The sequence below is a fragment of the Jatropha curcas genome, chromosome 7, assembly GCF_041381405.1.
Source record: "Jatropha curcas cultivar XTBG-Jc1 chromosome 7, XTBG_Jcur_1.0, whole genome shotgun sequence".
NCBI classification, from domain to species: Eukaryota; Viridiplantae; Streptophyta; class Magnoliopsida; order Malpighiales; family Euphorbiaceae; genus Jatropha; species Jatropha curcas.
This window is the reverse complement of record NC_143157.1, coordinates 18666263-18738351: the sequence shown is the minus strand read 5'-3', so window position 1 is coordinate 18738351 and position 72089 is coordinate 18666263. Positions and strand designations below refer to the sequence as shown.

Genomic DNA, 72089 nt, shown 5'->3' with positions numbered 1-72089 from the left:
CAAACAAAATAAATTAGGTATGACGAATTTAATCAAAGAAGAACCAATAATAAATGAAAAACCCATTGTAAATGAAAGTGTAAAAGGTAAAGAAAAAATTCAATCTCATGTTTTTAAACCATATCACATTTCACAGTCTCATAAAGAAGAATTTGTCCACATATTAAAAGATCAATTAAGTAAACTTGAAGTGCATTCAGCAACTACTCAACCAGTAGCTCTTGACACACCTCAAGCATCACGAAATATAAATAATTTAGAAGAAACTTCTAATTCTGAACTTAGTGAACCAGAATCAGAAGATGTAAAACAATTTGAATTAAATCCAATAAATCATCATAGGGAAATAGTAAATAGAGCTCCAGATTTAGGTATAATTGATAAACCTAATACCATAAATCAATTTAAATATAATGCTTCAACTATTTATGAATGGAACATAGATGGTTTAAGTGAATATAACATATTAAGTATTTTGCAACAAATGACAATGGCTGCAAATGCTTATAAAACTCAGTCAATTATATCTGATAAAACTATAGCAGAAATCTTAATTGCTGGCTTTACCGGCCAACTTAAAGGATGGTGGGATTATCATCTCACTGAAAAACAACATGAAGACATTCTAAATTCAATTAAAATTGATGAAGATGAGCAACCTATATATGATGAAAATGGTGATGTAATACAAGATGCAGTGTCATCTTTAATTCTTACTATTTCATTACATTTTATAGGAGATCCATCTCACATAAAAGATAAAAATGCGGAATTACTAAGTAATCTTAAATGTAGAACATTAGGTGATTTTCAAGACTATAAAACCACTTTTCTCACCAGATTAATGTTAAGGGAAGATTCAAGCCAATCCTTTTGGAAGGAAAAATTCTTGGCTGGATTACCTTATTTTTTGGGGGAAAAAGTTAGGAATTTTATTAAACAGCAACATGGTAATCCTATACCTTACGATAAATTAACATATGGTCAATTAATTAGTATAATTTATAAAGAAGGACTACAAATCTGTCATGATTTGAAACTTCAAAGAAATTTAAAATATGAAATGCAACAAACTAAAAGAGAATTAGGATCTTATTGTAAACAATTTGATTATGACATAACATCTCCTCCAAGATGTGATGGTCAGTGTTCTAGAACTCATAAACCTAATAAACATTATAAACGACATGATAAAGATAAATATTATCAAAAAGACAAACTTGATTCTAATAAAAGAAAATATCATAAAACTTCTTATAACGATTTGACATGTTATACATGTGGTAAGAAGGGACATACGTCTAACTTTTGTAAATTCAATCAAAAATTAAATGCATTAAATTTAGAAAAAGAAGTTTTGAATAAAATCTATAAACTGTATATTGATTCAGATAATTCAGAATCTGAATTTAGAAAAAGTAAAAATCAAATTGATGAATTAGATTCAACAACCAGTTCATCCGAATAAAATATTTTTGTATTATACAGTATTTTTGTATTTCTAGTAAAATTCCGTAGTATATACTTGTTTGATAAACAGTACTTATTTTTAAAAGTACGATCTAAACAGTAACTGTTTTTGTAAACAGTATTGATATATAGGCTGGAAACCCAGAAGTGCGGGCTACTGGTCCAAAGGACTATTTAATTAGTCGTCTTTTTGGTATAACAACGCCACGTATCATACTTAAAATCATTTTCATAATTTAAATTCATATTTTTGACTACTTTCCTATATTTTGCTCTGCCTATTTTAAATCTTCCTTGCAGCCTTACAAGGACAATGGAAAGAAGGAAAGCTACTGGGAGTAAACACTCACCCATTAAAGCTCTTTCAGAGCAAATTGAGGTTATTACTAAATCCCTTACCACTAAAATATCCCTCTCTAGCGATATTAAACAATGGATTGATACTTATCCTCAATCCACTAAAATCCTTCTAAAGATATTATATGATATAGTATCTTCTTCAGCGGAAGATACGCAGGTATGACTTCTAAACTTAAACGCGATCGTATCCGCTTATGATACGGCTACTCTGTCTCAAACGGTAGACAGTAAAGAGCTATCAAATCCGTTAATGGCTGTGGATTTGCCAAAAATCCAATTCAATTTAACTAGTAAAATACTGTAATGGTTTTCAACTCATTTGTATCCTTATGGTTAAAGGATGATCCACCAGTATCATTTCTTGGCCCATTGTAAAGGTCATTATAAAACCCATCCTCGAAGAATAGGGCTGGCCATTCTTTTCGCCCTGGGTATATTATAGGTATATTAGTCAAGCCCAATAAAATAGGCCCAAATGGTCTCAATAATATTTTGCATAAAAAGATAAAATTATATTATCATCATCACCTTCAGCTTCACATGGCGATAGTGCAATTCATGATGATATTCCATTATTACAAAAGAAAAATGAAAAGAAAAGAAAAGTGAAAATAAAAAGAAAAAGAAAATTGTAAATTAATAGTCACAAGGGGAAAGTAAAGATTATATTTACCGCAAGAAGATGACATGATTGCAAATTCAATAATTTCAAAATAGCAAAAATTTGATGTAATAATTTTTGATAGTCAAAGGTGATAAATTTTTTATAGTCAAAAGCAATTAAAACCAAACATATATATAATGGTATGATAGGACAAATTTCTAATTAGAATAAGATTAAATTTATAATATTAATATAATAAAAATAATAAATTAATATCATATTAGAATAGGATTAAAGTCAAATGTTTAATTAGAATGAAATTAAATTTATAATATTAATATAATAAATTAAGAGGAATACTAAAAAATGAAAAATAACATGTCGTGTGCCGACCCATATTAAAAAAAAGTTAAAAAAAAGCTACAAATAAGGAACTAATAAATTTGATATCTTATATTATATTAAAATTTTTTGAAGAGGTTACATGTACTTAGCAAAATAAATGATTAGATTATATTATAACTGCATTTTTATAATCACCTTATCCAGCGAAAAAAATAATATTTTTGCGGATACAGCACAAAAAGAATCAACCGAATTTATCTAATGTAGAGGCAATCAAGAAAATCGCGTAAGTGAAGATATAACCTACAGAAAAGTGGGCTAATCCAACCAATCTTGCTTGCACAATAGAAAGAGCTACCGGCTTATCTCTCCATCGAATCAAATTAGCCAAAGGCATATGTTCATGAGCACATGCTAAAGTTTCAATCTATTCTTGCCAATATCCATGCCAAGAAATTAAAAATATAAATCCAGTAGCCCAAATAAGATGTAAATTAGATTAGACTACAAATTTTTATAAATATATTATAAAATAAGTATATTATACTAATTATACTACGTATAGGGATACTAAGTACAGGGAATAGACTCATAGTAGTTCATTCCCAAGCAAGAGATTTGATTCACCCAGTGAGTATAAGTTAAACTAGTGAATATAGGTAAAAAGCGGTTTATTGATAGTGAATTCATTTGATTGATACATATATTTAGCAATTCAACATAGATCCAAGATATTTCATCGAATCACTAACGAAAAATGAAGGGTATAATGAACATATCCTATCTCCACATTGGATCGAGAATGGGGCTAGAGGGATCAAAAACGGCTAAAGCATATAGACCATCGAACCGACCCAACCGGCAACCCAGACTGTATGCATTATATGGATAGACAGCAAATGACTGGGATCATTCAATATGATGGTATGAAAACAATACCAAGGCAAATATTAGGAAATACCCCTTTATTAATGAAAAATAGACACTATATAACTTTATTGCACTGGAAAAACTATGTTATGGACCTCCCTTTTTAAGTGGATTATCTCAGAGAAAGAATTAATATTTTTTTTATTCTTTTTATTTTAGTAATAATGTAATAGTAATAATGTAAAAATTCTATTTGTAGGAACAAAGAAAAGAGAAGCAGATCTATTCTATTCTATATCGATAAGTATCATTACTAATGGGGAGTTGCCCCCATTTTATATGAGCGAATTTATAGAGTTTTTGTTATCATTCAAAGGACCTATTCGTAATAATTTGTCTTTATTCGTTTTTTCTTCCTTTATTTTTTGTTTTATTTTTCTTCGTGAACGAATTTCATGATCTTTTGCCATGTTTTCTTCATTTTCTCCATTTTGTTGTTTCAAATCATCAATTAATTTATATGACCATGGAAGAACTTTTTTACTTATTTCTTTTATTCTAATAGAATTATTTCTAATTGTTATATTTATTGAATTCGCGATAACTATATCAAATAAAAATTTGAAATTTTTTATTAGATTTTCTAAATCCATTTTTTGGTTCTTTGTGATTTGGAAATAAAGAGAGTTCCTTCAAATTTAAACTCGATCTTAATTTTCCAACAAATTCATTAATTAAGTTTAAGGAATAAGCAATTTCTGTTGAAAATAATTTTATATCTATTTTTGGTTCGAATTTTTGATAATTAGAAATAAGAAGAAAAAGATGAATTTTATTTATCGAAACCATCATCTAATTTCCTAAAAAAATAATAATAAGTGAATAGACCTCTTTTTATAAAATTATGAAAAGAAAATAATTTTCAGGCTAAATTATATGGATATAGATTCTAGAAGCTAAAAAAGGGTATCTTGAGCAATTTCAATAATCAGGTTCATTGATATTTCTAGTATAGTAGATGCTATCACACATATAATCATACTCAATTCAATGGAATTGTTTGATCTTAAAGGGGATCTTCTATAATTTCGCACGTGAAAGGTTATTTCTTGGTTTCATCTAGTCATTATGATAGATAATAGTATATAAAAACAATTAGTCCAACAGCACCGTGGAGAGCAACAAAAGTCCACAAATCGCCTAATTGACACCAACGAGTAAATCCCCTTGTGCTTTGGGACCCCATAGTAATAACAAAGAATGCGCTAAACTATTAGCAGGAGTAGAAACTGCAGTGGTTAAGAAGTTACAACCTTCCAAATAGGAACTAGCCAATCCATGGGTAGGATTTGAACCAACGACATTGGGTTTTGGACTACCTAACTGAACTAAAAGCGATCTCTTATCATAGTCGCAAAAAATGCGACGGTAAGTAAAAAGATTCTTTTTTAAAATCTAATACATCTTGAATGCCTATACTATATACATCATATATAATACAATAAAAATTATAGTTATAGATTAGGTACTCCTAGGCTCCTAGCTAAGTGATAATAGAAACAAGCTGAGTTCTTCTTTCTTTTCTGATTACTTTCCTCGAGCAGAATTTTCTCAATTCCAATCGACTAAGCGTATTGTGTCGATTCTTATGAAGTAATATATATTGAAATGCTTGTTGATTTCTTATTAACACTATTTTGAACATAATTGGTATGTTCTAAAATAAGTCTTACCCGGACATCTTTACCCTTGGCCATGGACCTCCTTGGGATTTTTTATTCACTCAATTCTTCTATTTTCCAATCCGAAATAAAGAAGAAAAGAGCAAAAAAAAAAAAAATAGAAGTTGCTAACTCAAAATCAAATTATGAAAGATTTTAAGATATGCTTATTGGGCTCTATGCATTAACAAGCAAGAATCGTAGAGGTATTTGTGCAAATAGGTACAATCCATGTAATGGCAGACATTCTCAAAATGAAAAGAATTGATGATAATAACAATAAATAAAATCAAAGCATAAAGCATAAAACGTCAATAATAAAAGCATAAAAACACAAACACACAACGTAAGATAATTTACAGTAATGAAAGCAATGAATAACGAATTAATATATCACAAAAAGCATTATAATCTAAATTCAAACAATCATAGATGGCAGTTCAAGCCTTTGATGTTCTTTCTTTGAAAGATAAAACAAATATGACCATCACAACAACACCCATTAATTTATTGATTTGAATGGTTCTTTTAACTCATAAATATTATTTAGGCCATAAGGCTTGATGTTGAATCAAATGAACTAATAGAAATAGATTTAATCATAAAGAAGAAGATAAGCACACTTCTTAATAGAAACGTCATGCGTCCCACATAATGGCGTATACTATTTCTTAGGGCTGTGCCTATTTTTATAGAAGCACAAAAAAACCATGAAGAACTTAAAAGCTATTTGGATGAGAAGGAACGACATGTGACCCTAGAAGCAGTGCGCCATTATGCTAAATCGCACTTGGCGGTCCTAGATATTCTAATTATCTTGATAATTAATATTACCTGAATGGTTAGAATAATTGAAATTACTTTAATTTAATAATACAAAATTCTTAATTTTAAGTTATGATACAAATTAAAGTCCATGATATTGTAAAAAAAAAAAAAAAAAAAAAATCAAATTGGAGCAAGGTTATGATACAGTGTATGATATATTTAAAGCTAAATTTTACAAGATATTTTGAGTTTATTTGGCAGTTGTAGACTTTTATTTTGTTTCCTTTTTATTTTAGTTTGGGCTTCCAATTTTGTTTAGATTTTAGATTCCTAATTAGGTTTAGATTTTTAATATAAGACCAATAGGTTTTATATTATGAGAATCATTGATCATCTTCTTCTTTTTATTTCTTAGCCGTATCTTTCTCTTTTGGATGTGCTTCTCAAACATGACTGGCTAAACGCTAACATATAAATAACTTGGTTATGGTTTTCAATAAATAAATTAGCAGCATATACTAATTCGATAATCGATAATCATGGCAAGCTCCATCAAAGATGCAACTCAATGACAATAGTTTATATTAGTAATCAATATAATAGTTGCCTAATATTAACCCTAAATCCATCAATTTAAGAGTCAAATAGCTCACATAGTTGTAGAATAAAATATTCTTACACATATTGATGAAGTTTTCAATAAATATATATATATATATATATAATAATTCCATGAGAAAGGAATAATAAGAGAAGTCAGAAAACTACATAGACCAGTAAAATGCATATACATAGACATAAAACTATGGAAAAATAGCATGAAAAAAAATATATATTTTACCAAATAAATATCAATTTTTTTAAAAAAATTAAAACTTCAAATTCCACTTGAAACAAAACCCTAACCTGTTTTTGCTAGGATGAGATAATCTCAAAATCAAGTTACTGAACATAAATTGAGGAAAGCGTGGTGACGATAGCTATTAACTATGATGATGGTGAATAAATGGGTATGGAATTTGATAAGAGAGAAAAATGATAGAGAGAGGGTGAAGAGAGAAAAGGAGAAACGAAACTGTTGTCGGCTTATTGCTAGTGTTGAGTTTTAGGTTTAGATTTTTTTTTTCGTTCCATATAAATTGATAAAGTTTTAATAAATATTATTTTCGACTTGGTTTGGGTTGATTTTAGCAGTTTTGACCCCAAACTCATAAACCAAACCGTTGACTCTGTTTTTAAATTTTATAAATCAAACCAAACCATACATTATGATTTTTATCGATTTGGTTTAATTTGAATTGTTTGGTTTGATTTGGACAGTTTATGAAACCTTGTTAGTTTAGTAACATGAACTGCAAAATATTATTTTACTAATTATTTTATTTTAACTCATGAAGTTATTATGAATTTGCACGCTTAAAAGCTGATGTTGTGTATTTATAAATAGATACTCTCTCTGTACAAAAAATAGTCCCACTTCTTTTTTACTCAGGTTTAAAATAGATAATTAAGTTACTTCAACCATAAAATTAATTATTCTTTTTCCCTGTATAATTTTTGATAATTTAAACTTTGAAATTATTTATAGAGTTTGTTTTTCAATAAAAAATTAATATCCGAACACGTGAGCTAATTACCTTAATATTCATTATGTAGTGAGAGAAAATAGGGAGAATATGACTAAATTTTTGACTATTTAACTAAATATTTAGTAATTCTATGTATATTAATTATTGACCCAAATTATATCATAAGAGTATTACAGGAAAGTTAATAAAAAAGATCATTTCCATTTTTGAAAATGCGAGCATTATTTTGGGACACCGGTTATGGAAAGTGAGAGTTTTTTTTTTTAAACGAAGGTAGTAATTTTTTTTATATAAATATTACACTTCAAGAACAATTGGGATAAAATTATTTATATGATAGAAATAAATTGATCCCTAAATTAGTTAAATTAATGTATGAAAAGCTTTGTTTCAAAAACTAAATATGAAGTGTGTAAATTATTAATTTAATAACACTTGAAGTGTTAACAAAACTATAATTTAAGAACTTAATAGTTAGTTTAATTATAACTTACAGACCAATTTTTTTACCCTAGAACTTCACTTTATAAAAAGTTAATTTTCTCTTTTTTGTTCCATTAATTGACACTTAAATGAAGTTATTTTAGACAAAAGGATCAAATTGTTAACAGAATAACAATTTGGATACCTCATATTGGTTCTCGTGTATTAATTTAACTATATCTTAAGATCCAATTTATAGTTTTCATGATTTATAAATTAGTATTAGTCCCATAGGGATGCATTAATATATTTTTGAAAATATAGGGTAAAGTAATTAATTTTACTAAATTAGAAGAATTAAATAGTAATTTACTTTAAGATTATCTGGTTTAATTTTCTTTTTTATTTTAATTTGGAAGGTTATCTTGAAATTAAATATAAACAAAAATAGTAAAATGCATTTTTGTTCATTTTTAGATCGATTAGAAGGACTCTTTCTCGCAAGATGTCTCTGTACGAACCCTAAAAGGAAGAAATATAGATGCAATTGATTTGGGGCTTCATCACTTTCCTCACTCTACCGCTGGTATTATCAAGCTTCAAGAGCCGATTCAACTGACTGTCATCGTCTTCAGTAGCTAACAGAAAAAGGGTTCCAAATCGGTAAGTGTTCTCTGTCTTAAAGTTCTGTTTTTAAATTGATCTGTTATAGCACTGTTAGAAAACAAAGATGGAAATGCAATTAACTGTAGGCAAGGAACAAATACAAAAAGGATTTCATACGGAAACCATAAACCCCCAACGGTCATTTGGAACTTTGATCAAACAGATATAAGATTTCTTATCAAAATCAATATTAAAATTATTAAATTAAATCATTCTCGATAATAGTTTCATGCACAAATTTATGCTTCAATTAATTAATATTAAATCAATATCTTGTTTGAGAGATTGATTAGTTGATGGGAAAGTGTTGCCGACAAGGAAACCAAGAAAATTCAAATTCAAATTCAAATTCAAATTCAAATTCAAATGCTCAAGAATTTTAGAATTCTAGTACTTTCAGATTTATATTTATGTGTCAGTCGTAATAAATAAGTCACTAACAGGAAGTTCTGCAATTTCATCTTTGTTGTACTAGTCTCCCAAGTTATTCATTTTAGAGTTCTTGTTGGTTTAGGATAATCATAATCCTTTTTAGTTTATTTTGGATTTCCAAATCCTTGAAGGATGAGGACTAATTTTGAAATCATATTAAGTAAAGGTTTAGCAGTAAGTAGTATCCTGTGAAGTAGAGATCAGAGTGGTTTGGGTCTATATGCTTGTAATTCTTTTTAATTAGGTTTTCAGTTACAATATTACAGCAGAAAATGTTTTATCTTTCAGTTGTCTCATGTAATTTTAACCCCGAATGAATCCTAAATCCTATTACTGTGACAGTATTATGCTACATTTTTTATTTTCATTTGCTTCAACTTTTTCATTAATTTTTTAAAGAAATTCAAGTTTTCCATATTAATTTTTAAGACGTAATTTTTGATTTCTATAAATCCTAGCCCTGATCCTAAAACTTCAACTTTTCCAAGCTGCCCTGCGGTAGAAAGGAACTTTACTTTCGTTGTTTCCATGAGATTAGAAGATTGTTCTGCCTTGGAGAAGTAAACGTGGTTGATTAATGGTTTCTGATTCCCTTAAGAAAAAAAAAAAGAAAGAAAGAAAAAAAAAAAAAAAAGGACATGGAGACTTGATTTATAAAATATTAATTCCTTTTTGCATGGCGCTTGAATTGTATTGGTTGGTATGAATAAGATTAACTTTCATAGATATGAATAATGTTTGATTTCATTAACAAAGTACTAGCTGTAATACAAAACTAATACCAACTTGAAAGGGTAAAGGAGATTCAAATTATTCAGGAATTACCAAAGAGGAATACGGGTCAATCCAACCACCAAAATCCTTCTGTTCTCTGTCAACCCTCTCTCTTCAGGTAGAAACCAACTCAAATCATTAGTTTGTCACTATAATTTGATCATTACATGCGAATTCTCTGTCGATATGTTTTGAGTTTTACTATTTAATTCATTAAATATTTCTTTTCCATTTGAAGCAGTTTGTCTTTTAGTCCATTCTCTGAAAATGGGTCTCTCTATATCTCTGCTGCTTTCTAATGAACCCATCATAAATGAGATTGTGAAATCATCAATTATTGATTGGTTAGTTGTGCTTGTTCCTGTTTCTATATCTTTGGTGGAGTCATTTCTTGCATTTTTATTGTTTGACCAGAACTCTAACTTTTCCATGGGAAATGTTAATTTCTTGCCTTTTTGTTTTTTCTTTTAGAATTCATTATAAATGAAAATTTAAGCAAAAGTGAAAATAGAGACGTATCTTGGTAGCATGGTAGCATTGTATGATCCCATTACAAAAGAGCAAGCATGAGAGTTAGTATAAATTATAAGTTAATTTTATATTAACTTCTTAGAATCAGTTGTTGATTTTTTATATTGAAGTGCATGCATATTCATTTTTTCGCCTACATAAGACAACTCTGATTTCTACTTTATACAAAAACTTTTAAGTATTTCATATAAAAGCTCCTGAGATTACAGATTAAAACTTCAAAACTCATTGGCAATAATGAAAGCACCTTTTTGTTAGAGTATTTTAAAGATTATATGTCAACAGAGTTTTTGGGGCTGCATATATTGTTGTGCTTTATGGATTCCTTGTAAAGAGCTACTTTTTGTATTGCTTTAATGGAAGCCTTCCTTTCTAGCTAAAATGGGAGTTTCAGCTTGGTATATTTCATTGAAGATAGTATATGGATAACATTTGTTGTCCTGTAAGGCTGATTTCTGTTGGATATTTAGTTTCATGCATGTATGATTTTGATAGAAATGCAAAGTCAAGTTTTACCAGATTTAGAGCGGCTCATTGAATAAATTAGCCCAACTGAGCAAAAGCCTAGTTTGGCCAATGCTTGGCTGTTTTACTAATCTAACCTTATTGAGTGGACTTTTCTGAGCCAAGATTTGAATTTGCTCAGAAAAAATTTATTTTATTCAGAACTCCAAAAATCAAATCACCAGTAAAAGTTTTAGGTTATTAATTTCTGAACTCTTCAAATATTAGCATTTTTGTTCTTTCTCAATCAAAAGCTGCAATGGGCTGGTTGATGAGGTGTAGCAGAACTTAAAATTTGCCTCATGTGGGGCTAAGCAAGTTGATTCCAAAGCTGGTACAACTTGAAAAGTTTATCAAATGAGCTTAAACTACGGATGTGCAAACTTTGGAAAAGACCGAGAAACTGATCTCAACAGACTGATTTCGGTTATTTGGATCGGTTTTTCGGTTTTTGGAATGGTTTTGGTTTTTTATTTGAAAAAATTTTGGTTTTTTGGTCTGGCTCAGTTTTGGCAAAAAATTTTCGGTTAATCAAGCCGAACCGCAAATTAAAAGTAAACACTGGGTTTTGATAAGTAGTTGGGTTTCTTTTTCCTCTCTGCCTTTTGCAATTCTTCTTTCACCTCAACTCTCCTTTTCGATTTTCTGGCCACTTTAGCCTTGTTAATTGGTCAATCACCCTCTTCTCACCACCATTGCTTGCCTCAGCCACCGATTCTGATCAGTTTAACAACCTCAGTAGCGAGTTTAGGAAGCGAGAGAAAGACACAGATCGTGAAGGTACTTGGTTCTCTATCGCCGACTGGAAATCCCTTCCTCTGAACCATTCTTGGTTTTTGGTGGGAAGTATTACGAATTCCTTTAGTTTATTTAAAGATTAAAAGCTTGGGTTATGAAATTGGATAGGTAGGATTCCTAATCTATGGTTCACTTTTTGTTGTTGTATTATACTATTGCTGTGGAGTTGACAACACGTTTTGGTACAGTAACATTCTATCATTATTCAGTTAGTTTGAATTTTTACAGGAAGAGATATAACATTTCATTAGCTTGTTTTCAATTGGATGAACAGTTGAGATGAATTACTATTGGAATGAATAGTTTAGTGTGAGAACAGAAGGAATGAACTACTGTTGGAAACTATTTTATAATATTTTATATTAATTGCCAATTTGTTATGTCAGCTTAAGTTTGTTTTGATGTATTCTTAAAACTCTTTGATTTTAATTGAACTTTTATTTTCTTTCTTTCTTTTGTAATGAAAACACACTGCAATTTCTTTCTTTCTTTTATTAATTTTGGATATTCTGTTAACCGAATCAAACAGAACCGGAATTTGCGTTTTGACAGTGTGCAGTTTCCACCATTAAACGGTTTGGATCTGTTAGCAATTTTATTAAATTTCAGTTTCTCGGTTTTCGGTTCCGAACCGCCCAAATGCACACCCCTAGCTTAAACAAGCCTTGAGTAAATCATTTTCTCCAAATTGTTCATGAATAGCTTTTTACCTGCCACCCTAATTTTGAAAATGCAGTTGCATTTTACCTAGTATAATCAGTGTTTATTGCAGACTTCAGCTTTCGTGTACAAATGGACACAGATTTGGATGGCACATGACATAATATTTGTTTCTTTTGTTATAAGCTAGGAAAGATTTTTCATCTATTATTTAATTTGAAATGTTGTGCAATAATTATACCTCATGGATTGCTTTGACTAAAAGAAAATGGGAGGATGTTTGAGGTCTTAAAATTGACTTGCTGTTCTTGATATGAATTCTAGATTATGTTTTCTGCATTTCTAAATGCATTTAGTTAGGTGTTGCAAGTTCTATTTTCATAGAGCTTGAATTGTGAAGTGCATTTCAAGCGTTTTCATCCAGTTAATTTGTGTTCTTGTGTGGTGTAACTTTCATCTTGTATTCCTTAGCACCTTACCCAGAAAAATATACTGTAACAAGATACGATGTCATCTATCCTTTATTAACATGCTTGTGCCTTAAATAACAATTTTCTCTAACTAAAGGACACTATCTTTTCCTTTCTAGCAAAATAGGAAGATATATTTTTCTCATATTTGATTTTTGACTCTCTTCTCTCACTGTCTCTCTCTCTCTCTCTCTCTCTCTCTCTCTCTCTCTCTCTCTTTCTGGTTTAGATTTTCCTAAATATGTCAGGCCAAGGCCAGCGCTTGAATGTGGTTCCAACTGTTACAATGCTTGCTGTTGTTAAAGCTCGCCTTGTTGGAGCTACAAGAGGTCATGCTCTTCTCAAGAAGAAGAGTGATGCTTTAACTGTGCAGTTCCGTCAAATTCTTAAGAAGATTGTCTCAACAAAAGAATCAATGGGAGAGATTATGAAAGCCTCTTCATTTGCTCTAACTGAAGCAAAGTACGTTGCTGGTGAAAACATCAAGCATGTTGTCCTTGAGAACGTCCAAAATGCCTCTCTTAAAGTTCGATCCCGACAAGAGAACATTGCTGGAGTGAAGCTTCCAAAGTTTGAATATTTCACTGAAGGTGAGACAAAGAATGACCTTACAGGATTGGCCAGAGGTGGCCAACAGGTGCAGGCCTGTCGTGCTGCTTATGTCAAATCTATCGAAGTTCTTGTTGAGCTTGCTTCCCTACAGACATCCTTTTTAACACTCGACGAGGCAATAAAGACAACGAATCGTAGGGTCAATGCTTTGGAAAACGTCGTGAAGCCAAGATTGGAAAATACAATAACTTACATTAAAGGGGAGTTAGATGAACTTGAAAGGGAAGATTTCTTCAGGTTAAAGAAGATTCAAGGGTATAAGAAGAGGGAAATAGAGAGACAGCTTGCTGCTGCTAAGCAGTTTGCTGAGGAGCAGTTTGCAGAGAAAGTTTCTTTGCAGAAAGGAGTTTCAATAAAAACAGCTCACAACTTGTTGTCTGCAGCTATGGAGAAGGATGAGGATATAATTTTCTAATATGGATATTAGTTAATTTGCTCTTCCTCATGATACGAGGCTTTTTGGCTATGTTGGCTTATGGAAGGGGGTTTCCCTATTTTCTAAGACTGGGATGTTTTTGTTCCCCTTTTTTTCAATAAAAGCTTAGTCTCCAAAAAGTTTCTATTTATTGTGTAATAATTCTTTCATCATTTTAAATTTTATTGTAAGAAATATGTTGTTGATCATAGTTGTCTTCTTCAGTACATGTGTGTGTATTAATGATGTGAATTATTATTTTGAGACTCAGCACAATGAATCTCTTTTTTTTCTGTTTCATGCCAATTTGTTATTAGTTCGGAACTTAATTGATTGATAAGGTCCGCATTATTCTATTTTATTCGGTTGGATTATTCAGTAAAATCTTCAGTTTGGTTTTTGTTTTTTTGGTATAAACCATTGGCGATTCAGTTACAGTTAAGGCTTTTCACCCACACGAGAGCTCTTTACACATGCCAAAGCTTAAAGCTCTTCGCCCTTCACTGCTGGTGAGTTTAGTGGAAATCGTAATTGAAAGCCTTTTTCACATGCCAAAGTTATTTTCACATACCCAGCCTGTGTTGCCAAAATATTCAGTTTGGTTTGATATCACAGTTCAATTATTTAGTTTCAATTTGATTTTTTGAAAATTTGGAATAATTCAATTATAAATTTCTGAAAAAAAAAAAACCTTAATTCAAACTAGAGAATTAAAAACCAAACTAACTCTATTTTAGTTGATTTCAATCAATTTTCTAGTTAAATTGATTCCTTTTAAAAAGTAATAGTTTGAATTATGGTTGTATTTGATTATTCATTTTTATTCGATCTGATTCATTTACTTCATTTTTAGGGTTTGATAATTTCGATTAAGGGAGATTAATTCGATTGAAATGAATGTTGAGTCATTATGTTGTGTATAAAAATGGCAAAATGCATTATTATACCCTGTACTTTACGAAAAAAACTTTATGGCATCTCAAATTTTGCAAGTGACTTATTATGCTTCAGAAAATATGAATTTTGCTAACATTGTATTTTTCTTTATACTAGGGATAATATTTTTTGGTGTTTTTGATATTGATGTGCAAGATATTCACTTAATATGTGGTTAGTATAATGTTTGAAATACTGATTTTTATATTTTTCAACCATCTAATAAATGTGCAATTGATTTAATTTTAGAAGTTTGAATACTCAATAGAATAAATTTTTACAAGTTGAAGTATTTAATTGATACAATTTTATAAATTGAAGTGCTTAATTGTTCAAAGTAAAAATTGAGGTGCCACCAGATTTTTTTATGTAAAGTATATGGCTGAATTTATGCATTAGGTCATATAGAAATTAGGGATGTGCACGAGACTGCGGGAATTCCAATCCGTTGCCGAAAACCGTCCCGAATTTTGCATCCCAAAAAAAACTCGATATTAATTTCATAGACTCATCCCGAAAGTATTTATATGGAACGAGACTAGTTCTCTGATTAAAATCGACTCATACTGATCTAAGTTCTGTCTCATCCTATCCCAGCCCGAAAATTAGGAATTACTGTCTCATTTTTTCTTTAAAATTTTAATTGTCTTTTTTGTATGAATTTCAAATTATGACCCTAAAAATCATTTCATCCTTTTTACTTTAGTTTTTTTTAATACAAATTACTATTAAAGTAATAATAATATGAAAAAACAATATGCATTTTTTTTAAATATAAAATAAATCAAGTAATTAAACATAATTTTCAACATAGATTTTTCCTCTGTTATTCTACGTTATGTGTTCAATAAATCTTTTTTAATAATTTTTTTTCTATTAAACAAAAAATGAAAGATTAATCAATACAAGAGAAAATATTAACTTCAATTAATTTGATTGTTGGATTATTGATTATGCTTAATGCAATCATTATTTATTTTTTAAATGATATTCAAGATTAAATTACGTAAATATCGAATTTAAATCAACTTAAAAACAATAGTAACAAAAATAATGACGAGTTAAAGTTCAAAAATACATATAAAGTTAAATTGTATATAATTTTTGCAATTATTTTACTTTATTATATTTAACGCTTTTGTTAATTAGAAAATAACTGCATAAAAATCTTCTATTATAACTTTAGCAGTAGATAATTAATGATTAAATTAATTATTTGATTTATTTTTTTTAAACTCAAACTTATATAAATGAAATTTGTTTAATTGTAACACATAAATATAACAATTTTTTTAATCTTTTTTTAATATAAAAACACATAAATATAACAATTTTTTTAATCTTTTTTTAATAGAAAATAATTTAGCAAGAATACAGAAAATTTCAATTGATTTTTGACTCGATCCATTTCCTTTTGTTCTATAAATATGAATTTGTGTCCCGTCCCGTCCCATTTTCGAGACGGAATTGAGGCTCTAATTTTTACGTCCCAAGTGTTTGGATGGGACCGGAAATTATCCCAACCCAACCCGTCAACTATGTAATATAATATATTAAAAACATATATAATATATAATGCAGATAATCAAATAAAATAACATTTGAATTTCTTATTAGTTAAAATTTATTTTATTTTTCCTTCCAAAAAAAAAAATCTTATTTGTTCGTAAAAATATTATTTTATTTGTCAGTTGGAATTCAATTCTCAATTAATTATTTAGCTTTTGAAATTCTCATTTCTACTTCCCAAATGAGTTATCGACTGTAACACACTGTAAGAGAGAAAGGCAGACAGAAGATATGACGATAGAAGAGGGGGCCGGCCCCGCCGGACCAAAGGTTCTCCGATTGCTTTATTTCGTCGGCGCCGGATGTAAGTGCAGATCTGATTTTGTTTGATTTTAGCAATTCGATGCTCGGATGAAAAAGGCATTTATTTTTATTAAAAATGTCACAGTTATCTGCACAATAGCTATCAACAAATGGAGAGAAATTGAAAAGAAATCACTCCAAAAACAACAACAACAATCTCACCTCCAGCCCAATTTGTTGTCTCAGACCTCTCCAAATGCCATCCAAAAACCCTCCAAATGATCTCTCAGGTATTTCCTCTCTCTCTCTCTCTCTCTCTCTCTCTCTCTCTTTTAATTTTTAGTTTTTAGGGTTTCAGAATTTTGCTGTAAGTGATCGCTATAGCAACATTTTTAGCATAGATTTCAGAATCTGTTAAATTGGTTTTTTATTTGATGATCAAGTTGTGCCAATTTGGGTGAATTGTGTACCAGTTAAAGTTTTAATGATAAAATTTTCATTTCTATAAATTTACAAGTAGGTCAAGTTTTGATAGGGACTGCTATATCTCTTGGAGCGAACTCTAAGTGAACTCTAAGTGAATATGAAGCGCATAAAAAGCTGTTAATAATCAGTTCAAGCTTCATTTCTTTTTCCTTCCTTTTTTTGGGTATTCTGAGGACAGAAGGCAAGAACTTGAATGCAAAAAATGCAAAAACCTTTAGTGTTTACTTAAAGTAAGAGTATTTCATGAAGTTTTTAATAAAGGCTATGTTTTTATGTTGCTTTGATTTGCTTTTCCTTTTCAGACTGAAAATTGATACATTTATTATATATAGTTTCTTTATTATGATTTTTCTTTTATAAGAAGATCTTTATTTTTTAAAAATTATTTTTGGAAGGTAGAAAGTTGAACTAAAGTGTCCCGTAATGCTGCATTATCTGCAATAATCATTTGAACTCTAGATGCTGAACATATGGCTTAAGCGAAAATGTTATCTGCCTATTCAGGAGACCATTTCCCTGCGAATTGCATGATATCTAAGGATATCCATAGCAGAGCATCTTATGAATTTGATAAATAAGACCTATCGATTTCCATCATCAATTTGGAAAAAGCCAAGTGATAGGCATGCATTTTTCACCAAGTAGTAGTGTAGCTATAATCGTAATTTAATTAAACAGTTAAGGTTGAAGTTGTGAATGTTAGAGTTTCAAAATTGCCTTCTTAGATCATAAGGACAATCAGGACTTGTAATTTTTGACCAAAATTTAAGGGGCTAAAATATCCTTTTGGACCAACAGATGATAGACCTTTTGAATTTGATTTTTGTAAACCTAAAGTTTATTTTGGAAAGTTTCAAACATGAGCATTTTTTTCACAAAATCAGCTATAAGCTCATAAAAGATAAATGGTTAGCATCTATTTATTGGGTCAAAAGGATTCCTTCGCACTTTTGATTGTATAATTTATATTAGCAACAGCAACGCAAATTATCACCTCTTGACCAGATACACTGCTGAGCCACTTTACCCTTATCAACGTTACTCTCATTGCAGAACTTATGTTTAATATTAAGGGGTATTAAGGGTCCATTTACATGTATAGAACTGTGATTTAATTAGGATATCAGATGTGCTTTTAATAGAAATGTGCTTGGTGCCATCTAGAGATGGTCTAGATCACTTGGAGTTTATATTTCATTTTCACTGCCATACTACAGCTTCAGCGGGCATTGACTATGAATTCTCAACATATTGTTTTGCCTTTCAGATTTTTTTTAAAACAATGTTTTTTGTTATTTATATTATACAGTATAAGCTTGCTTTCATTTAAATGTCCTTAAGGGAACTTTTTTCTTGCTATGTGAAGTTTTGTTACTCTCATCCATTTTTCTTTCACTCCTTTCCCCCAACTTAGCTCACTTGCAGCACAGTAGAGAGAAAACTCTCTCTCTCCCCCCTCCTCTCTCTCATTTATGTGGGTTTGGCTTGTTGGATTGCTATTGGATGTAGAGTCAAGTCTGAGAGTCTGTTGCACAAAGAGAGTATAATTTTCTTGTTTTAGTTTGGTGTTTGTTCTCTTAAAACGCTCAGATGATCAAGAATCTATATTTGCTGTAAGTGTTTTCTGTAGTAAATAAGAGAGAATTGATTTTATGCATTCAGAATCAATCTTGCCTTATAAGTAAACATTTTTGGTTGTTAATACTTAATAGGTTGCTGGCTCACAAGTTCAGTTTCTACTTTGTGGGTAGAATTTAAGATGTTTATTGCCTTTCCTTCCCTTCAATTGTTACATATCTGTTGCATTCTAGTGGCTAAAAACTATAAAAGGTAAATGCTGAATATTAAAAAATAACTAGTTACTTGGAAACTTATATTTCTCTTTCTGCAGTATGTTCTGAAAATTCCTTGCAATTATTTGGTGATATGTATTCTTTTTATGCTAGTCATTTTGCAGTGATAGGATAGAGATAGTAGCACAATCCATGATGTTGAAGGTCGCATTTGAGAAATTTTCTTAAAAGATCCATTCCTTAAAGCAACCACGGTGGTACATCAATGGATTGAATTATTTTTCCTTGTTCTAATATATATTATATATTACAGTTTATGTGATATTATCTTTTGAATTTAATTATTTATTGGATCATCTTTTATTTTTTCGCTAATGATGTCTTTTCCTTTCCTTCTTTTGTTTTCTCTATATTTGTTGTTAATTTTTTGTTATCGGTGATTTGGTATAACTCTAGTTCTAGATGACTGTAAGATTAATATTATTAATTTTAATTGATGTTATACGTTTTCTTCTTTCATGGGAATTTTATTAGTATTGAATAGGAATTGAAAATGCATTTGTTTTTTCTTTTAGATGGAAAAGGAGAATTCTTCCTGTCCATTAAAATAAAATATAAAATTTTATAAATCATACATAACATACTTGGAGCTAGCATAAAAAATGATAACCTTGGAGTGAAAATACATTCAACTAATTAGTTACGATAGCATCCATAAGTTCATTATGGTTTCGTTATACTTTCTTTGTTCCATTAAAAATGATATAATTTTTTTTGTTTCATTTTATCTATTACTCTCGAGGAGTATTAGCTATTCATCATTCATTAAGAATTAATTATTTAGAGGATTCAAAAAAAGGGTATTTCAGTCACTATAACTATTCTTTTTTAAATTTTAGGTAGTTTAATGATTTCCTTAATTTTTATATAATTTGAAATCATACCATTATTAATAGTATTGTTTCTTAGGGAATCATTTACCTGAACCGGGTTTAAGAGCTTACTTATAGATTAGATCTAGACAAATATAATCTTTATTTCTAAATTTGAGGTAGCTTAATGATTTTATTAGTTTTGCTAATTTAATTATTTTCTTATTTTTTTATGTTATTTGATATTATACCACTATTAATAGTATAAAAGTTTATAATATTCTATCATCATTAATAAAATATTGATAATGATGATTGACTAATAAGAAGCATATTAAATAAAGGTAAGATAGTAAATGTCAAATATTATTTACTTCTAAAAAGGAGATAAGATAATAATTTGGGAAAGATGAAAAAAAAAAAATGATAGACATGAATTATGAGATGAAAGAGACTATTTAATTACCATTCATATGCTAATATGCAAGGCACTGCCAACCAACTTATTACTTATTACTTTTAAATCGATCACTATACTTAGGACTATAAACGAGTCGAGTTGAGCTTTGGTGAGCTCGAGCTTGCCTCAGACAAAGATATATTTGAGCCAAGCTTTGGTGAGCTCGAGCTTGGCTCGATAAAGATATTATTCGAGCCGAGCTTTGCTTGATAATCATAAACAAGCTGACTCGAGTTTGAAATCTATCAAAACCAAAACGACGTCATTTTAACACAGGTTTTAATTGATTTTGGCTTGTTAAGCTAGCTTGTGAGTTCGACTCGGCTCGATAAGACTAGCTCGAGAGCTCGGCTCGATAAGACTAATTCGAGAGCTCGGCTTGATAAGGCTGGCTTACGAGCTAATGACTTGAATTCGAACTTGACTCAACAAGCTTATCGAATGACATGAGCTTTTACCGAGTCAAACCTTAAGTTGTTCACAAGCAGCTTGTTTCATTTACAGTCCTAACCATACTGCACTATTATACATTACTATTTGGCCATATGTATAAATTTATATCTGTGCTTTTTAAAAAAAAAACCCTTAAGGCATTTTAAATTTTGTAGGGATTTTTATTATATCTTAAAGCTAAGAATTTTCGTAACATTGCACACTTATCCACATTAATAATAATAATTTTGGTATCACATTCGTATTTCAAATATTTAATATAATTATTAAATGGATTGTGTTACATGTTAGATGATGCAAAATATTGTCTCTAAAGCACACAGAAGCTTAGGAAGTGAATTGGAGCAAATTCTAAAAATGTTTCCAAACATGGAAGATGGTGTCAAATTGCAAGAAAATGGTGTCAATACTGATTCTAGAGCTGTTCAAGACATTTCCAAGCAAACCAAGTCAGATTTGGATGGTGTTCCAGATATGAGAGTTTTATCGGGTCCAGTCACAAGATCGCGAGCCAAGCATCTAAGAGAGCAACTTCAACTTTTTGTGCAAAATTGGGTTGAAAATGGCTGCCCAATGTAAGGAAGTACATACATGGTAACTTGGAGGATGCTAAACATGTTAATCATATTGGACTTAAAAAACAAATAGTTTTGTGAACTTGGGCTTTTGGGCTTGTGTGTATCTTATTGGGATGTAAATTTGTCCATCTATATGAGTTTGGGTTTATTTTATTTAAGTTTGCGTATTAGTGTTTTAGACTCTATTTGGGCTTCTTTTGCTTTGTTAGGAGCTTGGCCCATTTGCTTTTGTCCAAAGTCTTTTGGTTTTCCTCTTTTTGATGTTAAACACTTATTCAAAGGCTATCATTATCATCTTTGGAAGATTGAATTTTGGATGATTTCAGATTAATGAAAGTGAGGTTTATGCATTCTTTCATCTTTATGCACAAGGTGTTGTTTGGATTGTAATTGATTTGTTCAATTGCTATTCAGATTCAATTCCTATTTCTTCTGTTTTTGAACATCTAATTCAAATTGGGATTAAAGGGAATATACTGAGATTTTCTCTTTAATTTCTTTTGAGTTGAGTTCTTAGGTATAAGAACAAATTAAAAGTATGATTGTTTAGTGATTAATTTTGCTGGTTCAAATTGAGGGAGAGTTCTAAGTTCCATGCTAATCTTGGGGTTCCCTATCATTTGGTATGAGAGCATTGGTTTGCCAAGTAATTTTTCTATCCTTTATCTACTATTAATATAGCTTACTGGCTGTTCTTTGTTTTCTTAAGCTGTCTAAAACTAATTTGAATATAAAAAAACTCAGATTTGGTTTAATTAGCTCATCTTGCACAAATATGCGTATCTCTTTGTTTTAGTTTGTATAACTTAGGGAAATCCATTCCTAAATTATACAAACACATCTGCATTAGTATAGTTATAAAAAAATGAAATTTTATAGATAAACAGATTGTACATGCATAAAATTAAGTTGAGATTATTTTTTTTACTTGATTATCATCAAATATCATCAAAAAGTTTTTTTTTTAAAAAAAAAAACTAAAACAATAAGGAAACCTGAAATTTAGGGCTATTAGTTTGCTTTAATTTCAATTTAAATTGCTAGGCTGTTTATGAGTTTTAAGACTGTTTGGGTTCAACTCACTTCAATTGAGTTGAGATTTATTCAAAACCATATCCTTTTTGTTAATTGAGTGTTTTGTTTGAGATGAGAATTTCAGATTCTATTTGAGAATTTCAAGTTTCTTTCATCAATTTCCAGATTTGTCATTTACTTGTATCCATTAGTTTTTTTTTTCTTTGTATATGTCGTATTGCATCTAATTATCTGTCATATTGCATTAGTTTAAATTTGACTCTTTGCTACCTATTTGAACAAAAATTGAACATATGCTTTATTTCCTTTAAGCGTGTATTGTTCGCTTATTTGCTGGAGTTTTATTTGCTTCTAGTGTTTGAGTGCCCACCCTTGTTGCTAGGATTTCCTTGTAGATTCTACATTGAAATTGAATGCATTTGGTTACATTGATCGCTATTTGAACTAACCCTTCTGTATAAAGCCAAAAAGAGAGCTTGAGTGGCAAAAGGCAAGAGTGTGTTAGCTTAAAAGAGGGTAAAAGCCAAAATTTTGAGTGAAAAATGAGTGTCCATATTACGAGAGTAAACACATAAGGGAGTGTTTTGTGAGGATTTGAAATATGTTTTGTTTATTGTTAAATTATAGATTTGCAAATGCATCCACAAGAGAGCAGCGATGGTTCGAAGGACCAAGAGTTCATCATTAAAGCAATGCAACAACAATTTGAGAGAATACAATTGGCTATTAGGAATATGAATGAGAAGTTGGAGAAGCAATAGAATGACATCAACTCCATATGTGGAGGGGCTGCCTAAACTAATCCAAGGGCAAGGAGGATGCCTACACCACTATTTGATGATGATTTGGAGGAAGATTTTGATGACCAAGCTACTATGGTTAATCAAGGACGCCATTTTGGTGGAGGTAGATTTGATCTTGATAGAAATATTGCGACTATTAAAATGAGGATTCCAAGATTTCTAGCCAAGAATGATCTAGATGCTTACTTGGAGTGGGAGCATAAGGTAGAGCTTATATTCGAATGTCATAATTATTCGGAAGAGAAGAAGATTAAGCTAGCTGCTGTTGAGTTTGGGAAATATGCTATTGTGTGGTGGGATTAGCTCACTACAAGTAGAAGATGGAATGGTGAGAGTCATATCTCTACCTAGGCTGAAATGAAAGCTGCTATGAGAAGACGCTTTGTAGTCACTATTACAGGGATTTGCACTATAGATTGCAAGGACTTGTACAAGGGAACAAAAGTGTTAAGGATTACCATAAGGAGATGGAAGTTATGATTCGAGCTAACGTAGAGGAGGATAGAGAGGCAACAATGGCTCGATTTCTTAATGGGCTCAGTAAGGATATTGCCAATGTAGTAGAGTTACACCACTATGTTGAGATGGAGGATCTAGTTCATATGGCTATAAAGGTAGAAAGATAGTTGAAGAGATAAGGGCGTGCAAGATAGCCTAACATATATTCCACCTCAAATTCCTCTTGGATGCAGAATTAGAGAAATGATAACAAGGCTGCCTAGTTTTAAAAGAATGACAACAATGCTGCCCCATGGAAGAATGATAATAAAAGCAAGAAATAGAGATATTAAGTGTTTCTGATGTTTAGGTTATAGTCACATAGCATCTTAGTGTCCAAATAAATGAGTTGTGGTGTTGCCAGGAGATGATATGGAGACTGATGATGAGGATGATATGGCTGATGATGAGGATGATATGGCTGATGAAATACCTATGGAGGGTTTGCTGTTAGTTTTTAGGCATGCCTTAAGTGCGCAGGTGAGAGAAGATGATGAGGGAGTCGAGTTGCAGAGGGAGAATATTTTCCATTCTAAGTGTTTACTAAATGGGAAATTGTGTAGTTTGATAATGGATGGAGGAAGTTGTGTGAATGTGGTAAGTACACTCGTCGTAGACAAATCGGGTATGGAGATCACAAAACACCCTAAGCCTTATAAGTTACAGTGGTTGAACAACAGTGTTGAGGTGAGGGTAAAAAACAAGTGAGAGTTCTTTTTACAATAGAAAAGTATAATGATGAGGTCATTAGTGATGTGGTGCCAATGCTAGTCACATACTCTTAGGTAGGCATGGGATAGGAAAGTGACACATGATGGGTATCTTAATAGGTACTTTATGGAGGAGGGAAGGAAGTACACACTACTACCCATGACCCCTAAACAGATTTTTAATGACCAGATCCAACTTAAAAGATCACACGAGGAGTTTGCAAAATGAGAGGCTGAAAGGAAGAAGCAAGAGCGAGAAAAAGAGAAAAGAAAAGAGCATGACAGAAAATAAAGTGTAAAAATGAGAAAGTAAAAGAAAAAGAGAGTGAGAGTAGTTCGACCTTGGCGAGAAAAGAAGGAAAGAAATTGAGCTTCTTTGCGAGATTGAGAGATGTGAGGAAGGCTTATTTTCTCATAAGCTAATGATTGTCCTTATGTATAAAGAGGCTTATTTTTCTTCTAACGATATTGACCCTAGTGTGCCTAGTGTTGTGGCTAATGTGTTGCAGGAATACTGACTTGTTTTCGGAGGACTTGCCTTATGGTTTGCCACCTTTGAGGGGTATTGAGCATCAGATTGATTTCATTCTCGGGGCTGCCATTCCAAATCGTCCAGCATATAGAAGCAATCCAGAGGAGGCAAAGGAGCTATAAAGGCAAGTTGAAGAGCTTTTGGAGAAGGGTCATATTAGTGAGAGCTTAAGCCCATGCGTGGTGTCTGTTTTGTTGGTGCCTAAAAAAGATGGCAGTTGGCGTATGTGTGTGGATTATCGAGCGGTTAACAAAATTATGATAAAGTATTGTCACCCTATACCACGTCTTGATGATATGTTAGGTGAGCTGCATGGTTCTTGTGCATTTTCAAAAATAGATCTTAAAAGTGGTTATCAGCAAATTAGAACAAAACTAGGTGATGAGTGGAAGACCGCTTTTAAGATCAAGTATGGGTTGTATGAGTGGATGGTGATGCCTTTTGGCTTAACCATGCACCAAGTACTTTTATATGCCTAATGAATCATGAGTTCATTGACAAATTTGTGGTTGTCTACTGTAATGACATTCTTATGTATAGCAAATCTAGTGACGAGCATGTCATGCATTTGCGATGTTTGTTTGATGCTTTGTGTAAGTTCAAGTTGTTTGCTAACATGAAGAAATGTGCATTTTGCATTAATTGCACATATTTCTGGGTTAAATGGTGAGTGCAAATGGTATCGAGGTAGATAGTGAAAAGGTGAAGGCTATTCAAGAATGGCCTAAGACTATAAGTGTTAGTGAGGTACGCAGCTTCATGGCTTGGCAAGCTTTTATAGAAGATTTGTTAATGAATTTAGCACCATTGCTGCCCCTTTAACTAAAATAATGAAAAAAGATAAAGGGTTTATTTGTGGTAGTGAATAGGATCATGCATTTGCCTTGTTGAAAGATAAGTTGTGTAATTCACCTTTGTTGCGATTGCCTAACTTTGATCTTCCCTTTGAGGTTGAGTGTGATGCCTCTAGGATATGTATTGGTGCTATGTTAATGCAGGAAAAATAACCAGTTGCTTATTTCAGCGAGAAATTGAATTGTGCACCTTTTAAATACTCAACTTATGACAAGGAGCTATATGCATTGGTGAGGGCACTTGAGACTTGGCAACATTACTTGCTACCAATGGAGTTCATAATACACACTGATCATGAGTCATTGCATCATTTGAAAGGACAAGGCAAGTTGAATAGGAGACATGCCAAGTGGATAGAGTTCATTGAATCTTTTCCTTACATGATTTAATACAAGCAAGGAAAAGATAACATTGTGGCAGATGCGCTTTCTAGAAGGTACACTCTTATCTCTACACTTTTTGCAAAATTGATAGGGTTAAGCATTTGAAAGAACTATATGCACATGATGCTGATTTTTCTAATGTCTATGATGCATGTGAGCGTGCAGCATTTCATGAGTTTTATAGGAATGAAGGCTTTCTGTTTAAGAAAAATAAGTTATGTGTGCCTTATTGTTCATTACGTGATTGCTTGTGCATGAAGCCCATAGTGGTGGGTTAATGGGTCATTTTGGGATTGACAAAACATTAAGCATATTATATGAGCATTTCTTTTGGCCTAATATGCGTAAGGATGTCGAATAAATTTGTACACGTTGCATATCATGTAGACAAGTTAAGTCCAGGACACAACCTCATAGTTTATACATGCCATTGCCTGTACCTACACACCCTTGGATTGACATATCTGTGGACTTTATTTTGGGTTTGCCTAAGACTAGGAAAGGTCGGGATAGTATTTTTATAGTTGTTGATAGGTTTTCCAAAATGGCACATTTCATTCGATTCCATAAGACAAATGATGCTATACATATTGCAAACTTGTTTTTTCGTGAACTTGTTCGCTTGCATAGAATTCCTAAAACGATTGTGTCTGATGAGGATGTCAAGTTTTTGAGCCATTTTTGGAGTGTGTTATGGTCCAAGTTAAGGGCCAGCTGTTGTTTTCAACTACTTCTCATCCTCAAATGGATGGCCATACAGAAGTAGTTAATCGTACCTTGGGCACTTTGTTGCGTGCTATTATTAGTAAAAATTTGAAAACTTGGGAGGATTGTTTGCCATTTGTAGAGTTTGCATATAATAGAAGCAAGCAATCCACTACTACTTTTTCACCTTTTGAGATTGTGTATGGCTTTAACCCGCATACTCCTCTTGATTTATTACCTTTGCTCACTAATGAGCTTGTTAGTGTTGATGGTTGTAAGAAGGCAGGTGTGGTTAAATCTATACATGAGAAAGCTCGTCAACAAATTGAGAAAAAGAATGAACAGGTAGATACCAAGTTAAATAAGTGCAGACGTATGGTGACATTTGAACCTGGAGATTGGGTATGGGTCCACATGCATAAGGAGAGATTTCCTTCCAAAAGGAAATCAAAGTTAGATGCTCATATTGATGGTCCATTTTAGATTGTTGCAAGGATCAATGACAACGCATCTAAAGTGGACCTACCAGGTGAGTATGGTATTTTTGCTATCTTCAATGTTAGTGATTTGTCTCCTTTTGATTTGGATGCAGGTACAGATTCGAGGACGAATCCTTTTGAGTGGAGGGGAAATGATGCAAATATTGTCTCTAAAGCACACGGAAGCTTAGGAAGTGATTTGGAGCAAATTTCAGAAATGTTTCCAAATATGGAAGATTGTGTCAAATTGCAAGGAAATGATATCAATAATGATTCTAGAGTTTTTCAAGACATTTTCAAGCAAACCAAGTTAGATTTAGATGGTGTTCCAAATATGGAAGTTTTATCGAGTCCAATCGCGAGATCGCAAGCCAAGCATCTAAAAGAGCAACTTCAACTTTTTGTGCAAAAAATGGGTTGTCCAATGTAGGGAAGTACATACATGGTAACTTGGAGGATGCCAAACATGTTAATCTTATTGGACTTAAAACACAAATAGTTTTGTGAACTTGGGCTTTTGGGCTTATGTGTATTTTATTGGGATTTAAATCTGTCCATTTATATGTGTTTGGATTTATTGCATTTTGTGTTTTTTATGATAAACATACTGCAAATAATATTTATAGAATAATTGTTTCAATTTTAGATGAATATAAGTTGACAAAAAAACTTTTTCAATTTCATTTGATAATGTTTCTGCTAATACTAAATCAATCATTGAACTTAAAAATATTTGTGAACCAAATAGTGGGGGAAAATTTTTTCATATAAGATGTGCATGCCATGTTTTAAATTTATGTGTACAAGATGGTTTAAAAATTCTTGAATCTTTTATTTCTCCAATTAAAAAAGCTATTTCATATTTATGGGGACATCCCCAAGTGATGAAAAGTTGGGCTAAATTTTATAAGGAAAATAATAAAAGATCAAAACGTTTTCCAAGGGATGTCCCAACTCGTTGGAATTCAAGATATGAATTATTAAACGAGTCTTTTCTTATAAAGAATTATTATGCTTTTTTGTTACTAATAACATTGAAGATATTAATTTATATCCTCAAAATTGGGATATTTGTGCAAAAATTTTAGATATTTTAAAAATTTTTAAAGATGCTACCTATAAATTTAGTGGGGTTTATTATCTCACATCTCATTTATTTTTACCTATGTGTATTAATATTGTTAGTGCACTCCAAGAATTTGAAAATGATTGTATATTAAAAGATTGTGTTTTTTCAATGAAAAAAAAATGGTTATCTTATTTTAAAAATATACCACACATTTATCTTGTTGCTATTGTATTTGATCCTAGATGTAAAATTGATGTTTTATGTGAATATTTGACTATTTATTATAAAGTATTAAATCTTGATGTACAAGATAGTGTTAATATAGATGTAGTATTGCATGGAGTTAGACAAAATATTATGCAATTATATAATGAATTTGTTCAATTTTCTAGTTCATCTATTTCTAATTCTTCTCAATCTAATATTCAACAATTTTCAACACAAAGAGTAAGTGGTGTTGGTGTTGGTGTTGCTGAACAGGTTTTACTACAAAGACAAAAAAGACTAAATGAATCCACTTCTTTTTTTGAATTTGATAATTATCTAACCACTTCTTTTGAGTTTGGTGATAATTATGCAGATAATAATTTTCCAATTTTAGATTGGTGGAGTCGTCACGCCAATACATTTCCAATACTTTCATTAATTGCAAAACAAGTTTTAACAGCTCCGGTCTCCACTGTTGCGGTTGAACAAGTGTTTAGTTAAGGAGGAAATATACTTGATGAAACACGATCTCGTATGACACCCGATTCATTAGAAGCACAATCATGCGTGGATGACTGGAGCAAAGCCGAACTAAGAGCACAAGAAAATCTAAAAGAAAATGAAGATTTATATGATTTATACGATGGGTCCTCAACGGGAACATCAACCGGTGGTGCAAATAGCGAATAAGGTAAAAGAGGTGAAATTGGTATAAGGTAAATAAGAACTACGTGGGCTTTGATTCCTCTAAACCCCAATAGGATACATAGACAACTTAATTTTTTTTTTTTTTAAAAAAAAAATTAAGTTCAAGCCCTTTTTGTTTTTAAACTTATGTTCAAACTTTTTTAAACAAAAAATAAATTCAGTTAAATACTTTTTTTAAAAAAAAATAATTAAGTTCAAGTCTTTAAAAAAATAAATTTAATTGCAGCATTTTTTAATTTTTTAGGTGTCTTTTTTTTAGAAATAACTTTCACAAATTTATTAAATTTTGAAAACCGGTATTCAAAATTTAAAATTATGAGATTTGTCGGAAAACCGATCGGAACCGTCGGTTTTGAAACCGTACCGAAACCGGTACCGGAACTGTTCGATTCCAAACCGGAATCGGAACCGAAAATTTTCGGTTCAGTTCCAGTTCCAATTTTTTTAGAACCGAAACCGCCGGTTCCGGAACCGTGGCCACCCCTACCTCAAATAGATAAACTGATTCTATCATATGTATCTTCATTAACATTGTACACGTGACTTTTATGTTGCCTTCGGAAAATTATAGTTATTTATTCAATTTGTAGATTATTTTGTAGCCAATTTCCTATTTCTTAGTTGGATTTTAGCATTATTTGTAGTTAATTTCTTAGTTAATAGCTCCTTGACATTTGCTACGACCTGAATTCAATTTTGTCTAATAATTTGTGATCCTTATTTATTTTGATCTTATCTATTTTTCAAATTTTTTATTTCTTTTTGGGAAAGGATTTATTTATTTCTAAATACATAAATAACTAGATATTGATGCCTCTTTTTCTTTTTCTTTTCTTGTTTTTCCTTTCAAAAACTCTAGACATCAATTAACAATTTTTTTCTAATTATATCTACATATTTTAATACAATTTTTTTTACAATTTATATTTATTTTGTAAATTTAAAATAAATTTAGAATCAATGCTATTATCTTTTATCCTGTCTAGTTTTTGAAAATTATATTAGAAGATAAAATTTTAGAAGATAATTATAACTTTCTTTCTTTTTTTTTTTTTTCAAAAACTATATCTACTTATCAAATTTTTTTTCCTCACTTATTTATATATTTTAATTGAATATTGAGATAATAAAAACTAATCCATATATATGTTTCTTTATCTCTTCATTTATCTATATATTTTAATTAATAATTCGTATATATTTAATTTGACATTGCTCACATGTGGAAATTGTTATGTACTTTGCAATTGATACGTACTACAGTTGTAATTATTACAATCATAAATAATATATTAATTAATTGATTTTTTATTTGTATTAAGTTTATTCATTTACATTAACAGTTTAATAATAAAATTATTTACATGTGTATAACTAAAATGTACAGTTAACTAAGAATATATTTAAAAATATTGATATTATTGCAAATAATGTTATAATTTTATTTATTAACAAACCATTTTTATATTTACCATTATTGATTTATTTCAAGTATAATTTTATTGTTCTTTCTCAACATTTGATAATTCATGATAGTTTATCAAAAAAAAAAATATAATTAACTATATTTATTAAAATAATATTTAAATACCTACGCGCACAGTTTTCCACTAGTAGTATTATAATGGACAGTGATTTGGTAATTAGAAAATATGAGAAAATGAAAGGAAAATGAGAGAAAATGGCAGGTGTAAATAGAGTGACGGAGTTAAAAAGGGAAGGCAGACGCATAACGTGTGGTTGTAAAAGTTACATTTGCCCTCGATTAATTAAATAGCAATCTTAGCTAAAATAACATAAATTCCTTTGTCTTCAAAAAAAAAAATCCCTTGAACTCTTTTTTTTTTTTTTTTTCACGTCAATTTTAATATTTGAAAATATTTATCAATATCTAATAGCAACAAATTATGAAATCACTTCTAAATCAGAATAAAAACATCACTAATTTAGAAAAAAAAGGAAAATATTTTTTATGCATTTCTTGTTTTTAAAGGTAAATTTATTAGATTTATTTTATGCATTTTCGTTTACTTTTCCATTTATTTCAAATAAAAACTATTCTTATATCTTTTAAGAAATTTTAATTATTTTTAATCATATATTTTAATTTGTTTTAATTCATTTTCTAATTGCAAAACATCTCTTATTTTCTTTCAAAAAGTTTGATTAATTTAACTGACCTGTAATTAATTTTCATTTGCTTATTTCGTTTTCATTCTTGAAAAAAAAAAAATTTATGTAATTTTGTTTTGGTAAAATTGTGGGAGACTTACTAATTACTATTTAGTCATTATAGTTTAATAAAATCGACTACTTAGCGATTGCATTAGGGTATATGAATTTGTGCTTATGGTTTAAAATTGTCCAACCAACGTCCTTCCAAATGTTACCCCTTTTTTTTTTTTTTTTTGTTAATTTTCAATGAAAAGTCAAAAATATATGTGTAAATTGATAAAAGTAATTCATGTTCCGAATAAATTGGGTATGGATGACTATTATAATAATTATTCAATATTATTAAAAAATTAATTTTTACTTTTAACATAAAGAAGAACGAAAGAAATATATATGGTAAGGCAAAATTTGGTTTTTTTTTATTTATTAAAAATCAGTGGCAAAAAGCATATGCCAACACCTAAAACCATGGCCGGACCGGCACTAGTACCTAGGTAAACTTAAGGCCCCCAAGACGCGTAATATGCTTAACTCATATGAATTTAGTTTGTTAAACCAATTTTAGGAACAATAAACCCATAATATGACGTTATTAAATCATATTGTTAATTTATATCTTTGGTCAAGCTTCCACATTTCAATTAATTTATAGCTCGAGCCTATAACTTTTCTTTTATACCATTAACGTCATTCATAATATGGGCAAACTGGTCCATTTGTACTCTAGAGAGTCAATTAGAAAATTCCACATGTCTATCAAACAGCACACTAATAACTTTTTACATAATAAATTGTAATACATAACTCCCTATCTACGGAGCTCTATAAACAGATGAAGATACATTTAAAACATAATACTGTATATTCAAATATTGTTAAAATTAGAATTTTCTATTATAATTCTGCAGAGAAAGGAGCAGAGCTTATCTGAACCAGCACAGTGTCTACCTACTGGGAAAAAGTTTAAGCGTAGGAGGGTGAGTTTCACAATCTTAATGAATAACAATAAATAATGCATAGCCCAAATAATCACACAGAATGCTTTTCACATTTATATAATGAGCACACCTTCGATCAAGTGCATGCCACTAAATCAATACTCATAAATAATATCATCTTCAAATAATCACATTAAATAGAGATTGGTCAATGGCATCACAAAACCCTAACAAGCTATCATCACACATAGCATGTCCTCTCATACGTATGTACCAGAGAGCCGATCCTCATACCTGGTCAACTGGTCTATTTTTCACTTGACCAGTCTTCACATTATTTTTTCATTCTCTCTTTCTTTTCTATTACTAATAGGAGACCACCATGTGGTTTTGCCATATTATTCATATTATATTTCATCATATGTACAGGGGAAGTCGATCTCCCATACATGGCCAATGGTCCCAGACTGTCATCACAATTCCATGGTGACCCACTTTATTCCAATTCCACCCGAAAACAAGGCATGTCATTATCACATCACAAGTAATCCAATCAACTCATTATTATATAATAAATTACATATGAGATCAATAAGCACATATGAGTATAATTATGAAATGTATATAAATATATATAATTCTTATATACTTATAATATTATAATTTATATGATAGATCATAAGAAAAAAAATATTATTTTTTATAATATAGTATTAAAAGGGGTAAGGCTAAGTATCATTTGTGTATATATATATATATGTGGAATGGTTGATTCATGTATGCAAATGATGATATGCATCATTTATTGTTACTCACAGTGATAAAAGAAGGAGTAAGCCTTCGTTTAGATTTTGACTAGTAGGAGCGATAGACAAACTCGGACGATCTAGATAAAACACAAATATAAAAAAAAAAAAAACTGCATTAAATAGATTACTTTTCTTAAATAAGAAATTACATGATTAATCTAAATCTTATCGATATTTTTTTGACAGCATTTCCATCTAAAATAGGACTTTCAACCTGTTCAAGTATCAACTATTTAGTTTACTTATCGATTACTACTCATATAGCCCATCCTTCAGGTAATCAATAATCCCAATATCCAACCGCCATAAACAGTAATTTTACAATCAATTCATACCTTATAGATTAAAATAATCTTCAATCTAATTTCAATACATCCTCAAATATTTCTACTTCATCTTAATATGATTTATTTCCTTAACCGGTCATCAAACAATAAATCCTTTATATATATAAATATAAAAAATTCCTTATTTGATTAACTTTAATCGAAATATAATATCCTTTAATGAAATCTGGGATTAGTTAGTAAAATTAGCACTTTCACTAGATTGTAATGTCCTCTAAATAATCTAATTTACCATCATCCTAGCTCACATAACATAATTCTAATTTATTTTCTCATTGGTTATAATCCTGATAGTCCTTGGTTCAAATTAAATTAAGGAACCAATGTAATTTAATCATACTTCTAATTACTTTCCTTTTTAATAATAATATTTCTTATGACTAAGTATTTAATTTATTTAAAATTCATACTACAAATTCATATTTATCAAGGTTCTCAATTTATTTTTATGGCGATAATTATAACTTGCTTCAATTTATTAGAACCCTTATCCTATTCTTAATTCTTAATTCTTAATTCTTTTAATGAAAACTAATTTTAACCCAGTAATAATAATTTCTAAAATTGAAATTTACATTAAATTTAATAAACTAAATCTTAAATTATACTGATTAAAAATCGAATTTCAGATTCAAGTTCAGTGCAAATTCTCAATTTTTTGCCTACTGGATTCTCACTGCCTAGTCGCCAGACTGCTGCTGACGCTGCCGTCTACAGTGGACGAAAAGTCGTAGCTGTCCAGAATTAAGCGTCCTTCACATCATTTGGCTCGAATTTATCGAGGAGTTTATTTTTGGTGTTGGTTGGGCGAGATCGGCCCTCTAGTTGGTTGAAACGGGCGTAACAGGAACCTAGAACCGTCATTCATGGTGGTTTCACAAATTTGGCCTGAACCTCGTAATTTCCAGAGGGTAATTGCTCGTAAGGATGAAAGAGACCAATTGATGCCCGCTATCAACACTGGAACCGCCGGAAACAGCGTGAAATTGCCAGAGATTGGAATCACACCCTGAGTGATGTCTTAATCTCGATTATCTCTCTTTCCCAAGTTTCTCAGCAAGTTCTATATGTGAAGTTTTGGACAAAAAAAAAAAAAAGGACTTTAATTTCAAACAGTAATTAGAGAAATTGTAAGTGCATTTGAACTTTATTTTATTGATTGATTAACTTTTGCTTGGTTTGATTATGAGCTCCTGATTATTGTGTTTCTAAGCTTTTCTTCGATTAACTTTGTAAGCTTTTAATTTCAAACAGTAAGTCATTTGAACTTTGATTTATTTTATTGATTGATTAACTTTTGCTTGGTTTGAGTGTGAGCTTCTGGTTATTGTGTTTGTGAACTTTTCCTGGAAAAAGAGATGTAAATGGAGAACAAATCTTGTAATTTATTATTTATTGTCGATAGAAAATCGGTTGGAGATCTTGTGTGTTATCACTTATCAGATCTCGTTTTGGTTGCAGATTTTTATTTATTTATAAGAATTTGTTGCATAAATTGTTAAAAGGGCTAAGGGTATTTTGGTATTAAAATTTTATTCTCTCTCCTAATACCATATTTTTTGGACTGATGGTTTTTTTTTTTTTTTTTTTTATTATAAAAGACCAAGTAGTATCACGAGCCCATATATAAGAATGTTTTAATATAATAAAAAAAAAAAAGGATCGATTAATAAATTATGACATTATATAAGGACTGATTAATAAATTATGACATTATACAGGAACATAATAATAATTATACCTTAGTTTATCTTCAAAATTCAATATAAACAAATAATAATGAAAGTTCTTTTTTTTCCTTTTTTTTTTTATATTTTTATTTTCTAGTAGTAGATTGATTAGAACTTAGGAGGACTCGTCCTCCCAAGACATCTCTGTACGAACCCAACAGCTGTTATTATCGAGCTCCAAGAGCGGATTCAATTGACTATCATCGTCTTCAGGAGCTATCAGAAATCAAATCCCAATTTACTGCGGAAAAAAGGGTTCCAAATCGGTGAGTGTTCTTTGTCTTAAAGTTTTGTTCTTAAATTGATCTGTTAGCATTATTAGAATACAAACATAGAAATGCATTTGACTGTAGGTAAGGAAACAAACTTAAACGGGATTTCAATCATATACCGTAAACCCCAACGATAGTTATTTAGAACTTTTATCGAACAGATATGACATTTCTTTTCAAAATCAATGTTAAAATTATTAACTTAGATCATTCTTAATAACACTTATATACACAAATGTATACTTCAATTGATTAATATCAAACTGGTTGAAGAGACTGATTGGTTGATGAGAAAGTGATGTGGACCAGTAAGCCAAGAAAATTCAAATTCAACTTCAAATGCTCAAGAATTTTAGAGTTCTATTCGAGATTTTATCTAGAATTTGTTTTGCATATTGTAGATCATTTCTAGTCCTTTTAGAGTTATATTTACGTGTCAATTTTAATAAAAAAGTTGCTAGTCAAGAACTAAATCGTAGAGGCAATTCTGTAAATTTCAGCTTGGTTGGAATTGTGTCCTTTTTTATTTAGGAAGAATTTATACTGATTTGAAGTCATTTTAGAGTTCTTATTGGTCTAGGATAATGGTAATCCTTTTTAGTTTATTTTGGTTCTTAAAATCCTTGAAGGGTGAAGACTAATATCAAAGTCACATTAGGTAAAGTTTTATCAGTAGTGTCCTGTGAAGTAGACATTAATAGCAGTTTGGGTCTATAAGATCGTAATGCTTTTTAATTAAGTTTTCAGTTGATATTACAGCAGATAATGTTTTTATCTTTGAGTTGTGTCATGTAATTTTAACCCTGAGTGAGTACTAGATCCCATTACTGTTATAGCGTGATGCTAGCAGTTTATTTTCATTTGCTTCAACTTTTTCGTTTATTTTTTAAAGAAATTCAAATTTTCCATATTAGTTTTTAAGACTTAATTCCTGATTTCTATAAATCCTAGCCCTGATCCTAAAACTTCAAGTTTTCCAAGCTGGCTTGCGTCAGAAAGGAATTTTACTTCTGTTGTTTCCATGACATCACAAGATCGTTTTCCTTGAAGAAGTAAAAATGGTTGATTAAGGGTTTCTGATTCCCTAAGAAAAGGAAAAAGAAAAGGAAAAAAAAAAAAAAAGAAAAGAACTTGGAGACTTGATTTATTAAAGGATTGATTAAGCTTATTTGATAAACATGTTGAGTTTACCAACTTTTAAGGTTGAGTGAGCCATTTATTTATTTTCTTATCAGCACATGTATTTTATTGATAGATATGAATAGGATTTACTTTCATAGATATGAATAAGATTTGATTTCATTAGAAAACACAGTACTAGCAGTATACAAAACTAAAAAAACCTGCTTACAATGATAAGGGAGATTTAAATTAGTAAGAAGTCACCAGTCTGACCACCAAAATTCTTCTGATCTGCATCAACCTTATCTCTTCAGGTAAAAACCAACTCAAATCGTTAAACCCTGCGCTACAATTCAATCTTTATATGCAAATTCTCTGTTGATTTGTTTTGGGTTTTACTGTTTAATTAATTATATATTTCTTTTCCATTTCAAGAAAGTTTTCTTTTCATCATTTCTAGGAAAATGTGTCTCTCTATATCTCTGCTGCTGTTTCATGAACCCATAGTAAATGAGATTGTGAAATCGTCAAAAACTGATTGATTAGTTGTGCTTGTTTCTACTTCTATATCTTTGGAGTCATTTCTTGCATTTTCGTTGTTTGACCTGAATTTTAACTTTCCATAGGCAATCTTAATTTCATCATTGAATGAAAATTTAAGCAAAAATGGAAAAAGAAAAATGTCTTGGTAATATGCTATGATCCCATTATAAAAGAGCAAGCATGAGAGTTAATATAAATTATAAAGTAATTTTTTATTAATTTTTTAGAATCATTTGTTGATTTTTCTATCATATTGAAGTAGTTATGTATTCATTTTCACCTATGTGGGACAATTCTGATTTCTAGTTTTAAGGATTTCATATAAAAATCTGCCAAGATTAAATATTAGAACTTTCAAAACTTATTAGCAGAAATAAAAGTACCTTTTGGATGAATTATTTTAAAGATTTTATGTCAACAGATTTTCTGGGGTTTCTTCTATTGTTGTCTTTACAAATTCCTAGTAGAAATCTCTTTGCATTGCTTTTATGGAAGCCTTCCTTTCCAGCTAAAAATGTAGTTTCAATTTGGTATATTTCATTGAACATAACCCATAATATTTGCTGTACTATAAGGCTGGTTTATCTTTAGATGTATATGTTTCATGCATGTGTGCTTTTTGATGGGAACACAATCAACTTTTACCAGATTTAGCCCAGCGCATTAAATAAACTAGCCCATCTGAGCATAGCCTCGTTTGGCTTATGCTTGGCTGTTTTATTAATCAAACATTAACAAATAAACTTTTTTTTTTAGCCAAGATTTCAGAACAAGTTATTTTTATTTAGATCTCAGAAAATCAAAAGACCTTTAAATGTTTCGAGGTACTTAATTTCTGAACTCCTCAAATATAGCATTTACAATTTTTTTTTCCATCAAAGCTGCAATGAGCTGGTTGATGAGGTGTAGCAAAACTTAAGTGGGCTGTTTGTGGGGCTCAAGTTGAGTCCAAAGCAGGTAAAACTCAACATGCTTATCAATGAGCTTAAACAAGCCTATACTAGATCAAGTCTCAAAATTGTTCATGAATAGTTTAATTTATTTTCAGCCCAGACTTTGAAAATGCGGATGCTTTTTCCTAAGTATAAGCTGTGTTTATTTGCAGCCCTCTGCTGTTTACAAATGGGCACAGTTTTGGCTGGTATAAACCATAATATTTGTTTCTATAGGTTTCAGCTAAGCAAGATTGAAGTCTCTTTTATGTTTGTTTCCTTCCTACAGTCACATGCATTTCTCCGTTTTTATTCTCTTATCTTTGTAAAAGATATGGAAAATGCTACTGAGTAACCCTTCATAGCCTCACTCTATATTTGAATTGTTTCTGTCTGTTAACATGTTTTATCCTTCTATTTTGGGCTTCCCCTACATCCTCCAAGTCAGAGGGGTGGCAAATTTTATTCTTGTTTAGGTTCTTAAAAAGTGAGTGTTAGATACTATTGGATTTCTTCTTGAGACCAAATAGCTCTGAATCTAATGTGTGTTTTTAAATTGAATGAAATCAAAAATCTTAAAAAATCAAAGAAAATAAAAGGGTGAACATCACTTTGAAATCGAAGCTTTAAGACAAAGAACACTCATCAATCTGGAACCTCTGTTGCAGTAAATTGGAATGTGTTTTCTGTTAGCTACTGAAGACATTGACAAATAGTTGAATTTTGGCTCTTGGAGCTTGATAATACTGGCGATAGAGTGAGAAAAATGATGAAGCGCCAAATAAATGGCAGCTGTGGTTCTTTCTTTTAGAGTTCATGGAAAGGGATTCCAGAGAAAGAGTCCTTCCACTCAATCTGATTATGGCCCACAAAATTTTAATGTTATGTTTATATTTAATTTGAAGACAACCTAAACGAACAAAAGGAAAATTAGTGAATTCAACTAAATAAATTTACCAAAATAAAGTTAACAAAAACATTTTCTCGCAAAATTAAAAATGAAATAAGCAAATAAAAATAGGTGAATATAATTAATTAAGCAAAAATATCTTTTCAAATACAAAATGAAAGCAACTAAAATTGATGAATTAAAATAATTAAATTTTGCTGTTTTGTTTATATTTAATTTGAAGATAACCTAAAGAAACAAAAGAAAAATTAGTGAATGGAACTAAATAAATTTACCTAAATAAAATATTTTCTCGTGAAATTGGAAATGAAATAAGCGAATAAAAATTGATGAATTTAATTAATTGAGCAAAAATTTTTTTTTCTTGAATAGAAAATGAATGAAAGCAACTCAAAATAGACCAACTAAAATAATTAAATTTTCTAAAAGAATTTTAAAAAATTTAATGATTTTTTTTAGTTAAAAAGAAATAAAATAGGTAATGAGAATTAAATAAACTAAATCTAATAAATTTACCTTTTAAAGAAAGAAATACACCACAATATCCTGTTTTCCCTTTCTTTCTAAATTGAAAATGAATTAGAATAAAAGAAAAGAAAAGGAACAAAAAGTAAACAAAAGGTAAATACATATATGAATGAGTAAAATGAAATAGTAAGTTTAACTCTTAAAGAAAATGAAACCTCTATGTAGTCTCTGTGTTTCGAAAATTTTCCTATTTGTTGACTTTCTTTATCTTTTGAATTTGGGTTTCTTTCAGATCCCCTAAATGAGTGCGGTAACTAATTTTGTTCTTGTTTGGGTTCTTAACAGCGAATGTTAGGTCAGCCTTGCAGACGCCGTAAAACCTAATCTACATATTGCTTAAAAAAGGAAATATTGTAATCCACAAAAGCAAAATGGAGATGGAGAGAAAAAGGAGATCAAAATTGAATATTGCAATTATACACCCAGACCTTGGTATAGGTAATTCTATCATTTACTTTCTCTTCTTCTTATTATGTATGTTATATGATAAAAGGTGATATGAACAATCATTTTGTTAGTCTCAAATTTTAATTGGAGAAGTGAACTTATCATTTATGTTTATGCTGTGAGATTATTTGATTTAACACATATTTTGGTGTCTCTCTTTTGAAATAATTGTATAATTTGAAATGTTCATGTCAGATGAAAGTTGTAATTTGGAAGCAGGGCTATTATTTTTTCCTAAAAGAAATGAGTTTAGTGCTTTTTTGGTGGAAAGAAATCAATTTATATTGGTTTTGGTTTTGCTTCCATGAACATAGTGGGGTTGGGTGATGGTGGCTTTAGAATTGGATAATAATAGTGTCTTGAAGATTGCACGTAGTTTTATTTCATGTAGATGTTTACTCTGACTTTGCTTTCTACTTTGTTTCTAACAAGATAGATTTTTTTGCTGTGCAATCAAGCATTTAAATTTGAATCTTTGTTGCAACCTACACTCTTGAATGAAACTTTCCTTATGCGTGAAGCATGATGGTATTGAGATGAAATATCTCAAGTATATCTTACTAGCACATTGCAATGATCTATAGGTGGAGCTGAAAGATTAATTGTTGATGCGGCTGTTGAACTTGCCTCCAGGGGCCACAATGTTCATGTTTTTACAGCTCACCATGATAAAAACAGATGCTTTGAGGAAACAGTTGCTGGTAGGTAACTTTATTTTATTATTGCTTGATAAGTCTTAGTTTATTCTGATTTCAAAATTTATGTATTGTAAGAATCAGAAGACGATATTCCAGTTTATTTGAGAAGGCCTTTAAGTTGGCTAATTACATCTATAGTATATTTATGGCAAACTTTTTTTTAAAAAAATTACTTTAACTTACGGTTTCTTTAATGGATTTTAAACCGAAGCAATGAAAAGCTTTATCAACCAAATATTAGTGCACTGGAATTTGCTTGATATATATTTGTATTATTTTTAGGAATTAGTATTGTGCACTCAATTCAATATATAAAATAAACCGAGAATTATCACCAAATTTCATTTTAAGTTGCAAAGAAATTAAGGAATTTTCCCGGCTGAAAAGTGAGAAAGTGAACTGCAAGGAGATGAAAAAAAAAGGGCTATTTTTTTTTTCTCTCTCGCTTTATCTATTTCTTGGAGCTGAGGAAGTGGGGTGGTGAAAGTATTTAACATACATCTTGAACCAAATGCTGCCGTTCTTTGGTGACTTTGCAAGAAGGGAATTGTTTATGCCTCTGTGCTTATCTCTTACTACCACTTGCGTCTTGTATTAGGTTGAAATCATATGATATGCTTATTAATATCAATTTCTGTGCAGGTACCTTTCCAGTGACTGTATATGGTTCTTTTCTACCTCGACATATATTTTACCACCTACACGCACTATGTGCTTACCTGCGGTGTATTTTTGTTGCTCTTTGCATGGTGTTCTTGTGGCCATCATTTGATGTCATACTGGCAGATCAGGTTTCTGTTGTCATCCCGCTGTTGAAACTTAAAAAATCAACTAAGGTAGATATATATCTTTTACTTCATCTGTTGTTTAAGGTTGTGGCTGTAGCAGGGTTTCATATTATAAGTCTAATTGATTCAGGTGGTATTTTATTGTCATTTTCCGGATCTGTTACTAGCTCAACACACAACCACTCTCCGAAGATTATATAGAAAACCCATTGACTTTGTAGAAGAAATTACTACTGGTATGTTTCTTTCACCTCTGTTTATGTACTCTTCATGTGAAATATGTTCTTGTATAAAGTTATACGTTACAAACAACTGCTAAATTAATATCAAATTGATTTTGGGGTCCATAGGAATGGCTGATATGATACTTGTGAACAGTAAATTTACTGCATCTACTTTTGCAAAGACATTCAAGCATCTTCATTCACGAGGAATTCGGCCTGCGGTTCTTTACCCAGCTGTCAACGTGGACCAATTTGATCAACCTCATTCTTACAAGTAACTGACGTGTTTTTATGTATCTTGAATAGCTTTAGGCTTTCTTTTGAAACGATATACAAAGAATTTATTTCATTATGTTTTTATCCTTAATGTGGCATAGGTCGAATTTTCTATCTATCAACCGTTTTGAAAGGAAAAAGAACATAGAGTTAGCAGTTTCAGCATTTGCTATGCTTCACACCCTTGATGAACATGCCCTTCAAAATGATAATGTATCTGAGGCCACTTTGACTATTGCAGGCAAGTCTTTGACTACCTCCTTTCTAAGTACTAATAGGATTGTGCTTCCAGTATAGCTTGAGCATGAAGTTGTACATATTGTAATTCTCATTTCAGGTGGGTATGATAAGCGACTGAGAGAAAACGTTGAATACTTGGAGGAACTTAAAAGCTTAGCAGAAAGGGAAGGAGTGTCTGATCGGGTTAGCTTCATCACATCTTGCTCGACGGTTGAAAGAAATGAACTTCTTTCTCAATGCTTGAGTGTCATTTATACACCAAAGGTCCAATACCATAACTAGTCTCATCATAATAATCATATTGAAGCATGAAATTTTCTTCTTTTCTAAATAAAACTGTACAATAATTGTAGGATGAACACTTTGGCATTGTTCCGCTGGAGGCAATGGCAGCATATAAACCTGTTATTGCATGCAACAGTGGGGGTCCTACAGAAACAGTTAAGGACGGAGTAACAGGATTTCTTTGCGAATCTACTCCTAAAGCTTTCTCTCTGGCTATGGCTAAACTCATTCAGGATCCTCAGATGGCAAAGAGAATGGGGGAACAAGCACGACAGCATGTTACCGAGTCATTTTCGACAAAGATTTTTGGGCAGCATTTGAATCAATACCTCGTCGACATTGCCAGTATTAAGGAGGACTAGGAATTACAGTAGCTGAAAATGACAACACAACCATTGTGCATAACTAATTCATACAAGATGCTTTTGATTGAGAAGAGTATCTATTGGTAGTCGGTTTTGTTTTCAAGAGATTTGTCACTTGTCAAAGCAACAAAAGATTTCTTAGCATTGTTGAGAGTTTCAATTTGGATGAAAACCTTGATTTAATGTGCAGTGTCCTCGAAGGTTTTGTTTTTTTTTGGTTTTCCATGTCTATCTTCAGCTCCAAAGCTAGAGGAAATTATCCTTTCAGATTCTGAAAATTTGATCGACATTCCCTCATCCATTCCTTTTGATTTGATTTGGGAGGGTGCAAGGAGTTGACGATTATTACAAGCCTCTCTCAATTGAAATCTCTTAAGTATCTACTCAAATTTGAAGATGCTTTTCAGAGAATCTAAGAGGAACAAATATCTTAGGTTAATAGATTTTTTAAATACATAATATAGTCAAAAGGAAGTTTTTCACACAGTAACTATTATGGTGTTACTCAAAAACATTAAACATTAGGGTAATTGTCAACTCCACTCCTCACAAACCTGAATTTATTATTAGGTCACTGTAGGGATGGAAAGGGTGGATATTTTAGGGTAGAGCAACACTCCGATTCGTTTAAATAGAACATGAATAGTTATAAATAGATTTGGAGCGAATACAAATAGTGAAATTACTATCTGTAATAGATACGGGTAGAGTACGGATATAGATATTTGGATACCCGCTATCCGCTACCTGCTATTGAGTACCCACGAGTATTTTATCCACTACTAATAAAAATTATATTTTAAATATATTCGAATTTGGATAGTTAAAATTCGCGGGTATCCTACCAATATAAAAGTATTTTAAACGAATAAAGATAATAAAAATTAAAACGGATTTCGATACGGGTACTTAAATAGATATCTGAATGAGTTTAAACAGATACGAGTAGTAAAATTTTAAATGAATATTGATATGGATAGCTTAAATTTCGCAGTTACTTACCGGTAACTTAAATTAAATGTTATATCTTGTGTGCATGATAAAAATCATTTTCACTATATTTATTAGAAACTAAGTTGTCTTACAGTCTTAGTGTGGACGATAGAAATCGTTTTCACTTTTTTTATTGAAACTAAGTTTGTTTAGTGTGGACGATAGAAATTGTTTCATTTTTTTCTCCAATAAATAGTCAAAAATGTTATCAATTAAAGAAAAAAAAACCTTTTTTATTGGTAAAAATCTTATTCTCTAATAAAATAAATATTATTTTATTAGTTTGCTCCATAAAGAGAGGGTATATACCTCTAGTTAAATTATTCCCAACTAATGACGAGACCCAACTATGCTTGATTAATAGTAAAGATAAAATATAACCGAATCTCTAAATTATGTTCGAATTAACACTTAAGTTCGTCCATATTTGAAAAATAACTATGACGTTCTTATTTATACTTCCGTCTCACTATTACGACTAGAGGTGAGCAGTCGGCCAATTCGAGCAGTTTGACTAGCATTTTTAACCAAAATTTTTTGACTTTATCAAATTTAATTGAATTAATTTTTTAACTGAACTTAATCGAATTGTTTTGGGCAAATTAATTTTGATCATTAACATAACCAAAGTTAAAAAAAATGAAAACTTAATTAACTAACTGAATTTAAACAAAATTTATGATTAATCGACTTTAACTGAAAACTAATCGAAGTTATTAATCACTATATAATCAAAGTAAAAGCTAAAATATTTTTAAATTTTGTTATCTACTTAATTAAAACGACGTGATTTTGAGAGTCAATTAATTTAATTAATCCGGTTACATTAACTTTTAAATAATGACTAGAAATTAAAATTTTTTTAACCGAAAATTTATTCACCAAAAGTTGAATTAATCGAATTGACTGAATTAACTGAAAGAATGCTCACGCATGGTTAGGTAATTTCGTCCAAAAAATGAGCTCTTTACTGGTAATTAGACACTTTTTTGAACTGATCGTCGGACACTGAAATAAAATATAAGTTAGAGATATTATATTTATTTCTCAGAATAGAAATGTGTAAGTCCTAATTTCAATATAATTTAAATTTTGGGAGTTATATTTTGGTGACCCAAGCTGAACTCTCAAAAAAAAAAAAAAAAAAAAAAATTTTGGGAGTTATATTTTGGTGACCCAAGCTGAACTCTCAAAAAAAAAAAAAAAAAAAAAAAAAAAAAAGTAACCCAAGCTGATGACACAAACTCCTCACCCTTTTTGATTTCTCTGCTCGCTGTCTCTCCGTCTCCCGCTAACTCCTCTTCTCCATATATATACTAGTTTTCTTTTGTTCTCTTTTCCATATCTCAATTAACTGTTCTTCCAAACCCAGAATCCAGGTTTTCTATGATTCTATCGAATTTTGATGAAATAAAAAGTAAAATACCCTTTGTATCAGCTGGGTAATTCAAGAATCTATCAAAGTAATATACCTTAGACACTGACTTTTTTTGCTTATCTGAACCACATTCTACTTTTTCCAAAACGTTCATCATTAAACCACTCTTCTAGTTTGGATCTCTTCTTTGATTCAAGGTTTGAGTTTTCTCTTTGCCTTTTCTTTGTTGTTGAATTCACTTCCAATCTACAGTCTCTACCCTTGCATTTACTAGCGAATTGGTTGTGCCATTAATGAGAAATTAATGGGTTTGAGATTGGGAGGGAAGATGACAGAGGGACTTGTTTGATTACTTGGGTTAGAAGAAAGAGAAACCTTGAAGGCCTCCGGGGACAGCCTCCTATTGGATTATGAGTTTAATGTGAGAATATTCATTTCTCCTGTTGCCAGTGGTGTGAAGAATGAGGCAGAGGCAAAGTGCAGCTAAATCGCCGTCCTCTGAAGTCAAATCTCAGAGTACCAATCTCTCCAAACGAGAAGGATTAAGCAATGAAAACATATTTCAGAAATCTAACACCTTCTTGTCTCCAAAGAACATTTTTGCATTCTGTCTCGCATTTCGATTGACAAATTCTCTGCTGATACAAACGTATTTTAATCCAGATGAGCACTGGCAAGCCCTCGAAGTTGCTCATCACATTGTATTCGGGTAAATCTTTCAGCTGTCTTCTATTTGGATGATATCTTCTTGTTTTTTGGTAGCAGAATTAAGGTTATTAATTTTTTGAACCGGTGAGCACTTTGAGTTTAATCTTTGGTTTTAGATCCTTAAAGTACATTTTTCTCCATTATCATGAAACGTATTGTATTTTGGTGAGTATATTTTAAATTGTTTTATTCTTCTAATCAAGCTCAGTTAGACTTAAAGATGCTTCCCTGAAAGCCTCTGAGACGCAGGCCAAACATGGCATTTCAGTACAAATTTAAACCTGTTCAATTATGCGAACATCCTAATTCCTCCTACAATATCAAGATTTAGCCAAAAGCTTTGGAAATGGAAGTTCTTTAGAAGTGGTGATTAAGATGTGTTTAAATGGCAGGTATGGTCACTTGACTTGGGAGTGGAAAAAGGGGATACGCGGTTATTTGCATCCACTGGTGTTTGCTTTGCTGTTCAAAGTTCTTGCATTGTTAGGTCTTGATACTCCATGGTTCATGGTAAAATAACCCTTGTGGTTTTCTTTTATGATATTTAATATGAAGTGAGTTGTTGGTTGGTTTACTTTATGTAAATTTTCTGTGTGATTAAAATAAATTTTGCTGAAATTTAATTGTTGTCCTTTTCTAATGTATTGATATATTTAGTTATTCTCGTGTATGAACAATAGTTAGAATTATCAATTTCTATGATTTATGTTGTTTTGTCGTTGTTGCTGAAGTAGATTCAGTAGGAAATAAAAAAAAGAAGGCTTTTGATACTTGTAAACTGCCTTTTAGATTCAGGAAAGGGGAAAAAAAGGCTTTTAGGTCCATGGATTCAAATCTATTCATGATAGAAAAAAAAAAAAAACATTCTTGAAAATTGAATTGGTATAGTATTAACACAAACCACAGAGTGAAAATAGAGTTGGAGAAAAAGTGGAAAAGAAAATGGATACATGGGGGACATTCTTGAAAAGTGAATTGGTATGGTACTGACACAAACCACAGAGTGAAAATAGAGTTGGAGAAAAAGTGGAAAAGAAAATGGATACATGGGGGACTTTTGTAAGGTGGAGAAATTCCTTGTGGATATGGCAGCTCAGGTTGATGTTGACCTTGCAAAGTTTCTGTCCTAAGAGTAAGATACAGAGTGCTTGAAGCTAGTGCAATTTGCTTTGTTTTTCTATTTATTTCAACAGTCATATTACAATTTTAGATGGAAGAATGAATCAGGGTGATTGACAGAATTATCTTACCATGACTAAGTGGTTTGTATATCAATGAAGATGGTATTTTTGGGCATAAGATTGCTTGTGAAGTTCTCCCTCATCACTTTCTTTCAACTTGGCTGCTGCACTTTATAGTTCATACATATATTTACTCTTTCCAATTTCTCCAATGAATTCAATCATTCAGATTAATTGTATGCTCGAGGTCTCTAAATTTATTCATGGCTAGCAAATTCACATTTTGTTAAAATAATTTCATGCTTAAAAATGTGTGGTCGTTTCTATACTCCTTTGTTTATGCCACATTTATAACATTGTTAAGGAGCATTTGGTAAGGAAGGACTTGGCAGGATAAATTCATGTGATCCTGAGACCACCAATGTCTTTGCGCTCACTGGTTTAGCTGCTTTTATCAGAGCCACCCAAAATGAAATCAAACTGGTAGATGCTTTTCATAATTGTGTCCCTGGGTAGTGCCTTGATCTGGTAGGCTCTTGGTTCAGGTCCTGCCTACTTGCTTCTGTTAAAGACATAATGTCTGTGATCTGAGCCTTTAGTTATATGATATAGATGAAATGTGATAGAGTGTGATATGTCAAATTGAAATATGTGATGATGCATGCCACATACCATTTACATTTATTGTTTGATTTCTGTTCCAGAGCTATACCTACCAGCTTTTTGTTACTTTTTATGAAGTTTTCTGAAAAATTGAGTGCAAGTACGAGTCACTTGGAATATCACAACAATTGCTTACTAATTCACCCTCTTTAGCAGATATTGACTAGCTTCTTTTTCCTTTCGTTGCTTCACAAAATGAAATCAGTTTTCGCTATGTGGATAGATGTGGTTTCTTTTGTTACTATTCAGAGGTGCAGTATAAATGTGCACTTGTATTTTTTTTCTCATGCTTTGTAGACCAAGGCTCCACGGCTGCTGCAAGCCCTGTTCTCTGCAGTTGGTGATTTATACTTGTACAAATTTTCATGTGCTCTCTTCAATCATTCTGTAGCAAACTGGGCAGTATCCTTCAGCTATGCCATGTGTTTCATAATAAATTATAGTTGATCTGTATTTCACTTCCATTCGTATCAACTAAAAAAATGTTTGTCAAAAGATCATTTGCTTAACTGTACTCTAGCTGTTCTCTCAATTGACAAACTGGTTCATGTTTTATTGCTTCAACCGTACATTGTCCAATAGCTTGGAAACTGTTCTTACAATTGTGGGTTTATACTGCTGGCCCTGTATGAGAGAAGCTCCTAATAAAGTGCCATTGGTTTCAAGGAAGAGGGGTTTGATCATAGCAGCATTAGCTTGTGCAATTCGACCAACTAGTGCTGTTATCTGGGTCTATGTTGGCCTTCTCGAGCTGTTTGTCACACGTGATAGATTGAAATTCATTATTCTGGAGGTGTTTCCCATTGGGTAAGTGTTCATGTGTCTTTCAACTTCTCATCTTGTTCCAAATTATATTTATTTTCTTTTGTTAAATGCCTAATTTCTCATTTTCTTTTAGTTTCTTGTCAATTTTTCCCTGCCTTTGTGCAGAATCATCATTTTATGATATAGTTAATTTTATTGTACAGTTCATCCATTATCAGATATATAAAACTGAGTGAGTGCAAAAATTACTGGGACATTGAAGCATACAAATTGTCAATTTAGCATTTCTATGTCCTGATGGCTGTATATTTATGACTGAACGTTATCTTAGATGCTATAACAAGGGAGAAGCATTTAAAAGGTTGATTGATGTAGGACAGCTTGCAGGACTGATATTCTGTCTTAATTTTTGGTTTATTTGAGAGTGGGGAAAGAGCAGAAGCTTATGTAAACAAATAGAATTGCTACCAAGAATAGACAGCAAATGACAGAAATAAAGCTGCCACTTTGGCCGGAAATGAATCATAGGGCTTTTTGCAAAGTAGTTAAGGAGCTGTGAATAGCACCTGTGAACTGAACAGTAAATCAAAAGTTTAGGCTTCACACATAAACTTTTGTAGGCATCAAACCCAAGGTTCCTTTTTGCATCAAACTTAGAATTGAATTGCATCACACAATCCCAAAGATTGCAAGAAATTTTTGTTGACAAGAAAACTAATAAATAAGGAGATTGCAAGCATTAATATGTTATATACTTAGATCCTTCAGATCTGGGACTAGGAAGTAAAACTTTTAAATAATAATGCCATTGGCAACAAATTTGGACTTGGAATGAAAATAAATGCTCCTAAAATATACAGCTTTTCCAGCAAAGTTAGAAAACAGGAAAACACAGTTGAAGACTTCAAATGAGACTACCAAAAGGACTTGAAATAATGTATGACATCCTAAATGAACCAAATTTTAAATAGTATAATTCTGAGTTGCTTGATTCTTTAATCTTCATTTGAGGTGAATGTCTACACCAATCAAAATTTGATACTGTGGAATCAAGCTAAGATTTACGCACCAAAGCATGATTCTTAAGCCAATCACAACATAGTGTAAGGTTTACTGTGTCTTCGAAGTTTGGAAGTTCTAATTTTGAGTTTCTTGGTGTTCTCACTATCATCTTTTGTGGTTGTGTTCTCACTATCATCTTTTGTGGTTGACATACTTCTCTTTCATACCTAGATGCAGCTAGAATAGAAGATATTGATTAATGCTATTTGGGTCCCAAACTAGAAGAACTATTGCTATTTTAAATCAATAAGGACTTGCATTAATACTCAAAAAGGAAAACAAAGACTATTTTGCCAACTTAGGACAGACTAGCAGCCTTTCTATTGCACCTGGAAATTGAAATGTTGCCCCCTACCTCATTAAAAGATAGAATTATGCAAATTTTTGCTTAAAGAATATCAAAGCAGACTAATTTGGCCTAATTAAGTTTACTAACTGAGCTTCTCATAATCAGTAATGTACCAAATATGTCGCTGGTGATATCTAAACTGTTTATTTAATTTCCTTGATTTTTTAATTTTAATTTCCTTGAGCTCCCTGTCCGCATCACTTGAACATATCAAACTCATGTTATATAAGCATTAACTACATAATTAGTAGGCAAATGTTGCAAGTAGGTACCATGTTGCTGTCTTTTGTTTTCCTTTTGGTTTTATCTGATGGACAATGTGTAGACTTTTGAGATTGTGATTCTTTTTAATGCACAACAAATCTATATGAATAAGATCTACAGCTAGCACTTCATTAAAATGCATTTTCTGCTTGTTATAGAATTACTCGGAACCATTCATATGACTTCATTGTTTTACTGTCGCTTACAAGTTTGTGTGCTTATGGTTTTGTTTATCTTATAGTTGGTTTGTTTGTGTGCCCTTATGATATTGTTCATCTTATAGTTGGTTTACTGTATCAGGGCTTTGGTGCTTGGTGTTTCATGTTTTTTGGATCGTGTGATGTATGGCTCATGGGTCATAGTACCACTTAATTTTCTGAAGTTCAATTTTCTTTCTTCTGGAGGAGATTATTATGGAACTCACAAGTGGCACTGGTACTTCTCTCAGGGATTTTCTGCAATGCTCTTCACTTTCTTACCATTTGCAATAGCTGGCAGCATCAAGTCTAAATGTTGGAAACTTTCTGGTCTTATTGCATGGGTTTTAATTGTTTACAGCATATTGGGTCACAAAGAATTCAGGTACTTTACTGGCATTTTTTTCCTGTACACGAGATATTTATTCCCTTGACTGATCAGCTCAAGTTTATACATTTACCTCATCCTTAATGATATAATGAACTATAGGTTTGTGTTGCCTGTGCTGCCAGTAGCTTTGATATTCTCTGGATATGCATTATCTGTGATGGCAAGACCTGATTCTCCTAATGGTGATAGGAAAGGTTCTTCAAAGAGTCATAATAAATGTCTGTCGAAAGTGGGATTTGCTGTCATCTTCTTGTTATGTACAAATATTCCAATGGCCTTGTACATGAGTTTGGTTCATCAGGTAAGTGGGTTGCCTCTTCTCTAGCCAACTACAATCTATTTAATTGAACATCTCATATGGCTCATTGCTATAATGTTAAAAGTTCAAAATTAAGGAAATTTTAGGATTGGTCGTAGTAGTTCATTTTCTTTTAAATGCATACCGCGCACTGTTGTGCAATTAACATAGGAGAAAGCATCCATTTTACCAACAAGAAAGAGTAGACAGAAGGGGATGTGGAAAGGAAAACTCTGAGGGAAAAAGTTAATATGATATTTGTTCACTTTCTTTATGGTTTTCTATTTTGTTGATACTTTCAAGCATCATGACAGAGGGGAACCGAAGATGTACTGATCTATCTATCTAAAGAAGCCCACAATGAAAGAGTGAAAAGTATACTATTCCTAATGCCTTGCCATGCCACGCCTTACTACTCCACTCTCCATCACAATATACCAATGCGTTTTCTAGACTGCTCACCAAGGTTTGAACTTTGTCAATTCATTTGCTGTATATTTTTCTTTTTTGTGCTGTCTTGGGATATTGTTGTTCGAAATTTTCATTTTAACTTCGTATCTCATCCTCTAGTGAAGAGAAAGGAAACCCAGATGAGTCAGACCGTTTCATGATGGATCCTGTTGGTTTCACATCAGAATTGGCGAAAAACTTGTCTTTGCCAAGTCATGTTGTATTATTTGAATCAGAGGAGAGACACTTGAAGGATTTTCTGATTTCACATTCTTTCAAAGAGGTAAATGCCAATCTTTTGCTCATTTATTGACTACTAGTTTTTTTTTTTTTTCATGTGCATTGCACGTTATTTGTATTCGTTAATTTCTATTCGTTGCAAGTAAATGGAACTTAATTTATATATATAATTTTCTATTAATTTTTTGTTACAAATTATAATATTATGAACAATTTATATTAGTAAAAATCTAAGAACATTAATAAAGTAGAAAAAAAATTATTTTATGAATTAATAAAATAAAAAAAAACAAAATTTCTGAAATGAGGATTAGCTTAACTTAAGTATCACATTATTTTATAGATATTAATATATAATAGATAGATAACTATTATAATAATTAATATATTAATCATTATTTTAGAGCATCGTTTATAATTTTGATATATATATATTTTTTATTTTTTGCTAAACTCTGTTAGCATAAAATTAATTTTAATTTTATGATTGCTCTTTGAGAAAAATATAATTTCAATATGTAATATGATTTGCTAATATAACGTGTTATATCGTAATTTTATTTTATATATATATATATATATATATATATATATATATATATATATTTCTAGTAATATTTATTCTATTTTATATAAAAAAATAAATCTTAAAATATATTTCTTAATAAAAATAATAAATTACATGTATTCTTTGTAAAATAATCATAACCAATCAAATTGAAGATTTAATGAAAATAATAATAAAACATATTATATTCTTAACATATTTAACATGTACCTAATGTAGTATAATATAATCAATCAAAATTAAATTACTTTTATTCTTTAAACTAATAAAATTAAAATTTTTGAAAATATTATACTTTTACCATATTTAATAGATACTACCTTATTTAGTATATAATAGAATTTCTTAGTTATCCAATATAATTTAGATATAAATAGAAAATTAATATAACTAATCAAAGTTAAATTACTTTTATTTTTTCAATCAATAAAATTATAATCCTTTGTAATTTTGGTAACCATTATATTATAGAATAATATAAACTATAAATAGATAACCATTATCATTTATAATTTTGATTTATTTTTTTTCTTTTTACTTTTGCTAAAGTCTATGAGCATATAATTAATTTTATGGTTACTTTTTTTTTTTTTTTAGAAAAAAAAGTTTCTTTTAATATATTATATAGTTTGCTAGTATTTGTGTTATATCACAATTTTATATTTTATATATATTTCTGATGAATTTTATTTTCTATTTTATATGAAACAATAAATATCGTAACACAAAAGCATGCATCAAGTAAAAGCAGGTCAAAACCCTAACTAAGATGTCGTCAAAGTCATAAAATTTAAATTATCTAATAAATATGGTCGCCATGAAATCAACCAAAAAACACTCACCAACTGTAAAGAATTTTCAAAAACCAACCCAATATCATGTGCCTTTATTTGTCATTCCAGAAACAATAAACAATGCACCGTAACTATAGTTCATTCCTGTTTTTGTACCTCATTCTTTAAGGTGAAAGTTTATTAAACATTCATAATTGAGAATATAAAACACGGAGCAATTGAAGAGGATTATACTTACTGCATGAGAAGATATAGTTGCAAACTCAACAAGTCCTTAGGAACGGAAAAGTTTGATATAATAAACATATATATAGTGGAATAATAGTACAAAATTTTACTATAATAGGATTCTGATTTCTAATTAGAATGGGACAAAACTTTGTAATTAATGTATAATATTATAAATTGGATTAAACTTTCTAATTAAATATTAAATATGATAGACTAATTTTCATAAGATGCAAAGCAATTTTTTTTAAAAAAAAAAGCCTATGTGATCCCTATTAAAAAGGAAAATACAAGTCCTACACAAGAAAATATTATCATGCATAACTACACCCTTCCTCGAGTATCTTGATTCAAAAAACGATTGGAGCTAATAATCCTGTAGTACGTAAGCATCCTTCCTTTCTTCTCTTATGGGTTTGGAGATGCATATTGATGTGCAGGATTTGAAAGAGTTCGATGAAAGTTCATTGGTCATCTTCAAATGTATCTTGTTATGAATCTTTGGATATAGTTGTTCGTTACAGCTATGGTTGGTAGAAGTTTTAAATTAATATAATTAATGTATAATGTTTAAAGTATATATAATGCTCATTAAATTTTGAAATGCTTAATTATCTATATCTAATTATTGAAAAAATAATTTTAATAAACTATATCCAATCATTAATAAAATATAATTTTCTAATTAGTCATTACTAAGGTTATTTTAGGATTTCTAAAATTTCATTAAGGTTAGTATAGGTAATTCCATTATTCTCTCCCCCTATTCCTATGTTTATATATAGTATAGATATGAGTTTTCTTTCCATCACCTTTCTCTTCTTTTTTTAGTCTAATATATAATAAAATGGCAGATAAGAAGGTTTTTCCATGCTCATTTCAAGGTGGACCGTGATCTTCAGGCATCAGTTGTTGTATATGCTTTAGCTGATTAAGTACAATTGTTTTCCCCGACCACTCTTTACACTAATCGACTCTGCTCTCCAAGAATTATGTTCCCTTTTTTCCCCAATAGACCAAATTATTGAACGAGGTATTGGTGTTAACAACTTAATACCTGAAACAGCTGAAGTCCGTGGCATGGTACTTCATCAGGGAATTTTGCAGTTGGCTCACCGTTTGGTAGTAAGATGATTAATTGTTTGTTATTATTTTTTTCTTTATCTTAAATTTCTTATTGTAATATTGTCATTTTGTGTTTTTAAATATTATCATCTCTACCTACGAGTGGGGGCTCAGTTGGCAACACAGGCTGGGAATATGAGAAGATCTCTCATCTCCACTAAACTCACCTATAGGGAGGGGCAAAAAATTTTAACTGTGACTAAACTCCGAACCGGATTAGACAGTTCTTAGTAATATGGTCGGATACCGGTGGTTTATACCAAAAAAAAAAAAAAATCTTTGGTTAGGGTTTAGAAGTTGAGTTTAATGATAGATAATAGATGAATGGATATGGATTCTTTCCTCTCTGTTTGGCTAGAATTTGAGTTTAATGATAGATGAAGAATGGATATGAATGCTTTTCTTTCTTGTTTGGCTTCCAAATATTTCAGGAAGGGGAAAATGACAGAAAATCAAATTCTTTTCTATTTCTCATAAATCAACTGTTGAATTTAGTTTGGATTCCAACAAAATTTTGTCTGGATTAATTAAACATTTGTAGATTTTGATTTGAATGAAATTCATAAAAAAATAAAAAAAAAATTATGGATATTGAAAATTTTTAAAAGAAATAATTTATTTTAAAAATAGCAAAAACATTTTGATAAGTATATAGGGAAAAAATAATTGGTTCCTAATTTTAATACCTGGAGACACTCTGTTTTAACTATGAGGAGGTTTATGTGGCTCCTTGGAGGCGGAATCATGGGGGTATTTATAAAGCATTACGTGTTGCTTGGTAAAACCAGTGGAGGAAGCTTGTTCTTCAAGTTGATTCTCAGGTTGCTGTAGATATGCTTACAACAAAGGTGTACTGCAGTTTTGAAGCGAGTAATTTGGTGCAAAACTGCTAGCAACTTATGAAGCAGGATTAGAAGGTGCGGATTGTCAAAGTGTTGTATCGAGAGGCTAATAAGGTAGTAGATTGTTTAGCTAGGGAAGTTGTTAATGGCAACATGGGCCTTCACATGGTATATGCTCCTTCTATTGTTGCGAGACAACATCTTAATGCTGATGGTCTTGGGGTCTTCTGGCCTGATTGGTCTCCTAATGGGATATATCCTTCCTTAGAATGCAAACTTATTATTTTGTAAACCATCAACTTTTACAATAAAAAGTAGTGTTTTTAAAATCGGATCAGACTGGCTGGTCGGACCGATTCAATTGCAAATCCTGGTGACTGGTCCGATCTGGTTTAACACTAAAACTCAGGTACATAAAAACCAGGTTGAACTGGACAAACCTGGATAATTTCAGAAACCCAGTGACCCAGTATGAACTGGGTTTTTTTTCCTAATAGCATCAATTTGACTTTTGATAGCCCTCTACACTGTTTAACTCTATGTTCTCTGTGCTATTTATTACGTTGGACCAACTTTCTATAATATTTACGTTGGAAGTTGGAAACAATTAAAACTTTCACTTTTTCATTTAATTTTTTATTATTTAAGCAATAAAAATAATAATATTTATTGACAAAAAAGATTAAAACTATTAATAATATTATTTTTATTTACTAATTTAAAATAATACTATTGATACTATTAATTTAATTAAATATTAAAAAAAAACTTAAAAATTTTGTTACTTCAAAAAATATTGATGATAACATTAATTTTATTAATTATTAAAAACTAAAAAAGTCATTAATATCAGCTCATTAATATCTAAATTAAATTAAAAAAGCTGAATCATTTTATTATTTATTAAAAAAGAAGTTGAAATATTTTTAAAATATTAATGACATTATTATTATTTTTAATTATTAAAATGCTATGAAATATTATTAATATTATTAATGATTTAATTTCTCATCATTAATGTTGATAATAATATAAAAAATAATTTTCTTTGAATGAAAAAAAAAAAAAACAATTCTAACTAAATAAACTAATGTTTCAGAATTGTAAAATATAATTATAATTGTAAAAATACAATTTCAACTAATAATATTATATATATAGTTTGAAATGTATTTACACATTTTTTATAAAAATGATTTTTTTAAATTATAAATTATGTTAATCATAAAACCCGGTTGAACTCTGTTGATCCAATTCAACCGCGATCCAGTCATGACGTCGGTTCAATATTCGGTTGGATTTTAAGAACATTTGATAAAAAGTCACTTCTTATAAAATATTAGGAAATACTACAAAATTTTTAAAATGAAATCTATTATTTTGTAAATCACCAACTTTTACAAGAAAAAGGCACTATTTACAAATTATGAGGAAATATATATGTCACGACCCGTTTCCGTGGGCCGGACCGGCACTAGGGCCTAGGTAAGCTTAAGGCCCCCGAGGCCCGTAGTAAGCCTAAATTATTCAATCTGTCTACATGATTCTCCTAATTTCAACAAAACAGTAAGCCCATATGACTTGAGATATAAGTTTTATAAAATTTTCAAACATCTGGCCCAATATCAAATAATACATAAAATTTAACCAGGGCCTATTCACAATAACTCATAATCACAATAAGGGCTTACTAGTTTACCTACAGTTAATTACACAATAATTAATTTATAGCGTAGTGCTAACAATAAGGCCCAATTTAAATACACAACCCTATAACTGCGGAGTTCAATAATAATCTGATAAAAGAGTAACTTATACAACCAAAATTAAATAACAAAAATATAAAGTTTACATTTATAACTCTGCGGAGAAGATTGCAGAGCTTCAATCGAATCAGCTGCTTCCTAGTACCTGAGAGGTTTGGAGAGAAGGGGGTGAGTTTTGCAACTCAGTGAATAATAATAAATAATACACACCTCATACAGGCAAGCAAAATGCACCCTAGTATACTGAATGAACACACAACAGTCACTCATATGTCATCATATCAGCACCCACAACAATATCACCTTCAAATAATCACATCACGTGGAAATTAGTCAGTGGCGTCACCTAAATCCCCGACGAGCCGTCCTCTCAAACAGCCCATCCTCTCAAACATGTGCACCCGGGGAGCCAATCCCCCATATCTGGCCGACCGGTCTAATCCTCACTTGACCAGTCCTCTCAATATTTTATTTTTACATTCTCTCTTTTCTTTTCCATATCATCAACATCATTTCATCAGTTCATCAGGTGCACACGGGGGCGCCGATCTCCCATTTACCCGGCCGACGGTCCACTTTCATCAGTTCATCAGGATCCTTATTTATCGACCGTCCTCACAAACCCATGGTGACCCACTTCATCCCAACTCCACACAAACAGAGCACAGTATATACACAGCACAAATAATCAAACAATTCATTTATCATAATACACCAATTTCATCCAAATGCACAATTATGCACAAGTATAATTATAGTGATCATAACATAATATATATGAGAAAATACAATATGTAAATATATAAAAATGTAATGTTATGCAAATGCAGTGTTGATATGCATTATTTATTATTACTCACTGTGGTGGAGAGCGAAGCTCTAGTTTTGATTCTATCCGGGAGGAGCACTAGATGGACCCGAGCGATCCCAAGTATAATTTTTGTTGAATTTTGCTAGATCGGAAAGGCTTACGCGTGCTAGATCGGAGCTACGCGCATCGGGACTGCGAGCAAGTGGCGCGATCTACTGGACAGCAAGGATGGTGGCGCAATGAACTCGAGGAGCTGTGGCGCTGCGATCTGGCTGAGGATGAAGCGCTGCTGCAGGTGGAGCCGCTGGCTGTGGCGCGCGGAGGAGCGGCGAGGCGGTGCTGTGCGCGATGGAGGCGGTGCGACTGGCTGTGGATCGCGCCTCTGCTGTTGCTGGCTGAGGTCGACGCAGGCGCAGTCACAGCAAGAAAGAAGAAGAGAGGAAGAAGAAAAGGGAAAGAAAGAAAGAAAGAAAGAAAGAAGAAGAAGAAGAAGAAGAGGAAGGAGGAGGCGCTGCTGTGATGGTGAGGAGTAGAGAGGTGCAGCGCTGGAAAAAAAAAGGAAAGGGAATTTTCTAGATGGTTTGGGTCGAACCGGTTCGATTCGACCCAAATCTTTGATTTTCGATTGGTTTTCGACTTTTTCAATCGGTTTTCGGTTCGGTTTCTCACAGTGTTCGCATTAAAATATTAAAATAAATTTCCAAGCTGTCGGTTTATTAAATTTAATTGGAAAATCTTTGAAAATAAAAATTTGAGTTGTTTCAGTCTTCCCCCCTTAAAAAAAATTCGTCCTTGAATTTTGAAAATAACAAGAAACTAGGATACAATAATTGTTTACGACAATGGTGGTTATGCTTCTCACATAAAGTTGCAAGTTCGTTAGTCAGAGTGGTGAATCTGATTTTTCTTAAATTTAATAATTAAGACAAACCAATGAACAGACCTGGGAAGAAAATCTAATTTATAGAGAGGGTAAGATGATTATAAGATAAATCCATCCCTAAAGTTAATTTAAACGTGAATCATACTATGTCTACAAGTTGTCACCTCAAGTCAAATATTCATAACTTAAAGCACAGATTCGACACTAATATTCACCTTTACACGTAAGAATTTTATTCACTTATAACATCTGCTCAAGTAAGGGTTATTGATCTCATTAGCTCTATATCATGTGTCCTTACATTGATGTATCGTCATTTATTCTCTCACTAGCTATCATAGGCAATGATCATCACTCCATAAGAAACTCATACACCAACCCATTATGTAATCTTACTGATATAAGAATCCACATATTCAATCAAATTTATTACTATTCCAATTTAGAATCCTTATTATTATTATCAATTCTACCATTAAATACCATTCAATCCTTTCCAATTAAAGAGAACAAATTCATGGTATTACTACAAGCTTATTTCAAACAAAATCATGACATTTCTCTAGCTAAGTGCTATCAACTGATAGGATATACTGACTTCTATCTCAATCTCATCACATATTTATCAACTTAACTATTTTCCAACAAAAGATATATAATTTATTCTCAATTCCTACTAATGAGAATTCTCATAAAAACAAATAATACATCGACTATATAGAGAAAATTTCAATTCACAATCAAGTCTCTATTTTAGTTATTAACCTCTCTATCCTTCTTCCCGAATTATCATATCATACCATTTCTTAACTAATTATGACAACAACTTATGCAACTAGCCAAATTAGTTGTTGCCATGCCGAATAATTCTTAATTTATTTTCTAAAATTCGCAAACACAGTTCTATTATACTCCATTCCATCATGAAATCCAGTCTACATTTTTTTTACAAGCTTAATCAAGATGTAAAATTCTCCAAACCGTAATTTATATCCAATTTACCTAGGTCTACGTATCCAGAAATCCTAAACAAGTATTGCCTTTGCTCTAGCTAAGTATGAGATTAAGGATATTAAACCTATAATCTAATTCCTGATTACACTATGTCCATTGTTTTATATTTATTCTTAATCCCATGAATTGTTAAAGAATATTCAGATAATAATATCATAGGGTTATTCCTTTTTCTCCAAGTCTATCATAATGTCTATCACCTCCAAAAATTGTAAAATTTATACCTAATACGATCTAGGAAGATTTTCAACCTTAATTATGTTCTCTCTATATTCTTTACTCCAAACAGGGTTAATAGCTCATTGAATCCCTCAACATCTGAGTTTCAATGTACCATTCCTCAAATGCACCTAACTAATTAAATATTTCCTTAAACCATTAGATATGTCGCAACTACCATTTATAACACAATTCTATTCATTCAATCATAATTGCTACCAATTGCTAAGGAATTCAGAGTAGGTTTATATTGACTCTACATTATGTATCAATAATTTTCGCTCTAATTGGTACCTCAATAGTCCCATGAGCAATTTGAATTGATTAGTGATCTGATCGACACACATGAGTTGGCACTCCAATATAATCAAGATGTAGTCTTAGACCATCCTGTTATCACATCCAATAATCCTCTAGTTTATATCCTTAGTCTTCAAACACTAACATGTATTCTCTTCATTAATTTGTTAAAACTATCCCAAATTCACCTTTTCCTTCTTATACCAAGTTTCACTGTTCCATGCAAATGGTAAATTAAAACTCAGCTTGCTTACTAATGAATGAAAATACTCTAATTACCTTCATGTTCTACCAAGGACATAAATATAACTTCCCTTCTTTATCTAATAAAACAAGCAACTTGCAAAAGTTGCACTAATTAATAGAAATTCCTTATTTTAATTGCTTTACGTCAAGAAATTAAATTTATTTACATTCGTTGTCATCTCAAGCTAAGTCCCGTGATCCTTTATCAACTATTATTCCAACTAGATGCTATCAAATTACAGTAGTCAAAATTCTCTTCTCTCTTTCTCTCCAATAGAAAGTCTATCTTTCTTTCTGAATATAAGTACTAAATTCTTTTGTCATCGGGATTACAATCCTCGAATCATTTATCTATTTGTTTAACATAAGACATTCAATAACTTCCTACCTTTGATCTCTTTTTAGATTTAAATTTACTATTCATGAACCACTAAATTCTCGAAACTCACCTCGCAAAGACCCGATTAACTCAACTCAAAAGTTTGGTTATAACATTATCAATTATTTATTTAATATCCTATTAGAATTATCATCAACAGTGATAATTATTTTAAACCTCAAAGCCATTTTTCCTACCTTCAATAGTATACATGTTCCATCATTCTATCTTTAATAATATTTCGCTCCTTTTTTGTTTAACTACATAGTCTTAACTACTTATTCTAAAACATCTGTTAACTTTCTAAATTTTTATAAATTTTAAATTTATTTACAGCATAAAATTACTATTTAAGATCATTTAAATTCTTAATATCCACCTTATCTCTATTTTTTTTTTTATCAATATAACAAGAAACTTTACAATTACACAAATATTATTCTCCTTCAAATTATATTCTAATTATCATTTTCTAATATAATTATCACCCAACATAATAGCGTTCCAATCCCAAGTCCACTAGTTTCCTCTATTATCTTTTACTTTCATTTTATTATACTAGATCCATAAACTTAGTCTGGCTTATTAAACATCCTACATATACTAGGGTCTTACTTATGTCCCGTCTAATACACTCATGAATTCCCAAAGTATAGAAGTCTTTATCTTAAAGCTGCTGAGGTATCACTATTTCTAGTTTTATCAAATCTTGTTACCCATAATCCTTAATTTATTAAACCTCTAATTACTGATTATCCTCATTTAAATCATATTAATTTATACCCTTCACGTTTCTGTAATTGATTCTTTTCTTAATATCCAAACAATAACAGGACTAGATCCATCCTTACTTATCTATTTCATTAGTATTATATCAATTCAATAATTGGACAATTATCTCTCCATGTCCGATGTCATTCATCAATATACTTAATCATCATAGCCCACTATTTACATAACATAAGTACCTTAATTCCCTTATGGAGTCATTAACTCCTTCTCAGATCATAGAATCTCCCATTAAACAAAAATCATTGTTTGTAATTCACATACCATCGAGTGTGCAACAATTATTTTAAATATCAAAAGGCTAAATACCATTAGATTTAATTCTTACTTGTACCATATTAAACCATAAGATGCCACAATCCACACAATATCCACCACTAAGTACATCATGATTAAAGTAGTTTATCTTTTACTAAGAATCACAATTTACTTTTCTTATAACCACAATAATTTATATTATTCCCTACATTCATACACTTGAAACGAAATAGCTGATGAATGCTACAATACACTTTGTCCCACCAAGCAGTAATTACTCATAAATAAAACTCACTTCATATAATAATTCCACCAATATTATTCTTTATGAAAAATACTCATCACCAATTATTATACCAAATCGCACCAAATCCTTCAACATTCAGACCTTATAAAAATCATGTATATCCATTCCATCCAGAAAATATTTATCTCAATAAATATAAGAAATTCCACTAACCAACATCATGTAAATTTCATCAAATTCATATACTCATTCAATACTCTAATTAAATAGATTCTGATGTCCTCGAATCCGAATCATTTAGTTCTCTTGTTAAATTATTAGCAACTCATTCTCAATTCCGCAAGCACACCTATACACACATTCATGCATTCTTAAATATGTATTCCACATTCAACACGTATTAAATAAAAAAATAGCACACTTTCATCAACTAACCTCAACTTATTAATCCTATATAACTTATCTTCTTACATACTTAAATTATATATGAATATTATTTATTCCATAAAAGGGTTTTTGTTTAAACCATCCCCTTAGCATCAGTAACTAAATCACATCTCTAAAGAACAAGGATACAAAATTTTACTTATTAAACAACTTAACTCTAATCTGGTTGCGAACAACGCTGAAGAGGAAAGCAAGGAAGACTATGTCAAGACATGACAGGAATTACTCCGCAGTTACATCTAGACTTATGAACTTTTGCTCTGATACCACCTTTGTCACGACCCGTTTCCGTGGGCCAGACCGGCACTAGGGCCTAGGTAAGCTTAAGGCCCCCGAGGCCCGTAGTAAGCCTAAATTATTCAATCTGTCTACATGATTCTCCTAATTTCAACAAAACAGTAAGCCCATATGACTTGAGATATAAGTTTTATAAAATTTTCAAACATCTGGCCCAATATCAAATAATACATAAAATTTAACCAGGGCCTATTCACAATAACTCATAATCACAATAAGGGCTTACTAGTTTACCTACAGTTAATTACACAATAATTAATTTATAGCGTAGTGCTAACAATAAGGCCCAATTTAAATACACAACCCTATAACTGCGGAGTTCAATAATAATCTGATAAAAGAGTAACTTATACAACCAAAATTAAATAACAAAAATATAAAGTTTACATTTATAACTCTGCGGAGAAGATTGCAGAGCTTCAATCGAATCAGCTGCTTCCTAGTACCTGAGAGGTTTGGAGAGAAGGGGGTGAGTTTTGCAACTCAGTGAATAATAATAAATAATACACACCTCATACAGGCAAGCAAAATGCACCCTAGTATACTGAATGAACACACAACAGTCACTCATATGTCATCATATCAGCACCCACAACAATATCACCTTCAAATAATCACATCACGTGGAAATTAGTCAGTGGCGTCACCTAAATCCCCGACGAGCCGTCCTCTCAAACAGCCCATCCTCTCAAACATGTGCACCCGGGGAGCCAATCCCCCATATCTGGCCGACCGGTCTAATCCTCACTTGACCAGTCCTCTCAATATTTTATTTTTACATTCTCTCTTTTCTTTTCCATATCATCAACATCATTTCATCAGTTCATCAGGTGCACACGGGGGCGCCGATCTCCCATTTACCCGGCCGACGGTCCACTTTCATCAGTTCATCAGGATCCTTATTTATCGACCGTCCTCACAAACCCATGGTGACCCACTTCATCCCAACTCCACACAAACAGAGCACAGTATATACACAGCACAAATAATCAAACAATTCATTTATCATAATACACCAATTTCATCCAAATGCACAATTATGCACAAGTATAATTATAGTGATCATAACATAATATATATGAGAAAATACAATATGTAAATATATAAAAATGTAATGTTATGCAAATGCAGTGTTGATATGCATTATTTATTATTACTCACTGTGGTGGAGAGCGAAGCTCTAGTTTTGATTCTATCCGGGAGGAGCACTAGATGGACCCGAGCGATCCCAAGTATAATTTTTGTTGAATTTTGCTAGATCGGAAAGGCTTACGCGTGCTAGATCGGAGCTACGCGCATCGGGACTGCGAGCAAGTGGCGCGATCTACTGGACAGCAAGGATGGTGGCGCAATGAACTCGAGGAGCTGTGGCGCTGCGATCTGGCTGAGGATGAAGCGCTGCTGCAGGTGGAGCCGCTGGCTGTGGCGCGCGGAGGAGCGGCGAGGCGGTGCTGTGCGCGATGGAGGCGGTGCGACTGGCTGTGGATCGCGCCTCTGCTGTTGCTGGCTGAGGTCGACGCAGGCGCAGTCACAGCAAGAAAGAAGAAGAGAGGAAGAAGAAAAGGGAAAGAAAGAAAGAAAGAAAGAAAGAAGAAGAAGAAGAAGAAGAGGAAGGAGGAGGCGCTGCTGTGATGGTGAGGAGTAGAGAGGTGCAGCGCTGGAAAAAAAAAGGAAAGGGAATTTTCTAGATGGTTTGGGTCGAACCGGTTCGATTCGACCCAAATCTTTGATTTTCGATTGGTTTTCGACTTTTTCAATCGGTTTTCGGTTCGGTTTCTCACAGTGTTCGCATTAAAATATTAAAATAAATTTCCAAGCTGTCGGTTTATTAAATTTAATTGGAAAATCTTTGAAAATAAAAATTTGAGTTGTTTCAATATATCACTAAATTTCTGAAACCAAACTTATTATTTTGTAAATCACCAATTTTGACAAGAAAACTGCATTTTTTACAAAGTAATAGAAAATATTACGAATTTTTGAAAGGGATCTATTATTTTGTAAACTATCAATTTTTATAAGAATGATCAATCTTTTACAACATTCCTTATTTCCTTACAATATATGAACAACAATATAAAATTTCTAGTCGAGTTATAGTATACAGACAAAAGTATGTTATTATGTTGTAACATAAACTTATAAAAAAATATAAAAATTTTTTACAACGTTGTTTATTTTTTCACAAAAATGTTAACCAAAGTGCACACTATATTGTTAACAAATAAACTATTACTGCAAATATGCATCTTTTTACAAAAATTTTAGTTGTTAAATTTTAGGAACTGTTACTATTTTTCCAAAAGTAAGTATAGGATGTGATATCCATATTATTTATAGGGAAAATAATTATTTCATTCTTGAGATTTGACATAATTATCTAAGTTGTCTTTGACTTTTATATAAATATTTATAACGTCTCTTAAATTTACTTCTATAATCTTATTTAGTCATTCTGTTAAAAAAATACACTTTTGTCAAAAAAATACACTTTTATCATTAATTTTTTATAAAAAGATTAAACTATCATAAATTCTCTAATTAACAGATTTTCCTGATTTCACTTTTCTCTATCTATTCCCAGCACTCAAAAAAATGCAAACACAAATGATACCCATGGTTATGAAAAATAAAAATTAGTTTCTGAAAATGGAGCGACAATCTAATTAATTAGATAAAATCTCGATACTACAATTTTTTTTCCTTTTTTTTTTAATTACACCCTAAAATATCCTTAAAATAAGTTTTATATATCGGTTATCCATGAAGCGGGAAATGGTGATTTCCAACCGATTTTTGTTTTGAATAACAAGACACCGACCTAGCGATCCACACGAGTTCATTTTGAACTAGAATCGAACCGTATTGTAGATGAACTGAAATTGGATTAAAATCGTTGGTTTAAAATTTTGAACCGGAACCGGCGGTTCAAGAACCAGTTAAAGTTCATTTGAATGTTAAAATTTAAAACTGAACTGATGGTTCTGATCCGGTTCGAACCGAAAATTTTCTATTTTTATTTTCAAAATGATAATCACTACGAAAACAATAATCTCAACAATAATTAAGCTTTAATTTTAAAGTAATAGAGGTCAAATATATCAATCTTTTATTTCTAACATTTGCTGTGTTCAAAATAACAGCAATAAACAACGAAGTATAAATTGGAAAAGAATTTGAAAGTACTTTTTACGGAAAATTTTTTTAAATTGATTGCTACATTAATGAATAAAGTAAAGCATAAGGCAAACAATAAACTAGATGTTAAAAGAAGATTAAGAAAGAAAGAAGAAAGAATTATGAGAAGAATCTGATGATTTATTAACTTGACACAGCATAGCTATTTATATAGCTTTACAGAACTGAAATGCAGAAAATTAGTTAACAGAAACACCAAAAATCTGGAAGATGTTAACAAACAAAACAAATCAAGTATCCCAAACAAATAGGGATTTATTTGACTGAAATAAAGACTAACAATTCCTCCCTTAAACTGAATGCTTTAACCAATCAGTTTATAACTGATTCCTTTGAACATATGCCCAATAAAGCTCGCAACTTCAAAAAGGCATCCAGTTTGAGAGCCTTGGTCATGATATTAGCCAGCTGTTGTTGTGAAGCACAGTACACTAATTCAACAGTGCCAGCTTTAGTAAGCTCTCGCAGAAAATGAAACCGAACATCTATATGCTTGCTTCGTCCATGCATAACTGGATTTTTTGAGAGCTTAATGGCAGAATTATTGTCGCAACGAATCATAACTGACTTGTCTTGCTTAGGATCCAGCTTCTTCAAAATTCTTGTCAACCATACAGCTTGGCATGCACATGAAGCAGCTGAAATAAATTCCGCCTCTGTAGTGGATAAACTAACTACTGGCTGTTTTTTCGAAGACCAGGACACTGCTCCTGAGCTAAAAAGAAAAACATAGCCTGAAGTGCTCTTCCTATCCTCCAAATCTCTGGCATAATCATTGTCTGCATAAGCAACCAGCTCATTATCTCCTCCCTTCTTGTAGAAAATCCCCAAATCTGTAGTTCCCTTCAGATATCTAAGCACCCTTTTTGCCGCCTGTAAATGAAGTTGAGTGGGACTATCCATGTATCTACTTATAAGACTCACAGCAAACATCATATCCGGCCGAGTTGCGGTGAGATACATAAGACTACCCACTATTTGTTTGTAGTATGTCTTGTCAACTGTAGCTCCACTTTCATCTTTAACAAGCTTAACACCTAGAACAATGGGATTATAAATAGCAGTACTGTTATGCATTCCAAATTTCTGCAGAACCTCCAAGGCATATTTTCTTTGACTAAGAAAAATTCCATCTGAATTTTGGAAAATTTCCAAACCAAGAAAATATTTCATTCTCCCAAGATCTATCATATCAAACTCAATTTTCATGGACCTTTTAAAATCTGCAAACATCAATTCATCATTTCCAGTAAAAATAAGATCGTCGACATACAAACTGATGATCAATATTTTTCCATTCTTTGCTGTTTTGGTGAATAAAGTATGCTCATAATCACACTTGTCAAAACCCTCTTTCACAAAATATGATTCTATCTTGCTGTACCAGGCTCGTGGTGCTTGTTTAAGCCCGTACAAAGCCTTTTTGAGTTTATAAACTTTATGTTCTTCTCCCTTCTGCACATAACCACAAGGCTGTTCCACAAACACATTTTCAGTTAACTCACCGTGTAAAAAGGCAAATTTCACGTCTAACTGGTAAATAGGCCACCCCTTTTGAGTTGCGAGTGCAATCACCAGCCGAATTGTCTCCATGCATGCTACAGGGGCAAACACCTCATCATAGTCCACTCCATGTTGTTGAGCATACCCTTTCACCACCAATCGGGCTTTATATTTATTGACCTCTCCATTCTCATCAAATTTTGTCTTATAGACCAATTTTACTCCAATTGATTTTCCTCCTGCCGGCAAATCTGTTAACTCCCATGTGCCGTTTCTTTTTATGGCTTCCATCTCCACATCCATAGCTTGCCTCCATTTTTCATCTTTTACAGCATCTTCAAAATGAACAGGATCAGTATTTACAAACAGAACCATATCAGCTTCCCCTTCAAAAAGTCCTTCACCTGTCTCATAATCTTTCATCCAAACAGGTGGCATTCTAGTTCTTTCAAGATTATAAGTAGCAGATGAATTTGAAGAACTAGAATCAGAGTCATAAGAATTAAGAGACATGGTTACCTCCGCATCATTATCGTTAGATTCGACTTGTTCAGGTACAAAATCTGGTTCTTGATCATTATTCTCTTGCACCTCATCATCTTCCCATTCCAAGTCAAAAACAATGGATTGTTCATGCTGCTTTTCCCATTCCCATTGTTTGTCTTCTTCAAATACAACATCTCTGCTTATGATGATCCGTTGGGAAATTGGATCATAAAGATGATAAGCTTTTGATTCTTCACTGATTCCCAGCAAAACACAACATAAACTCTTGCTATCCAGCTTGGTTCTTTTATTATCTGGAATGTGAACATGAGAAATGCACCCAAACACTCTAAAATACTCAATCGAAGGTTTGATTCCACTCCACGCTTCCTCTGGTGTTTGATTCTTCACTGCCAAGGTAGGACTGCAATTCAAAACATGTGCTGTCCAATTAACAGTTTCTGGCCAAAAAGAGTTTGGACCTTTCTTCTCTGAAAGCATACTGCGAACCATATTCATAATAGTTCCATTTTTGCGTTCAGCGACGCCGTTTTGCTGAGGCGTATAAGCAGCTGTCAATTGTCTTTTTATGCCATTATTAGCACAAAAATCATTGAATTCCTGTGATGTAAACTCTCCACCTCTGTCAGTGCATAAAATTTTAACAAAAAAACCTGTCTCGTTCTCAACATTTGCCTTGAATTTTTTAAAAACAGCAAAAGCTTCAGACTTTTCAGTTAGAAAATAGACCCATAATTTTCTGCTGTAGTCATCAATAAAGGTGAGCAAATACCTTTTGTTGCTATTAGAAACAGGCTTGATAGGTCCGCAAATGTTGGCATGAACTAATTGCAAAACTTGTGAAGCTCTCCAAGTACTCTTTTTAGGAAATGGATCACGTTGTTGTTTCCCTACCAAGCAATCTTTGCACAATTTCAGTGGAGCCTTCATTTATGGCAATCCATGCACCATTGTTTTTTGTTGGAGAAGTTGCAGACCGCTGAAGCTTAAGTGTCCATAACGACAATGCCAATGTACATTATCTTCTATAGTTGTGCTAAAATAGGCTAATGCTATAGGTTGAGATATAGCATTTAGAACAAACATTCGATTGGAAGCCATTACCATGTCCATAATCAACCCCTTTTGAGGATGGTACACTTTGCACTTATTATGCTGAAACAAGATAGAGAGACCCTTTTCTTGAAGTGCCCAATACTGAGCAAATTATTCTTCAAATCTGGTACATAAAATACGCCTGTGATGGTCTGTGCTATCCCATGCATTAGCAGCCTGATATTGCCTTTGCCTCTGACATTCAAGCTAGAATTGTTGCCTAGCTTCACAAAATCTTTAAATCTTTCATCAAGATCAAAGAAATACTCCTTCTTCCCGCACATGTGATTGCTGCAACCTGAGTCGAGAAACCAAGTATCTTCTTTATTGGCAATATTTGTTTCCAAATATGCCATCAACAACATCTCTTCTTGCGCCTCAACAAAATGCACCTCCTTTTCTTTTTGTGAACACTCCCATTGAAAGTGCCCAAGGTTGTAACAACGGTAGCACTCAATTGTTGATTTGTCAAAACTCTGTTTGCCTCTGCCTCGTCCACGGCCCCGACTATTACCGCGACCTCTTCCTCCAGAATGATCTCCATGTGAAACTTTCAAAGCATGCTCTTCTTCATTCTGAGAATTCATGCGTTGTTCATGCACAAGCAGACTACTTTGCAGCTCATCAATAGTTAGCATGCTTGTGTCTTTTGATTCTTCAATAGAACAAACAATATAATTAAATTTGGGAGTCATGGATCTCAGAATTTTTTCAACCACAACAGCATCTCCCTTGTCCTCACCATTTGCTTTCATTTTATTAGCAATGGTAAGAGTTCGGGCAATAAATTCATTCACAGTTTCTCCAGTCTTCGTGTGAAGAATTTCAAACTCTTTTCGAAGAGCTTGCAGCTGTGCATGCTTAACACGAGTTGTTCCGTGATATTTCTGCTTCAGAGAATCCCATATGTCTTTTGCTGTATCCTTTTTGAGGATTGTCTTTAGGACTGACCGATCCAATGCTTGAAACAGAAAATTCTTCGCTTTCAAGTCTTTCAATTTCTGATCTTCAAAGCTTTTCTTTTGTGCGTCTATCAAAGATACTCCTTCTGCTGCTGCAGGAACTCCATCTTCTACCAAGTGCCAATACTCTTTTGAGCGCAAGAAATTTTCCATGAGCATCGCCCAATGATCATAATGCCCATCAAATTTGGGTATTGCTGGTTGAACAAAAGAATATTCAGTTGTCATATTTGAATCACAGAAAAGAAGAAAGACACTTATAGAAGACTGCTACTTCTAACCCCCTAAGGGCTTTGATACCAAATGTTAAAAGAAGATTAAGAAAGAAAGAAGAAAGAATTATGAGAAGAATCTGATGATTTACTAACTTGACACAGCATAGCTATTTATATAGCTTTACAGAATTGAAATGCAGAAAATTAGTTAACAGAAACACCAAAAATCTAGAATATGTTAACAAACAAAACAAATCAAGTATCCCAAATAAATAGGGATTTATTTGACTGAAATAAAGACTAACACTAGATCCTTAATAATATCTAAAAACCACATATCATTCGTGACAACTTTCTTCTATAACCTTTTTAATATCACTCACTTTCAAAATATCACTCACTTTCAAAATATCACATTTATGAATTAGGGCATGCGGGATTATGTCGTAGTTATTATTCATTTATTTTATCTCCAACTTCTGTGACTTGCACCTTTTATCTAACGTAGTCATTTATAATTATGTCCAACTTTGTGTAACCACATATCCATTATTGCATTCTCATATGTACAATATTCATTCTATGAACATGTTAGGCACTTGATGCCCAATCGTAGCATATCTAGTCTCCTCATTTTTCCATAGAATTTACCTCTCACCTTGTTAGATATCTTCCTATTGTATAATATATTATGTAGCACTCATCCGTTTCATCCATATTACTTATGTGAATTAATTGCATCTAGGCTCCTGTCCAGTCTAATCCCATTTTCCTACTTATTTCTTAAGCAAAATTCACAGTGCATATATTTTGTTTCCTTCTATGTATTATCGATTAGCTCATCCATTATTAGGGTAAATAAGTATGGGATCAAAGCAGAGTCCTTATGTAGCTCAACAGTTATAGAGAACTCCTCTAGGATCAGAAGCCTCCTAGTTTGATGCTTTCGGTTTTTTTCTATGCCATTCTCATTTTACTTTAAATGATCTACCACTAGGAATCATGTGATCAAGGCCATAACCCTGTAATTTCAGTTTCTTAAATGGCCGATATGGCTTCTAGGCCCTTCTCTTCTTCTAACCACTGGCATGGTTCCCACACTATGGCTACCGCTATCTTCTATATTTCTAGGGCCCAATATGGCCAGCCTGCTTTCCTTGATTGGACTATTGCATATTCAATCTTGGTGCTTCCTCGCCTGAGACTGGTGAGAGGTGATCGGAAATGGGTAGCAAGTGATGGGTAGATGTTGTGATCGCGAGAGAGAGAGAGAGAGTTGGGTAGAGAGAATCTGAGTTCCCATAGCATGAGGGATTTGGGTTGATATAAGTTAAGTTCGTCTTTTTACTCTAAAAATAAATGCAAAGGTGTGATTTTTCGGTGGAAGGACTAAGTGGTACAAGAGACGCAAATTTTAAAAACATTATAAATATTTTGACCAA

At 31.5% G+C, this 72089-nt stretch overlaps 4 protein-coding genes and 2 long non-coding RNA genes across 10 annotated transcripts; 4 read left to right on the top strand and 2 right to left on the bottom strand.

Moving 5' to 3' along the window:
• Window positions 1–8607: 8607 nt before the first annotated feature.
• Window positions 8608–14312, top strand: LOC105637029 (V-type proton ATPase subunit D). Of its 4 annotated transcripts, none has more exons than XM_020680458.3 (3): window positions 8608–8813; window positions 10067–10140; window positions 13215–14312. In XM_020680458.3, exon 3 carries the CDS (start codon window positions 13227–13229, stop codon window positions 14010–14012), a length of 786 nt encoding a protein of 261 aa, XP_020536117.1. In that variant the 5' UTR covers window positions 8608–8813; window positions 10067–10140; window positions 13215–13226; the 3' UTR covers window positions 14013–14312. The 4 variants fall into 4 exon arrangements, with proteins under 4 accessions (XP_020536117.1, XP_020536118.1, XP_020536116.1 ...); XM_020680459.3 differs by having other exon boundaries at window positions 10049–10140; XM_020680457.3 differs by having other exon boundaries at window positions 10042–10140.
• An 11331-nt stretch (window positions 14313–25643) lies between these two features.
• LOC149494850 (uncharacterized) lies at window positions 25644–26496 on the top strand. Its single transcript, XM_089724444.1, has 3 exons — window positions 25644–25727; window positions 26051–26193; window positions 26310–26496. The coding sequence occupies exons 1-3, from the start codon at window positions 25644–25646 to the stop codon at window positions 26494–26496; spliced, it is 414 nt and encodes a 137-aa protein (XP_089580570.1).
• Window positions 26497–34329: 7833 nt separating this feature from the next.
• Window positions 34330–43226, top strand: LOC105637031 (UDP-Glycosyltransferase superfamily protein). 2 transcript variants are annotated; one of them, XM_089724280.1, is made up of 10 exons: window positions 34330–34785; window positions 35483–35651; window positions 39978–40130; window positions 40724–40840; window positions 41480–41673; window positions 41756–41861; window positions 41976–42123; window positions 42227–42366; window positions 42463–42629; window positions 42719–43226. In XM_089724280.1, the coding sequence occupies exons 3-10, from the start codon at window positions 40064–40066 to the stop codon at window positions 43010–43012; spliced, it is 1233 nt and encodes a 410-aa protein (XP_089580406.1). In that variant the 5' UTR covers window positions 34330–34785; window positions 35483–35651; window positions 39978–40063; the 3' UTR covers window positions 43013–43226. The 2 variants fall into 2 exon arrangements, with proteins under 2 accessions (XP_089580406.1, XP_020536119.1); XM_020680460.3 differs by lacking the exon at window positions 34330–34785 and having other exon boundaries at window positions 35454–35651.
• A 1994-nt stretch (window positions 43227–45220) lies between these two features.
• Window positions 45221–55077, top strand: LOC105637032 (Alg9-like mannosyltransferase family). The gene is made up of 9 exons (XM_012220432.4): window positions 45221–46095; window positions 46487–46604; window positions 48236–48340; window positions 48459–48745; window positions 50679–50960; window positions 51066–51267; window positions 51579–51730; window positions 51835–51997; window positions 54399–55077. The coding sequence occupies exons 1-9, from the start codon at window positions 45848–45850 to the stop codon at window positions 54477–54479; spliced, it is 1638 nt and encodes a 545-aa protein (XP_012075822.1). The 5' UTR covers window positions 45221–45847; the 3' UTR covers window positions 54480–55077.
• Window positions 55078–57141: 2064 nt separating this feature from the next.
• Window positions 57142–58615, bottom strand: LOC149494849 (uncharacterized). The gene is made up of 2 exons (XR_016321633.1): window positions 58138–58615; window positions 57142–57422 (listed from the first exon to the last, which is right to left on the bottom strand). It is a non-coding gene; the product is annotated as an uncharacterized LOC149494849 (long non-coding RNA).
• A 4717-nt stretch (window positions 58616–63332) lies between these two features.
• LOC149494848 (uncharacterized) lies at window positions 63333–64806 on the bottom strand. The gene is made up of 2 exons (XR_016321605.1): window positions 64329–64806; window positions 63333–63613 (listed from the first exon to the last, which is right to left on the bottom strand). It is a non-coding gene; the product is annotated as an uncharacterized LOC149494848 (long non-coding RNA).
• Between the last annotated feature and the right edge of the window lie 7283 nt (window positions 64807–72089).

Excerpts from the sequence above, each read along its gene's own strand:
- LOC105637032 (XM_012220432.4), top strand. The coding sequence starts at position 45,848 with ATGAGGCAGAGGCAAAGTGCAGCTAAATCGCCGTCCTCTGAAGTCAAA. Across the intron at positions 46,096-46,486 it reads GCTCATCACATTGTATTCGG|GTATGGTCACTTGACTTGGG; the intron begins GTAAATCTTTCA and ends TTTAAATGGCAG. Across the intron at positions 50,961-51,065 it reads TTGGGTCACAAAGAATTCAG|GTTTGTGTTGCCTGTGCTGC; the intron begins GTACTTTACTGG and ends AATGAACTATAG.
- LOC105637031 (XM_089724280.1), top strand. The coding sequence starts at position 40,064 with ATGGAGATGGAGAGAAAAAGGAGATCAAAATTGAATATTGCAATTATA. Across the intron at positions 40,841-41,479 it reads CTTTGAGGAAACAGTTGCTG|GTACCTTTCCAGTGACTGTA; the intron begins GTAGGTAACTTT and ends ATTTCTGTGCAG. Across the intron at positions 42,630-42,718 it reads GTGTCATTTATACACCAAAG|GATGAACACTTTGGCATTGT; the intron begins GTCCAATACCAT and ends CAATAATTGTAG.
- LOC105637029 (XM_020680458.3), top strand. The coding sequence starts at position 13,227 with ATGTCAGGCCAAGGCCAGCGCTTGAATGTGGTTCCAACTGTTACAATG.
- LOC149494850 (XM_089724444.1), top strand. The coding sequence starts at position 25,644 with ATGGTGAGTGCAAATGGTATCGAGGTAGATAGTGAAAAGGTGAAGGCT. Across the intron at positions 25,728-26,050 it reads AGACTATAAGTGTTAGTGAG|GAGCTATATGCATTGGTGAG; the intron begins GTACGCAGCTTC and ends ACTTATGACAAG. Across the intron at positions 26,194-26,309 it reads AGACATGCCAAGTGGATAGA|GGTTAAGCATTTGAAAGAAC; the intron begins GTTCATTGAATC and ends CAAAATTGATAG.